The sequence below is a fragment of the Vigna unguiculata genome, chromosome 4 (assembly GCF_037176805.1).
Source record: "Vigna unguiculata cultivar grain cowpea cultivar isolate G323 ecotype 2 chromosome 4, ASM3717680v1, whole genome shotgun sequence".
In the NCBI taxonomy this organism is placed as follows: Eukaryota; Viridiplantae; Streptophyta; class Magnoliopsida; order Fabales; family Fabaceae; genus Vigna; species Vigna unguiculata.
In genome coordinates, this window is record NC_140795.1 from 42,662,449 (window position 1) to 42,734,537 (window position 72,089).

The 72,089-nt window shown below is 34.0% G+C and overlaps 3 protein-coding genes and 1 long non-coding RNA gene across 5 annotated transcripts in view; 3 read left to right on the plus strand and 1 right to left on the minus strand.

The window, feature by feature from the left end:
- The first annotated feature begins 1,960 nt into the window (after positions 1-1,960).
- Positions 1,961-6,377, plus strand: LOC146887249 (receptor-like protein EIX2). The gene has a single exon (XM_085671783.1). It carries the CDS (start codon positions 2,683-2,685, stop codon positions 6,295-6,297), a length of 3,615 nt encoding a protein of 1,204 aa, XP_085527909.1. The 5' UTR covers positions 1,961-2,682; the 3' UTR covers positions 6,298-6,377.
- A 14,230-nt stretch (positions 6,378-20,607) lies between these two features.
- On the minus strand, positions 20,608-21,932 carry LOC146887250 (uncharacterized). Of its 2 annotated transcripts, XR_014994258.1 has the most exons (4): positions 21,772-21,932; positions 21,528-21,683; positions 21,371-21,418; positions 20,608-21,275 (listed from the first exon to the last, which is right to left on the minus strand). It is a non-coding gene; the product is annotated as an uncharacterized LOC146887250 (long non-coding RNA). The 2 variants fall into 2 exon arrangements; XR_014994256.1 differs by having other exon boundaries at positions 21,528-21,932.
- A 2,982-nt stretch (positions 21,933-24,914) lies between these two features.
- LOC146887251 (receptor-like protein EIX2) lies at positions 24,915-29,462 on the plus strand. Its single transcript, XM_085672073.1, has 4 exons — positions 24,915-24,932; positions 25,637-27,423; positions 28,099-28,767; positions 29,408-29,462. The coding sequence occupies exons 1-4, from the start codon at positions 24,915-24,917 to the stop codon at positions 29,460-29,462; spliced, it is 2,529 nt and encodes an 842-aa protein (XP_085528199.1).
- Positions 29,463-71,325: 41,863 nt separating this feature from the next.
- LOC146887252 (receptor-like protein EIX2) overlaps positions 71,326-72,089 on the plus strand; it is a 3,789-nt gene continuing 3,025 nt past the window's right edge. Inside the window, exon 1 of the mRNA XM_085672336.1 lies at positions 71,326-72,089. This exon is cut by the window's right edge and continues 3,025 nt beyond it. Coding sequence (XP_085528462.1) covers positions 71,401-72,089 — 689 coding nt within the window. The 5' untranslated portion in view covers positions 71,326-71,400.

Consider the following 72,089-nt stretch of genomic DNA (forward strand, 5'->3'; position numbering starts at 1 on the left):
TCCTAAATATTTTAGTAGCATCCATCTTGACGAAGTGCAAGTCATTATATTCCAACATTTAAACCATAGTACAATCAATCAACGTCACTAACAAAAATATCATATTTTCATCGTAACATATCAACCTGCCAATTTCTTTCTCGTCCAACAACAACTGGCTTCGTCCGATATGAACAAAACAGAGAGTTCTGTTCCAGCACCCCTACACCAGTGCCCAATGACTTAAGCCTAGTGCCTAGCCCCGAGGCCACTGGAGCTCCTGGATTTAAATCCACAGTAGTGCCCGATGGTCCATGGTTGGCACCTGTCACTCAAACCTCTGAATATTTGAACACTATAATTAAATTTTCAGTGAATTTTCAGTGAGTGTCTATGTAATGAGTATAAGTTCTTGGGAGAACCACATCCCAAAAGCTAGCTATTGAAGTGGGAGAGCCCAAGTCCTTATAAGGCCTCCCCTTTGAGGTGACCTACCCGATATAGGACTCATTACATTATCACCCCTTATGAAAGTCGACGTCCCGGCCGCTCTCACCACCACGACGGGCCTCACCACCACTCCCCGGTGGGTCTATCCCCGGCGGGTCTACAACCACCGGTTGGCCGGCTCTCAATGAAAGCACCATTTGTAATGAGTATAAGTCCTTGGCAGAACCACACCCCAAAAGCTAGCTATTGAAGTGCGAGAGTCCAAGTCCTTATAAGACCTCCCCTTTGAGGTGACCTCCCCGATGTGGGACTCGTTACAGTCTAACGATACCGAGGAGTCATCCAACGCTAATGCAAAAAATAGAATGTTACCTATATAAATAAGATCCAATTCAGTCTTTTGAGAAATAATTTACTCTTCTCTTCTATCAAATGCATATTATTAGTTTCCCTCAAATTAAGCTATGAAAATCTCAATTAACCAATTTGATACATAATTAACCAGATTCACTAATTATACAATCAATTCATATATTACCACCATCTTTCACAAACCAACCATCATATTTAAACCAATTCAACCATTATCAAAAACCAATTGTCACACCAATTCCTCATACTATGCACATCAACCTATTCAATTCCAATCACAAACATGTATATAAATTTTTGGGTTAAATATGTTTTTATCCCTTCACTTTAAGTGAATTTTTGAATTAGTCCATTTCAAAACTTTAGAGCAATTTAGTTCTCAATCTTTCGAAATATGTAAATTCAGTCTTTTCAATCAAATTTTGTTAAATTTATTTGACATTTTAAGTGCGTTTCATAATAGTATTTGATTTAACATTAAAGTAAAAATGTGTCAAATAGTATAAACAACTCAAATACAATCCTGAAATACATACGAAACATTGAATAAATTTAACAAAATTTGATTAAAATGATTAAATTCACGTATTTCGAAAGATGAAGGACTAAATTGGTCTAAAGCTTCGAAATAAACTAATTCCAAAATTCACTGAAAGTTAAAGGACCAAAAATATATTTAACCCTAAATTTTACTACCTTTACTTACCTAGTTTCTCAATGCAGCCATAGTTTTTCTTTTTTATTCTAAAATTTGATTATTCAAATTTATTGAATTTTAGTTACATTTTCCTATCGATGTATTAATAGCTTTTAATATTAGCCATAAGTTATTTCTGATAAGGGTTGACGTATACTTTTCCAAGTCTTCCCCAAAACATCGACTACTTTCTGCTTCTTTTCTTTTACGCGTAACCTTTTTTGTTTTAACATTTTTATTGTTTAAAATTATATAATGAAAAAAATACTTTATCTACTTTGTGTACTATTGTCAACAAGAACTGAATATGTATAATATGCCAAACAAAATAAGATGAAAATAAATTTAAAACTATTGCAAATGAATTTAATTTTTATGCATATCATTAATTAATATAAATATTTTTTATCGTCAATTTATTTTTAAATAATTTCAAATATGATTTTAAAAATATTTTCTACAATAATCAACAACTCCACATAAAGAGCGATGAATAATAGGTGCTTACCATTTTGTTTATACAAGACGTATGAAATATCAATTTTAGACTTTTTTGCATTGGCATAATTGTTTTTTTTGTTTTGTTCTTACAAAGTCGTATAAGGAGGGACCATGCCACTTTATAGAATTCCACAATCACTGTTTAACCTAACGTGGAAGACAATTCAACAATATATTTACAACAAATTTGAATAAAAAATAAATATTTTATTTGTTAAATTTAAAAGATCACACATACTCTTATCTAATATTTTAAACATAAAAAAATTGATTTGATCTGGAAAAGATAAATTGATTTATGGTCATGATAAATAAGTTTTCAAGCTTCTATTTAGTCTGTTTTGTTTTAGAATACTTGCAATCATGTAATAATAAAAAATATTTATCGATTTCACTTAAGAAAAATATGTATGCTGCTATGCTATAATTGCTTTTTTATTCTTTCGAACAAAATAAGGAATTAAGATTCGTGAGGTGATGAATTGTTTCGTAAGAAAAGTCGCCTTTTTTTATTTTAATTTTTTTAATTTTGTAATTAGAGACTGAAGTCGTCGTCTCCACTTCTATGGTACTTTGTTTGGTGAGTTAGGGATGGATGAAGTGTTATATATATGGTTATAGACAGAGCTAAACTCACAGTGCCATATTGAGTGTCTTTGTTCCAATACCTTCCCTTTGTGACGATGAGGAATCCAGTTGGTCTTAAATTCATGATGTTTATGTTCATGATGTTTATGTCGTGTCTGGTGTCGCAGTTTGTTTATGGTGAAGAAGAAAAAGTAAGATGCATAGAAAGAGAGAGGGAAGCACTTCTCCGATTCAAGGCTGCCATTGTAGATCGCTATGGCATGCTCTCTTCATGGACCACTCCCGACTGTTGCCAGTGGGAGGGAATTCGCTGCAGCAACCTCACCGGACATATTCTAATGCTCGATCTGCATGGAGAATTTCATGAAGAAATTACTTTCAATTTTTACATTGAATTTGAGTCACGACGTTTTATCAGTGGAGAGATCCACAAGTCGTTGATGGAGTTGCGACAATTACAGTATTTGAACCTCAGTTCCAATTCTTTTCCAGACACTAATATTCCACAGTTTCTTGGCGCTCTTACCAACTTGAGATACCTTGATCTTTCATCTTGTGGTTTTGACGGAAAAATTCCAACCCAATTTGGCTCTCTTTCTCATTTAAAATACTTGAATCTTGCTTCGAATTATCTGGAGGGTTCAATCCCTCTTCAGCTTGGAAGTCTCTCCCAGTTACAATATCTTGACCTCCGTTTCAATTATTTGGAGGGGAATATACCAATTCAACTGGGAAATCTCTCCCAGTTACAATATCTTGATCTCAGTTTCAATGGTTTGCAAGGGAATATACCAAGTCAGCTTGGAAACCTTTCAAACTTACACGAGCTCTATATTGGAAATGACGGTCTCAGAATTGGTGATGGAGGTCAGTGGTTATCTAATCTCATTTCTTTGACTCATCTTTACATATTCAGAATATCAAATCTTAATAGTTCTCATAGTTGTATCCAAATGATCGGTAAGCTACCAAAATTAAGGGAACTGAGTTTACAAGATTGTAGCCTTTCTGATCATTTATTCCTTTCGTTGAGGCCATCTGAATTCAATATTTCTGCTTCCCTCTCGGTCCTTGATCTTTCCCAAAACACTTTCATATCACCAATGATATTTCAGTGGGTGTCAAACTTCACTCCCAGCCTTGTTGAACTTGATCTTAGTCATAATCTCTTGGAGGGTTCTGTACCAAATCACTTTGGTTTGGTAATGAAATCACTTGAGCACCTTAACCTCTACTCTAACAGATTCAAGGTTGAAGTTTTCCAATCTTTCATGAATATATGCACCTTAAATTCTTTACACATGGGTGGAAACAATTTGAACCAAGGTCTTTCATCAATTCTTCACAATTTGTCTACTTCTTGTGCTACATATTCACTAGAAGAATTGGATCTAAGATTTAACCAAATCAATGGTTCTTTCCCAGATTTCTCCATATTCACAACTTTGAAAAGATTAGATCTTTTTGGTAATCAATTATCTGGAAAGATACCTGAAGGCATATTACCATCTCGATTGGAGTCATTGTCACTCCCATTCAACTCTTTAGAAGGTGAAATTCCAAAGTCATTTGGAAATACATGCACCTTACGCTCATTGGACATGTCCTCTAATAGATTGAGTGGAGAGTTTGCATTGATATTTCAAAACTTGTCTGGATGTGCTAAAAACGTGCTACAAGATTTGAAGTTGGATGGAAATAATATCAATGGTACATTTCCTGACCTTTCAGGATTTTCAACCCTGAAAATATTGGATCTTTCAGAAAATCAATTAAGTGGAGAGATACCAGAAGGTAACCAATTGCCATCTCAGTTGGAGTCTCTCTCGGTTAAATCAAACACTTTAGAAGGTGGAATTCCAAAATCACTTGGCAATGCATGTGCTTTGCGGTTGTTGGACTTGTCAGAAAATAGCTTAAGTGAAGAGTTTCCGGTAATAGTTCACCACTTATCTGGGTGTACTAGAAATTCATTGGAAATCTTAAGTCTAGCCATGAATCAAATCAATGGTACATTACCCGACTTATCTATTTTCTCATCTTTAAAAGATTTAAATCTAGCTGGAAACAAGTTAAATGGAGAGTTTTCTAATGATATTCAATTTCCACATCATTTAGAAGAACTATATCTACGATCAAACTCCTTGAAGGGTGTGCTAAGTGATTACCCGTTTTCTAATATGTCAAAGTTAAATTCATTAGACTTATCTGGAAACTCTTTATTAGCCTTGACATTTTCTCCAAACTGGGTTCCACCTTTTCAGTTATGGAATGTAAGACTCCAATCGTGCATCCTTGGTCCAACATTCCCCAATTGGTTACACACACAAAACGAGTTTAGGGATTTGGACATTTCAAATGCTGGAATATCAGATAAGGTTCCAAAGTGGTTTTGGACTAAATTAGCATTGCGAAAATGGATTTCATTGAATATTTCATCCAATAGTTTATATGGTACAATTCCATATTTTCCAACAAAGAATCCTTATTCTTCTCTAATTCTGGGATCAAATCAATTTCAAGGTCCTATTCCCCCATTTCTTAGAAGTTCCACATTGCTTGATTTATCCAAGAATAAGTTTTCAAGCTCTCTTTCATTTTTATGTGTGGGCAATCCAATTGGAATATTATACCAGTTGGACCTTTCAAACAATAGCTTGTTTGGACAAATTCCAGATTGTTGGAACCATTTCAAGTCATTAGCTTTTTTGGATTTGAGTCAAAATCAACTGTCAGGAAAGATTCCTACTTCAATGGGATCCCTCTTTGATCTTCAAGCATTGATTTTGAGAAACAATAACTTAACAGGTGACATTCCTTTCTCCTTAAGTAGTTGCACAAATCTAGTGATGATAGATGTTGCGGAAAATAATTTATCAGGACCTATCCCAACTTGGGTTGGAAGCAAATTAGGAAACTTGCAATATTTAAGTTTAAGAAGGAATCATTTCCAAGGAAATTTACCACTGCAAATTTGTTACCTGAGAAACATTCAACTCTTGGATCTCTCCCTGAACAATTTGTCTGGACAAATTCCTAAATGTATAAAAAAATTTACTTTAATGGCTCAAAAGGCATCTTCGGGAAGTGGTCATTGGTATAGAGTTGAGACCACACAATTTGCGGGTTCTCAAAATTATGATTTGAATACATTCTTGACATGGAAAGGTTCAGAACAAATGTTTAAGAATAATGGATTGCTACTTTTGAAAAGCATCGACCTCTCAAGCAATTACTTTTTAGGAGAAATTCCAAAAGAATTTGAGATTTTAATTGAATTGGTTTCATTGAATTTGTCAAGAAACAATTTGAGTGGAAAAATTCCGTCAAATATTGGAAAACTTACATCACTTGAATTTTTTGACATTTCAAGAAATCAACTAGTTGGTTCAATTCCAATAAGTCTAACTCAAATTGATCGGCTCAGTATGTTAGATTTATCACACAACCATCTAATTGGTAAAATTCCTCAGAGCACACAATTACAAAGTTTCAATTCTTCATGCTACGAAGATAATCTCGATCTTTGTGGACCACCACTTGATAAATTGTGTATTTCTGAATTATCGTCCGATGAGAAAAGAAAAGAAATTCACGAGGATGATTATTCCTTTTTCAACCGTGAATTTTATATCAGCATGTCATTTGGATTCATTATAAGTTTTTGGACGGTAATTGGATTGATGATATTCAGAAGTTCTAGTTCTTGAACAATTTATCAGACCAATGTTAGTATTAAAACTAAAGTTGTTCTGTAAAGCACTGAATGCAGCAAAAGGTTACGAGATAATATTATTGTAGCCCTTCATTAATAGTTGATTTTAGCATTTCATACAATTTTCATGTATGTAACATCATAAAACATCCTAGTTTATTTCCCCTGCCCTTACATTTTTCATTCATTAATTGTCGCTACAAATATTATTTATATGGTCATCGTCGCGTATGGAAACTAAAGTAGTACTTTCTTTACTCACTTTTAAGGTTTGAAATAACAATTACAATTCCCATTTCTCAAAATTGTTTTCCTTTTTTAAAAACCAAATAAACAAAAAGAAGATTATAAATAGTTTTTAGAGTGTTTAAAAAATACATCTCTAGGTTATTTTGGTTTACTATTTTTAATTTTCTATTGCTCGTTTTTTTTTCCCTTACATTCCATTCTTTTACACTCTAAATACTATATTGTTTAAAATTAAGTTTTTAAAAATTAATAAACAATACTACAATCAAACACACTCACTATTTTTTCTTTTTTATTTCACAATTTCACGTTGCTCTCGTTAAGCTACTCTCTAATTTTTATTCTCTCTAACTAAATCTCAACGCTTTTATTTACCATTAGTGGAACCAAATGGAGTAAGAGTATTTGGGTTATTTTTTCTTAGGATAATAAAATAATTATTATTCTTTATAAAAATAAATAAAAATAAAAATAATTATTTATAAAAATAAATAAAAATAATTTTTATAATTCTATTATAGATAGTCTTTATCTATATTGTAGGTAACTTTTTATTATTATAAATAATTATTTTAATTTTAAAAGATAGTTAAAATTTAAAAAACAATCAAATAAGAAAACACTTAAGCTTAAGAAAAGATATTTTAAAAGATAAATTTAAGAAAATATTTGTTTTAATTTAAAAAAAATTACTTGAAAAATAAAATTAAATCAAATATGTATTTCAAAAATGTGAAGCCCCATTTTTAACTCTCTTTCTCTACCACTCTCACTCACTGAAAACACTCACAGACCCCAACTCACTATCACTCTGCACTGGCCCCTTCCTTTTCTCTCAACCAGAGTTCATCATCCATTACTGATCCATCTTTCTTCTTGATTTCAGCAGACCAATTAGAAGGGCCAGTTGATACCTCCCTCCTGACTAAACCTCCATCCTCTCAAAGTAAGTAGAAATTCCTTCTCATTTCTCATCAATTTCGAATTCTGGAGGTTGTTTTCGAGCCAGGCAGAATTAGGGCCCTATCCTCACTGTATGAACCTTCATTCCAGTCTCTTAGGTGGTGAATTGGAGTGCCTCACTGTGAGAAGCCATAATAGGGGATTGGTGAGCAATTAAGGTAAGGGAAGCTAACTCTTTAGCTCATTTTTGATGTGGATTATGCCCATGAGTGATTTAATTGCATAATTATCTGTTGAATTGGTGTTTGAGATTGCTGGTGTGTGTGTTTTGAGTGGGGGATGACTTTGGGCGAGTTTGCATGTGAAGAACAGGGAGGATTTCCTGATAGTTTCGCCTAGGCGAGTTGCTCTCGCCTGAGCGAAAATATCAGAAGAACACCCCTGTTACTGCACGAAATCTCGCCTAGGCGAGCTGGAGTCGCCTGAGCGAGATAACATCTCGCCTAGGCGAGCCAGTTTAGCCTGAACGAGAGTTCGTTCAGGAATTTTTATTTGCCACTGTATGATGTCTCGCCCAGGCGAGGCCAACTCGCCTAAGCGAGATAAGCTCTCTAGCTTAGGCGAGACCCTCTAGCCTAAGCGAGATTCCCTGCAGAAGATTGGTTTTTCCCACTGTTTTGATTTCTTGATGCTTAATTGGTTGCTTTAAGATGATGAGGGTTGATAATGTATGAGATCTTTATGCATGTTAAGCTGTATGCAGAAATTGGGTGTGAACTTGATGTGAATGGAGTATGTTAGAGTTAGGATTTCAAGGGAAATCCTAAGGTATGTGGTTTAGTGAATGTAAGGGCATGAGGACTCAGATTGGTGATATCCTGACGCTTCCAGTAACCATTAAGACTCAAGTAGAGTGTGATGGATTACGTCGGGGGAAGTAGCAGGAGGTCCTGGTCTATGATTCCGATCCATCATAGAGGTGATGGGATTTATCTTGAGAGTGGTTGGGTGAATACCCCTTGTGCCTAAGACTCTGCAGAGTTTAGGAGCCACTTCAAGTGCAAGTCACCAAGAGCTCCAATGCCACTTACATAATCCGGATATCGAGTCTAGAATGAGGTGTGATGTTATGGCCAGGATTAATTGGATTGATTTTAATTGATTGTGTAACAAAAGTATGTTTTCTGTGGTAGTATAAGAATACAAATTGCATGATTTACTCCGTGCCCAGTTAGCTTACCCTTTTAGTTTCTTTTGTGTTCTGTGTGTCTTCTATTGTTGCAATGATCGTCCTTATTGAATGGCGTGAGCAGATAAAAGTGCAGGTGAAGGTACACCTTTCCCGGACCGACGTTGAATGGGTTCCAAGACGTTTCCCAGCTGTAGTAGTCACCTGTTTCTCTAGTGAATGTTAGGATGTTTTGTAACCTTTAGTGATGTGGCTGTACATGTTGATCAGTGTATGTACTTCTTTTGAATGACTGTATTATATTATGCTGGCCTATGTCATCATCTGCTTTTGAACTATTAAAATTTAAATGTTTTGTTTAATAGTTTAAAAACTATAAAAACGGGATGTTACAAAAAACAACACATAGATTTTAATAATAATGCTTGCTTTTAGGCTATTTGATATTTGTACATTTTAAAATTAATGGGGAAATTGTCCAAATAAATAATATTTATTTTAAATCAGTATCATATTTGTTTTCACGTTTTGTCGCTAAATCATTATGAAAAATTTTGTTTTCTAAAAATTATAGTATTTAATTTCTGTACACTACAAAAGTCAATAAAAAACATCATTCTCAGCAAATAACATACGAATGTAATTCTATTTGTAACATGAATATATTATTTGTTATGATATTTTTTATAATTTTAATAAAATATAAAAATTAAATACTTTATAATTTAATTTAAAAAATAAACACAATTTTTTTTAATAATTTAAAAAAAAATATATTTAATCCTTATTTTCATTTATAGTTATTTTTTCAATACCAATCATCATTGGTTTTAGAATCCATCGAATTTTTTAGTTGATGTTGACATGAGGATCGATTTATGTTAAAACTTTCTTTCTTTTGTTTCCATATTTTATAATGTCAATTCTACAATTTACAATATAATTATTTATTAAATTTTTAAAATTAATGGTTATTTTTACCTATTTTCTATAAAATTGTTTATCTTTTTTTTATTCATCAACAATTAATTTCTCTATTCATTTCACTTCATTTTTAATAAATATAAATTTATTTTATATATTAACTTAATAACATTACACTATTATCACATACTAACATATTATCATTTATATTTAAAAAATGTGTGCACACATGCACGATAGCTTCTGTGTGTACGCTAATTTAATATAATGTCCTTTTGTTCTCTTAAATTATTAAAAAATCAATAATTAAATGAAAACTAAAATTTATTTCTATTTTATTTTATAATTTTGTTTTGATAATAATTATTACAAAAAGAAAAAAATTGTTCAGCTAAAATATATTTCATATTCTTGTCAAAAACTTCAAAATATTATTTTTGTTATAGGAAAAACGTAAATAATTTAAAAATATGAAAAAAAGGTATTAATATTTATTATCAATATGTAAAGTAAACGAAAAACCAAAATGAATATCGATGGACGAGTACAGACAAGAATACAAAAGAAAAAAATTTGTAAAAATATTTTCGTAATTTCACTTTATTATTATGAAGTTACTATAAATACTACAATATAATAATAAAAATAGTATTATTATTATATTGTAGTATTTTATAAATCCTATACTATGTACTTAAGTCATTTTAGTGACATTGTACTTTTGTCAATGTCTTCATAGTTGTGATTACTATTAATGAATGAGTGGTTACTTTACTTAAAATGGTATAGTTTTACCTAAAATGATGAATTAGATATTTATGGGTTGTGTTTTTACTGATTTTGAAAACTGTTTAAGTTTTTTGGTTTATTAAATTTATTTGGTATTGGTTTTGTAAAAAAATAGTTTCAAAAAAAGTCTTTGTTTTTTGTTTTTAAAAGCTAAAAAAGAAATGAAAGTTGATCTGATTTGTGTTGTTTTCTTTATTTTCAATCTTAGTTTTCTTAGAGATAGACATCATCTTAATTCTAGCGTTACTATTATTATGTAAGAAAAAATCTAAAAATAATAATTGTAAGGCCCATTTCTTTTCTTTTCTGTCTCTTTTATTTTAAGGATCGCCCAATCTTATGGGTCTAAGGGTTGACCCAAACAGGGAAGATCAGACCAAATCTGTCCTAACCCTAATCCTTGTGCTCACTTGTGTAAAACAGATTCCTCACATCCCTTGAGCTGCTGTTGCCGCCTTTGCTAGGGTTCCAAAGTATACTCAGTTTCACGTTCAGCTTGACCCTGTTTTGGCTCACGTAAATATTCCCAACCCATACTTTTCAATCTTTGGTCCTGTTTCAGTGGGTAGTATTAGGGCTCCGGTATTAAACACCCTTTGTTCACTTTTCCAGCTTCGTAATCTTCTGCTAGAGCTGTTGTGCTCCATTGTTCGGTGTCGAGGCCGTAAAACTAGCTCATTCTAAGTAAGGGAAGCTAGGGATCTTTGTTAAAGTTTGTTTCTTGCACGTTTTGCCTATGTTTTATGCTTTTTACGAGTGTGGTGCCATTGTGAAATATTAAATGCATGTATGCTGCTGTTTGGGGTGTGGTTGGATGGTTGTGTAGGGCGAACAGTGGCGAGACCCGACATTCTCGCCCAGGCGACCAGGCCTCGCCCAGGCGAGACTTGTAGAGATAGGCCCAAACTCGCGCTTGAGCTCTCGCTCAGGCGGAGAGCTTTCGTTTGAGCGAGACACCATCTCGCTCAGGCGAGAGAGGCTCGCCTAAGCGAAGACGCGTGGGGGTTTGAGGTTTGTTGTTGTAGGCGTAGCTCAAGCGAGGAAGCCATTTTTGGGCGAGGGATATGCTCGCCCAAGCGAGTAGCGGCTCGGTTAAGCGAGAATCTGCGAGCCTCGCAGGGTTTCCCTGATGTCAGTCTCGCCTAAGGGAGACCCTGTGGCTTGAGCGAGACTAGCGCGAGACTTCTCTATATAGTAGTACCTTTCATGTTTTTGGGCCCTTAATTGTATGTTTGGCTTGTTATGCTTTACCTTGGGTATGAACTGTATTGAATTGGGTGACCTTATATGAATAAGATGAAATTATGATTCATGAGTTTTAACATGAGGTGAGCATGATGTTTGTATGGGGTGATTCATGGAGTTAAAATGATGGGTTTGGTATGGGTTTAACATGAGAAATGAGTGAAGGTGGATCAATGCATGTGGCATGGTGCTGGTAGGAAATACACACATACATTTGTGATTTGAGAATGATGAGTGGAAAGGATTCAATATGAAATACAAGTGAGGATGGATTGTGAAGGTTGACATGATATATATATATATATATATATATATATATATATATATATATATATACATACATGTGCATGTTAAATAGTATTGGTTTGATTATGATTGGTCCGTGTCAGTGCATAATTCCTTGGAGCCTCTAGGTGAGACTTCCAGGGCCGCGCTTCAGTGGTCGGGACGTAATTCCGTGGTCCCTGTTAGTGGGTGTTCATGGTGGTGCCCCATCTATATGGTCTGGTAAGGATTCAAGGTAAGGTTGCATCCTGACACTCTAAGGAGTTAGTTAGTCTCACTTAGAGCGGACTGACTCTTGTGGTGAGAGTAGCAAGAGGCCTAAAACTCATTAAGGGCTAACCTTGTGCGTTAGGGAATTGATTCGTTGTAACACTTGTAACACATAGCTTGGGGGTGAACAGAGGTATCCACCACAAGTGCAAGCATCCGCTGAATCTGACCAGATTATATGTAATCCGGATGAGTTGAGTCGAGTCTTAGTGTAATTGATTGAAAGGTCATAACATGCTTGAATGATGTATGTATGATGGACTGTTATGGTATATCTGATTGCATGATAAAATTACTTTTGGCTCTAGCTTACCCTTCTGTTTTGTTGTGTGGTTTTTTCTCTTGTGATGATCATCAACTTATTGATGTGAGCAGGTGCGAGGAACACCTGTGGCCAACATGGAGGTGATGGTTCCGCTGCTTAGTCGATTGGACTTGGGCTTTTCTTTTTATGTCTTTTGTTAGGGCTATGGCCCATGTACTATTTTGATATGTACTGTATTTCTGATTTCTTTAGACCTCAATCTTTGTTTTGTTTGGCATCGTGGTGTGCCCTAGGATTCTCTTTTCACAACTCTTGGATTTTTAGGGAGTGAGTACCTACTCTGCATATTTGATCTTATTATTAATTGTGTGATGTGTCATTGAAATAAGTTTATTGTTTTAAATGGGACGTTACATATATGGTATCCGAGCGGTCATTCCTTAGGTCTATGGACTTGGATGTCCGCTTAGCTTTCTCTGTGTCTTTCTGAGTGTTCTAGTTAAATTTCTCGTCTTATCAAGCCTAACCAAGTGATTTTCTTGGTGCCAGTAAACTATGGCACCTTCTCGTAGGACTCCGCAATCCTCCCAGGGCGATGTGCCCGATATCGCCAGAGCAATCGAGGCAATGGTAGCTGCTATGACGCAACAAAGCACGACGATGATGCAGCGACGCGAAGCATCCATGCAGCGACAAACAGCGTTTCTTGAGCAGCAACAACTGGTGATGCAGCAGATGGAGGCTGCTAGGGTAACTGCTAAGGATGCCTACCGGCAGCACATGGAGGCCCTCCGCCAGTTGGAGGAGAACAGGGCGACTAACCTTGTGTTTGGTCCTGAGCCACGACCTGCAGTCAGGGAGTGGAGCCTGGAGGACTTTCTGAAACACCACCCGACGAAGTTTGGAGGCAAGACCAGTCCTAATGTCGCAGACTAATGGCTAAAGGACATGGAAAGAATCTTCGACGCGAAGATGTGTCCGGCAAATAGCCGACTTGCATTTACGTTGTATATGCTCACCGGAGAGGCCGAATATTGGTGGATCAACACCAAATCCATCATGGAGGAGAGGGTAGAACTAGTCACACGGGAGGCCTTCTAGGGAAGTTCTTCTCGGAATATTTTCTCGATAGCATCAGATATGCCAACGAGGTGGAATTCCTCCAGCTCACCCAGGAAGGGAAGTCAGTAGCTGATTATGCTGAGAAGTTCAAGCATCTCAACCGTTTCTACACCTTGCTACTCAATGAAGAGTGGATATGTCGCAAGTTTGAAAATGGACTCAGCGGCGATATTCGTTTGATGGTAGCACCCTTATCCATCAAGGATTTTGCTGCTCTGGTGGAGAAGGCCAGAGTGATGGAGAAGATGAAGAATGAGGTGGAAGGTCAGCACCCACAACAACCACAGAGGATTGGTGGACCATCTGGGTTCAAGCCCAGACATGATGAGCGGAGGAGACCATATGACAGACCTCACCATCTCAGGGGTCTAGGAACTTTTCTCCTCAGCAGGGTAGAATGCAGTGCTACATATGTGGGGTTCCTCATTTGAGGAGTGCTTGCCCATGCATGGAGGGTTACTGCAGATGCAACAACTGTGGCAAGGAGGGCCACTTTGGGAAGGATTGTCCCAACCTGGCTAGGGCAGCGACACGCCCTCTAGTTCAGACTCGTCACCAACTTCAGCAGAGAGATAAAGGCAACAGGCCTCAGGCGACAGGCAGACTGTATGCCATGACCGAAGCGGAGGCTGCTGGCTCAGGTAACCTTGTTTTGAGTCGGTGTATGATTGCTGGTGAATCTTTGTGTGTGTTGTATGATTATGGAGCAACACACTCCTTTGTGTCAATTGCTTGTGTGGAACGTTTGGGTCTACCAGTGCGCGAACTAGAGTGTGAGCTTGCGGTATCTACTCTAGCATCAAGTTTGGTCAAGACGTCGTCCTTATGTGCTAGGTGTCCGATGGAGGTAGAGGGACGCAGGTACAAAGTGAGTCCCTACTCCGCATCTTTGATCTTATAATTAATTGTGTGATGTGTCATTGAAATAAGTTTATTGTTTTAAATGGGACGTTACAATAATAAAATTATTATTATTATTATTATTAATAGAATTATTAATATTATTAGTATTATTAATACATATTATTGAATTAATAAAATATTCTCAAATGAAATTATTATGAAACTATAATTTCTGTTTTGAATTTCAAAATATATACTTTTGTGATTAATACTAATATTATTATTAGTTGAAATTATTATTTTCCATTCTAGAATTCCAAAATATATGTTTTTATTAGTAATACTAATATCATTAGTATCAATAATATTATTACTAACATTAACAATAGTATTAGGTTTATTATTTCTACACTATTATTATTAATACTAATAATGATATTAGTATTAGTAATACAAATATAAATCTTAGAATTATAAAATGGTAAATTATAGTTTCAGCTAATAAAATATTGGTACTAATAATAAAATATATATTTAGAATTCTAAAATAGAAAATTATAGTTTAAAAATTATTTAATTTGTGAATTATTTTAATAATTTAATTACATGTATTAATAATACTACTTGAGATCGAGACTAAAAATATATGAGCAGTGGACTTGTATGACCACTTTCACTCTCTTCTATTTATAATGAAAACTTATACACATGGAAGACGAAGAGACTGCTCTAGGATCCTAGGTGCTTAATTAGGTATAGCAGTAGAGGTTTTCCACACTCTACACCCTATACATAGGGTTAATGATACAATAAAAGTAATAATTCTAACACTCCTCCTCAAGTTGGAACATACAAATTGTATGAACCAAGCTTGGAACAAATGAACTCAATTCGAGGTTCCTTTAATGACTTAGTCAACACATATGCAAGTTTGTCATTTGACCCAACGAACTCAGTACAAATTTCCTTGGTCATCAAATTTTCTCGAACAAAGTGACAGTCAATTTCTATGTGTTTAGTTCTCTCATGAAACACTGGATTGGATGCAATGTGGAGAGCAACCTGGTTGTCACAATACATCTTCATGGTCCGAATTTCACAGAACTTAAGCTCTCGAAGAAATTGCTTTACCCATATGAGTTCACGTGTGAGAGATGCCAATGCCCGATATTCAGCTTCAACAGTGGATCGGGCCACTACATTTTGCTTCTTACTTTTCCAAGAGATAACATTTCCTCCAAGGAGGGCACAATATCCCGTAGTAGAGCGTCTGTCAATAGGGGAGCCTGCCCAATCAACATCACAGTACCTAGAGATTTGAACATTTCCTTTATCTTCATATAACAAACCTTGTCCTGGATCCTTCTTGAGGTACCTTAAAATACGGATGATGACATTCCAATGTCCAAGACATGGAGTCTGCATAAACTGACTAACAACTCCAACTGCAAAAGATAGATCAGGCCTCGTTATAGTGAGATAGATTAACTTTCCAACAAGCCTCCTATATCTCTCTGGATCGGAGAATAATTTGCCTTCTTCTGTTGTTAACTTCTGATTTGGGTCCATAGGACTATCTACTGGTCTACAATCAATCATGCATGTTTCTTGTAATATATCAAGAGCATATTTCCTTTGAGAGATTACAACTCCATCTTTTGATTGAGCTACTTCAATGCCCAAGAAGTATTTGAGGCTTCCGAGATCCTTGGTTTGAAAATGTCTACACAAGTGCTCCTTCAGTTGAGATATTCCAGCAGTATCATTTCCTGTAATAACAATATCATCAACATATACTATTAGGTAAACACATTTCCCAGGAGAGGTATGTTTGTAAAAGACTGAGTGATCTGCCTCACTGTGTCTTAACCCAAATTTCTGAACAATGGAGCTGAATTCTCCAAACCAAGCTCGTGGTGATTGTTTAAGGTCATATAAAGAGCGATACAATTTGCATACCATACCAGACTCCCCCTGAGCAACAAACCCAGGAGGTTGCTCCATGTAAACTTCCTCCTCAAGATCACCATGAAGGAAGGCATTTTTGATATCCAATTGATGAAGCGGCCAGTGACGAATTGTTGCCATTGCAAAGAATAGGCTAATGGTAGTCATCTTGGCCACGAGAGAGAAAGTGTCACAATAATTAAGACCATAAACCTGAGTGTACCCTTTTGCAACCAATCGGGCTTTGAGCCGATCAACCTGACCATCAGGGCCAACTTTAATTGCATACACCCCTCGGCAACCAACAACCTTCTTGCCTGATGGGAGGGGCACGAGCTCCCAAGTATGATTGTTTTTAAGAGCCTGCATCTCTGCAATCATGGCTTGTCGCCATCCAGGATGATCAAGTGCTTCATTCACATTTTTGGGAATAACAACGGAGGACACTGAGGATAAAAGTGAACAATAGGAAGGCGATAATCTATGATAGCTAAGAAAATTATAAATGGGATGTGGATTTTGAGAGGAACGAGTACCTTTTTTGAGAGCAATAGTCCAACCTGAATCACCTTCACCAGGAGTCGTAGGATCAAGAGACGAGGGAGAAGAATCTAAAGTAGGGGATTCACCATGTTCTTGGAAAATTGGACTATTCGTCGACGTCCTATGTTGGAGAGAATCAATAGGTGGAGATGATGGCTTAGGAGGACTTTGATCGAGACTTAGAATGATAGGGACATTGGAAACATTGTACTCAACCACGGGAATAGGAAGGACATGCTGTATGACATGAACATGTTGAACAAATGGAGAGATGTAAGGGGTTTGTTCAAAAAATGTAACATTGGCAGACATGTAATATTTATTGGTTTTAGGAGAGTAACATCGATACCCTTTTTGAAGTTGTGAATAGCCCAAGAAAACACATTTGAGAGAGCGAGCAGAAAGCTTATCTAACCCTGGAGACATGTCATGAACAAAACATACACAACCAAAAACTCTAGGAGAAGTGTGAAAGAGAGGATTATCTGGAAACATAATGGAGAAAGGGACCTTATGATTAAGAGAGGAAGATGACATCCGATTAATGAGAAAACCTGCAATTAAGATGGCATCTCCCTAGTGATGGACAAGAACATTGACACTAAGCAAAAGGGTATGAGCAGTTTCAACTAAGTGTCTATTTTTTCTTTCTGCTATACCATTTTGTTGTGGCGTATGAGGACAAGTAAACTGATGCAGGATACCATGGGAACTCAAAACGTTAGAAAAAGTAGATGAAAAGTACTCTTTGGCATTGTCACTTCTTAAGATTTTGATTACTTAACCAAATTGATTCTTGATTTCATTCAAAAAGGATGTGAAGATGGATAACAATTCAAAACAATCTTTCATAAGTTAAACCCAAATACATCTTGAATATTCATCAATGAAAGTAACAAAATACCTAAAGCCAAAAGATGAAACACAACTATAGGTCCCCAAATATCGGAATGGTTGATAGAAAAACTAGAAGTACACTTTGATTGAGACCTTTTAGGAAAGGTAGATCTAACATGTTTTCCTAGTTGACATGACTCACATTCTAAGGTCTGGAGACTACTAAGTTCAGGAAACATTTTCTTTAACTTGGACAGGTGAGGGTGACCCAGTCGATCATGTAATATTTTAGGATTGGGAGCTGCAACACATGACACTCGTGGACGAGATCCAAAATGGTATAATCCGCTCGCTTCATATCCTTCTCCAATCTGTCTCTCCGAGCCACGCTCCTGTATAACAAAAGATTTGTTATCGAAGGTTATAGAGCAATTCATTGTTTTGGTTAACTAACTTAAGGAAATTAAATTGAAAGGACAATTAGGGACAAAAAGGACAAATTTTAGATATAAGGAGGGAGATAGGATGACTTGATCGACTCCCTTTGAAGATGTTTTAGAACCATTTGCAAGGGTTATAAAATGAGATTTTTCTTAGAATGAAATGGTTGAGAATAAGGAGGTATTACCAGAAATGTGATCAAAAGCACCAGAGTTAATTACCCATGAATTGTGACCTTTCATGGATTGAGAGATGCAAGCAATTGATGTACTTGGAGCTTGAGATGACTGTGCCAAGTTGTTGGACTTGAGTCGTAGGTAGTCTTGATACTCGTCCTTAGTGAACTTGGGGTCAGTAGTCTCTGCCTGGGAGACATTGGCTATTTTGGCAGGAAAACCATGTAAAGTGTAGCAGTTCTCCTGGGTATAACCCATCCTTTTACAATACGTGCACTGAGGACGCCCACGACCTCCACGTCCACCTTCTCTAGTTCCACGTTCTCCTCTTCCTTGGGTGGCGACCATGACAGATGGTTCCACTACAACAAGAGTTTCTGGAGTTTGAAGAGTTGGAACACGTATCATGTAGGAGATCAAAGTGTTCATTGAAGGAACCTCATGAGAGGTCAAAAGTTGATCTCTGATATGATTAAAGTCTGGATGTATTGCGCGTAGGATCATCACCATATAGTACTTATTGAGCTTTTACTTCATTTCATCTAGAGAGTCGACTTCCAAGAACATTCGAAGTTCTTCCACAGCAGCTTGAGCGTCATTCATGAACGAAATCATATGTTGGTTAATCATTTTCAGAGATGCCAACTTGTTCGCCGAATCATAGAGGCGCTAGATATCATTTGCATAGATATTCTGAGCTTTCTATCAAAACGAGTGGCATGTTTTGAAGGTTCGAAGGGACATCAAAAGTCGTGGTTCCACCGACTGCCACAATAAAGCACATAGTTGGAAATCTGCTTGTTTCCATTGTTAAGCTTTTTCAGAGGGTACGTGGCTGCCATCTTTCTCAAGGTGGTCGTGATGTCCTTGACCGCGAAACCACATCTCGACGGTAGCGAACCAAGATAAGTAATTTTGGCCATTTAGTTTCTCGGAAGTAATGCATGGACTTCTAGAGAATGAAATAACACTCCCAGTACCTCTAGTGGCCATATATGATAAATAGAATAAAAAAACAGAGAGGATCTAGAAAAATAGTGAAAATTTTCGAATACCCTAAGGAGATTTCCGCAAGGGGTTCTATTGGACTTCACCGGAACAAGGTTTTAAAGGTCAAAACAGGTAGAGGAGGCTCCGACGACAACTATGGAGCTGGCACAATGACGAACCAGCGATTGGACAACGACGCATGGACAACACGCGCCTGACTGTAGCGAACAAAGATGGCGTGCGTGGAGGCGCATCGCAACGAGTCTGCCTTCGGCACCGGCAAGGGTGGCTGTCGCTTGGAGAGGCGGTCCAGATCCGGTGGTTTTCGGACGAAACTACAGACGATGACGAACGATTACAGACGACAGTGGACGACTACAGACGGCGATGGACAGTGGGAAATGTTGTTTGACAGTGTTAGGTGGTTCAAAAGGACAATGGGTAGTTCTAGAACGAGATGAACTGAACTTGGACAGTTGCGGACAACGGTAGTGACTAACGACAGTCAGTCGCGGACAACGATGACAAATGGTGGCAGACCAGATGAGACAGAAACCAGAGCGGGATCAACCCGCTCTAATACCAACTTGAGATTAAGACTGAAAATATATGAACAGTGGACTTGTAGGACCACTCTCACTCTCTTCTATTTATAATGAAAACTTATACAAGTACATGAAAGACGAAAAGACTGCACTAGGATCCTAGGTGCATAATTAGGTATAGCAGTAGAGGTTTCCCATACTCTACACCCTATACATAGGGTTAATGATACAATAAAAGTAATAATTCTAACAATACTAATAATTTTAATAATTCTATTAATACTAATAATAATGTTATTATTTTTCCTACATATTTCTTTTTCTATAATAATAATAACACTAATGCTAATATAATAATATTAGGATTAATGATACAAATATATATTTTGAAAGTTTAAAATGGAAAATTATAGTTTCAGCTAATAATAATATTAGTATTAATAATAAAACTATATATTTTGAAATTCTAAAATGGAATATTGTAGTTTCAGAATTAATAACACTAATAATTTTAATAATTTTATTAATACTAATAATAATGTTATTATGTTTCCTAGATATTTCTTTTTTATAATAATATGCTTAATAATATTAGTAGTAATAATAAAAATATATATTCTGGAAAATGGAAAATTATAGTTTCATAATTAATTCATTTTAGAATTATTTTAATAATTTAATAATATGTATTAAAATTTTAGATTAAAAAAAACTAATTAAAATATTAATATTCTAAGTGGTACAGCTTGATAGTATTGTTATTTTATCTTTGATAGTGTTCGTGTATTATGCCTCCTATTAAATAGAACCTTTAATCAAGTACAGAAAAAATCAGATACTTTATGAGTAAAAGAAATAAGAATGGTGATGACAAAAAAAAAAAACTCTGATAGTATTGATGTGGATACAGAAAATAGAGTTGACTTGGAAAAAGAGAATAACAAAAGAGGAAAAAAAGAAGAGAAAAATCGATAAATCAATAAAATTATGAGTATTTAAAAAAATTTCAAAAGTACATTCTTTTCTTATTATAAATAAAGTACATATAGTAGAAGTAGAATCCTGCGTAACTTCTTTCACTTTTTTATTCTCTATTTCCGGACTCACCATAAAAACTAGAGGAAAGAGGATAAAAAGAAAAAAAATATAGTTTAACAAAAAAATTGATAAAATTTGACAAACTTCTTATTTTGATTAAAAAAAATTAATTAATTTAATTTTATTACTGGAAATTCTGTCAAATTTATCAACAAAAAACTTTGTTAAAAAAATTATTTCCCTGAAAAAAAAATTGTTTACCGGAAAAAGGTGGTCCAATCGAGATTGATCGTTTGCAAGACAGATTCTTGAACGAAATTGATTTCTCCTTCTCTTCTCTTCTTCCTCTATTTTGCTCTGAATATTAACCTTCTACAGTTAACAAATCAAAGAACAAACATATCAGTCACAACACAGTATAGCATGGAACCCACGATCTCTTTCTTGAAGAAAACAAGAAAACATACCGCTTTCTGGTGGTGACCAAACCCACGGTTTCTTTCTGAAGGCGCTCTCTAGAATTTGAAATTCAAGAAAAGTTAAAGATGATATTGTCATATTGAGAAGCGGAACCCTAAACAAAAAAAAAAAAAAAAAAGACAAAAAAATGGAGGAACATGGTACCTTGGAAGTGGAACCAAAAAACAATTGCCCAGAAGCCATCCTTCCCTACGAAACGTGGATTACTATTGTCTGATTCATCAACTTCATCACCTTCTTTGAAATTACTGCTGCTCCCATAAACCGTCGATGAAGCAAATTGTAACAGGTAATATCCAACTAACAGAGAAATATAAAGGACAACAGTAAACCCAATGAAACAGTGGTATGGAATTGCTAACGATCAGAAATGAAAGAGTTGGTTTACAAGGAATTAAAAATGGAAAACATAAAGCAGCCACCAGCCATGGAATTCCTGACGTTCCTAGCGAACACCTGAAGAAAGGGAGTGATGAAATGAATAACAGAATTTGGTTTTGGACAGAGAGAGAATGAGCAGAGAAGGAACAGAAACAGTTAGGTAGAGAAGGTTGCATACCAGACACGTGCCTCTCTCACCGAATAAAATCCTTTAAATACACATTTTCCTTCCGTTTCACGTGTGCTTCTCCTCGCTGTCTTGTCATGCGGCCCCACTTCCACTACATCCTTTGCTTCCACTATCTTTTCTGTTATTTTCTTTTTTATTGTAGCACAAATTCAGAATTATCACCTTTTCGAGTCCTGTCTTTCCTTCCCTTACGAAATTCCTAACCGCATACATCCACATATTCCTGAACATTTCATCATGATGATACCAAGCCCTATTCAACTTCGAGTTTGCTATCATCGGAAGAAACCCTTGCATAAAAATATGCGTAAGAATATGGAGACACATTAGGGTTTAGGGTTTTCGGACATAAGGAAATACAGGACAAGAAAAAATATTGGAGTGAGAAGTTCTTCTGTTTCATTTCTCCTCATGTGTGGATTCTAATTCTTTTAATGTGTTATGTATATTTGAATTCATCAACTACAAATTAATAATTTTTATTTGGACCGGTCCATTTTTATCTTTGATCTAATCCAATTAAAAAATTATATTGAAAAATTAAATTTTTCATATTTAAAAATTTAGATTAAAAGAATTCAATCCAAAAAAGAAATTAAATTAAAATCCAGATTTAATATAATAAATTAGTAGATCAGATTTTTTTTTCCATCCCTAATAATCTCGTAACTATTATGTAAAACATTAAAATATAATTCTTTTTAAAATTAATAGAATACGATGCATTTTTTTCTCGTTTGTTCTTGCTTAAACAAAATATACATTCATTTTGGAAGTAATATATATATATATATATATATATATATATATATATATATATATATATATATATATATATATATATATATAAAAGAAACGGTGAAATGTTCCACTATCATTATCCCAACTGGTGTGGAGATTATTGATTTGCAAAAACGAACATGTTTAGGTTAGTATCTAATTGTATTTTACTTGTATAAAAACAAAAACAGCTGTTTATAGTTTTCTTTAAATAACTATCTGTATATAAGGTATTGAACAAAGTTGATGTAAGGCGTGTCCAAACATATTGAATTAATAAAAACATTTGTTTATTAGGTAAAATTTTTCTAATTAGCTCCCTTTTAATGTAGTTGAAATTTATTGGTTTAGCTTCCTTTTACGGAAAGAATAACTCTTATAAAATTTATAAAATCAGTTGTAACATCTATAACATTATATACTCTTCAAAAGCATCCAGTGGTCAAATGATGGAATCAAATTAAGAATATCTGGCATGTGGCAATTGAAGTTTATTATTTGTTTATTTTGTTTATTTTTTAGGAATCAATTGGAGAAAGTGAACTTTTTGATCAAAACACTAATTAAAGAATTTTCATTATATTAAACGTCATTTTATATTTAGTTTTATAATTATTTGGACTTGTATGAACTTGAGTTTATTTGAACTTTATTTAAAATTTATGACAGTAATGTATTTTATTTTATTTTATTTCAATTTATGATTAAATATTTATTTTTTAAATAATTTTGTAAATACCCGCTGGTACCCGAGGATATGAAAAAAATAGGCGGGTACCCGCATAATGGATACCCGACGGATATAGATACGGGACAGATATTTATCTAGCAGGTAGGGTACGTGGGAGCTACTACCCGTACCTTACCCGTCCCGTTGACATCCCTAATTGATCTATCTCGTGCTAGTAGAAGATTGTACCAATCCGCTGATCCTGGTAGAAGAGACATGAATCTGTGTATGTTCCTTGCACAAAGCCGAAAAGATGTTCATGGTGCTTCAACAATGGATATAGAAGGGAAGCTTGCGGAGATGTCCATTTAGATTCTAAAGTGATATGGTTGAATTGTTAATCAAACACCCTATAAGCAAGTTAAGATATATCTAACTTTTCTAAATTATGAAGCACAACAATTGGGGAAGATATCTTTAAAATGCTATTGTACTTTTAATTTGTTTAGAAAGTGAATATATATAGTGAGTATCTTGTCAAATTTAAATTGCATTTGAGATTTGTTTGAATTGAAATTTTCATATATGAATGAGTTTGAATTAACTGTTAAGTTTGAGAGAGAAGTTTTGAAAGTATATAACCATATTCAGTGTAAACTTGAAATTGGACTTTAAAATAGAACAAGATTATATTTTACAGTTTAACTTTTGTAAGAAAATTAAAATTAGTTATCTTGAATTAGTTGGAATAACCAAATTAGTTTGTATTTAGAATATAAAGTCACTTTGAACTATATTTTTAAATTTAATAAAAATACATTTCATTTATTAAATTGTATATTAAATTTTGAATGATTAAATTAAGTATTAAATTTAAAGATTAAAGTTGAATTAAGTCGAGGTAGATTGAATATGAATTTGTGGTATACATGGTTCTATTTTTGTTTAGGTTAAGAAAATGATTTTTTCATAAACATTTTGTCAACAAAGTTACTAAATAAAATAATATTTTTTTATGAAAGTTACAAAAAATAATTAAATTAATTTTTTTTTATCAAAAATAATTTTTTTTTTGTCAAAGTTTATCAAATAGTACTTGATCAAAGTATCACTTACCTCATTGTAATGAGACGACCCAATTTCAAAGTCTTATTTCTTTTTATGGAAAAAAGTAGTATAAGGTATATACCAGTGTACAATTTCCACATTTATTGTTTCTGGTGATGATCCTTGTCGTCTTTTAAAAGTCTTTTCTACGTGTTTTTGTTTCTTTAGGTATTATTGTAGTGTAATATTATTTTTAGTTTCTAATAATTATTATAATGTTTTTTAATTACATATATTTTTATTATATTGAAAATGGTTGACCTATAAGTGTCTGTTAAATAAATAAATTACAAAATAATTTATTTAGAGACAAATGACTTATTAAAGAAATTATTGGAAACTACTTAGAGCACAAGGATAACTACGGGCTGAAAATTCTTGTGATCATGACGACTTTTACAAAATGGTGGGAGATGAACTAGTAAGAAAATTTCTTTTATTAATGAAGGGTACAAACTGAGTATGAGCAACTTATCATACCTAATTCATATAATACAAAACTGTAATTTTAAAATTATAGGGAGATTTTTTCTTCTTTTTTATGCATACAGAATTGTATACGAGAGACGATTCTACTAGAGTTAAGTAAATTTACTACAAAATATAAAATTCTCCTCTATGAATTACTGTTGACATACTATAGTAGTTTCAAACATATATATTACTACAAAATTCAGCATAAATTACATACATATTAAATGTCTTACTTTTATGTCTAATTTTATGAATATAAAATTGTACGATTTGCAAAATTCATATCTAGATAAATTTGTTTTTGATAAAATTCATACTTAAATGGTTCAAATAGAAAAAATAATGAAAGAACAGGAAAACAATAAATATGGTAAAGGGTTTCGTTTATATTACTTAATAACAATGAAGCAAAATTTAAAGTTTTTAAAAAGGAAATAGAAATAATAATTTTTTAGGTATGGAAAAGTCTTATGGACTTGCTAAATAATTTTGTATTTTATAGTTTGATTTGTTTTAGAATAGTTGCAATCATAGAACTCTTTTGTTAAATATGAATTTAAAAAAGACATGCTAGCCGAGGTCGTTTTCTGTTTGGTTGGTGATTTATGAACAGAGGATGCATTGAATTCCACAGTTTCAATTCTTTTCCAGACACTAATATTCCACAGTTTCTCTCGGCGTTACATCAGTGGAGAGATCCACAAGTCGTTAATAGAGTTGCGACTATTACAGTATTTGAACCTCAGTTTCAATTCTTTTCCAGACACTAATATTCCAGAGTTTCTTGGCTCTCTTACCAACTTGAGATACCTCGATCTTTCATCTTGTGGTTTTGGCGGAAAAATTCCAACCCAATTTGGCTCTCTTTCTCATTTAAAATACTTGAATCTTGCTTCGAATGATCTGGAGGGTTCAATCCCTCGTTATCTTGGAAATCTCTCTCGGTTGCAGTATCTTGATCTCAAATACAATAATTTTAATGGAAACATACCTTCTCAACTTGGAAATCTCTCTCAGTTGCAACATCTTGATCTCAGGGGCAATTCTTTTAAAGGAAATATACCTTCCCAACTTGGGAATCTCTTCCATTTGCAGGAGCTCTATCTTGGAGGATTTTACGGTCCTCTCAAAATTAGCGACAGAGGTCAGTGGCTCTCAAATCTCATTTCTTTAACCCATCTTCACTTGTTATTTGTATCAAATCTTAATCGGTCTCATAGTTGGCTACAACAGATTGCAAACCTACCCAAACTAAGACAACTAAGTTTAGTTTATTGCAGCCTTTCTGATCATTCAATTCTGTCATTCAGACCTTTTAAGTTCAATTCTTCTACTTCCCTCTCAGTCCTTGATCTTTCCTTAAACACCTTTACGTCACCAATGATATTCCGGTGGATCTCAAACATCACTTCCAACCTTGTTGAGCTTAACCTTCGTGGAAACCTCTTGGAGGGTTCCACATCAAGTGATTTTGGCGTGGTCATGAATTCGCTTAGGCAACTTGACCTCTCTTATAATAATTTAAAGGCCAGGGATTTGAAATCCTTCATGAATGTATGCACCTTACATTCTTTAAACATGCGTCAAAACAATTTGACCGAAGACCTCCCATTCGTTCTTGATCATTTGTCTAGTGGTTGTGTTAGACACTCATTGCAAGATCTGGATCTGTCAAATAATTTCATCACTGACACTATGCCTGATCTTTCGGTATTTTCATCTCTTAAAACATTGATTCTCGATGAAAATCATTTAAGTGGTACTATACCTAAAGGAGTCAAGCTACCATCCACTTTGGAAGGTTTGTCAATTAGATCAAATTTCTTAGAAGGTGGAATTCCAACATCACTTGGGAATGCATGTTATCTTCTCTCATTGGATATGTCTAATAATAGCTTGAGTGATGAGCTTCCAAAGATAATTTCTCATTTGTCAGGATGTGCTAGATATTCTTTGGAAGAATTAATTCTAAATAGCAATCAAATCAATGGCAGAATACCTGACTTCTCAACATTCACATCTTTACAAGAATTGCATCTTCACAACAATAAGCTAAATGGAGAGATTCCTAAGGACATTCAATTTCCACCTAACTTAGAGGCCCTCTACATGTATTCAAATTCTTTAAAGGGTGTGTTGACTGACTACCATTTTGCTAATATGTCTAAGTTACAATACTTGAATTTAACTGGAAACTCATTGGGCTTGGCCTTTACCCAAAATTGGGTTCCACCTTTTCAATTGTTGAGGATAGAATTGGGATCTTGCAAGCTAGGTCCAACATTTCCCAAATGGCTACAGACACAAAATAAATTTATTAGTATTGACATTTCAAATGCTACAATATCAGATATTGTTCCTGAATGGTTTTGGACTAAATTACTATTACAAAAAGTGATGACGGTGAATATTGCACACAACAATATGCATGGTACAATTACAAACTTTCCACTAACACATTTTTTTGTTTATATGTCTCTTGGATCAAATAAGTTTGAAGGTTCTATTCCTCTATTTCTACGGAATTCTCTCTTTCTTGATTTATCGAAAAATAAATTCTCAGATCCTCTTTCTTTTTTATGTGGAGATGGTACCATCATATCTTTATTATATCTAGACCTTTCATACAATCAATTATCCAAACATATCCCAGATTGTTGGAGACAATTGAACTCATTAGTTTATTTGGATTTGAGTCACAATAACTTTTCAGGAAAAATTTCTACTTCAATGGGATCATTGTTTAATCTTCAAGCATTATTGTTGAGAAACAATAATTTGGTAGAAGGAATCCCTTTCTCCATGAGAAATTGCACAAGTCTAGTAATGCTTGATATGTCAGAAAATAAATTATCAGGATTTATCCCTGAGTGGATTGGGACAAGAGAAGAATTGCAAATCTTAAGGATGGGAAATAATCAATTCTTTGGAAGTATACCATTAAAGGTTTGTTATCTAAGAAAAATTCAGCTTTTGGATCTCTCGCTAAACAACTTATCTGGAAAAATTCCTGAATGCATAAAAAATCTCACATCAATGACTCAAACAACATCTTCAATAAATTTTAATGGTCATCAATATAATTCAATTCAAGTTGAATCCTATATCACTGGGTCATACTATTTGAATGCATGGTTGACATGGAAAGGTTCAAAACAAATGTTTATGGATAAAGGTTTGTCACTTTTAAAAAGCATTGATCTCTCAAGCAATCATTTCTCAGAAGAAATTCCTATAGAAATAGAGAAATTATCTGGATTGATTTCATTGAACTTATCAAGAAATAATTTGATTGGGAAAATTCCTTCAAACATTGGAAGGTTAGCATCACTTAATTCTCTTGATTTGTCTAGAAATCAGCTTGTTGGTTCAATTCCTTCGAGTCTTGTCCAAATTTATGGACTTGGTATGTTAGATTTGTCCCATAACCATCTAGCTGGAGAAATTCCAACCGGCACACAATTACAGAGTTTTAGTACATCCAGCTATGAAGATAATCCTGGTCTTTGTGGACCCCCACTTGAGAAATTGTGTATTGAGGATGGGTCTACACAAGAACCAAATGTTGAAGTTCGTGAAGATGAATATTCATTATTGAATAATGATTTATTTATAAGTATGACATTCGGATTTGTTATAAGCTTCTCGATGGTATTTGGCTCAATCTTATTCAGACGTTCTTGGCGACATGCCTATTTCAACTTCCTGAACAACTTAGAAGACTATGTTCATGTCAAAATAGTGATCTTTGCTAGAGTAATTAAGCTGAAAAAGATTAACAGGTAATAATATCATAGACTTTATATAATTTTGTTCTCCCTGTATATCCCTTTTTTCAATAATTTTATAACATTTTATTGATTAAAATAAAATTAACAAATAATTATGTTAAGTATTCAACAAATTTTGACCATTCAGTTAGTTGTTTTTGAAACTAATATATCAAAGACATAAGATTTATTACACAAGAGCAGTTAAATGTGTAAATATAGCATGTTAACTAATCAAAATCATGACCTCTTGCTTGTTTGAATGATGAGTGCTTTATTGTTTATTTATTTATTTATAAATAAAACTATGTTCTGGACAACCTTTTTGCAAATTTGGATGAAAAGTTGCATGACTACAAAAACAAAAAAGCAAAAGTATTGATATTCAATACTTGATAGTCTTATAAAAAAAACAATGGTTTCACTTGGTACCATGAAATTTTGTTTGTTTGTTTTTCCTAGTAAACTTCTAAGTTTTTTTTAATATATGGTTAGTGTTTTTTTTAAACAACCCGATTAATATTCTTAATACTACAAAATTTTAAACATAAAACTACACTTTTTTTAGACAAATAGAATAAGATTTTTATTTATTGTAATGTATGCATTTCGAAGAACTAACATTCTTTGCATTTTATTTTTCAATTTTCAGGCACTTGAAACCCATCCTCTTACACGACTCCACCTTTGAGCTTGTTAATGGTTGAACAAGTCAATGGTTTTTTCAAATTCCCATAGTGTTGTAATGAAATATAAATTATCATGCATTTTATTAGTATTCACTTGTACTTTTCTTATAATCCAAACTTAGGTCTCACATATTTTTCAGTTAATTGCATTTCATATACAATAAGAAAATATCTAATTAAAACTAATGATCAAAAGTTGTTAGTCACTATAATAATCAATTTAAATAATAATTTACAAATTAAGAAATTAAGAAATTATTAATTACTAAAATAGGTACTATTATGAATAAAAAATTATAATTGATTACTAAATTGGTCACTAATTAATTATAAACTAATTTAGAAACCAATTTTTTTAGAAACAAAAACATTGGTAGCTAATGTTTAGTAACCGATTTCCTTTGATAGCTAAATTTTAGAACTCAATTTAGACACCAATTATAATTTTTTATTTATAATAGTGATTATTTTAGTAACTAATAATTTTTTATTTTGTAAATTATTATCCAAATTGGTCACTATAGTGACTAACAACTTTTGATCACTTGATTGTTAACGAAACATTATTTTAGTGATATATTTGCCTCAACAAAGTTTCATCATTTTGATGAGTGCCTTATTTCTATAAATCAATTTCTATAAATCAATTTATAGAGAAATTTTATCTATATATATAACACATTGCGTGATGACCACCGTTCAAAATTGGAATTTTTTTCCTCTGCCGGATGACGTGAAACAATAATGAAATTTGAAAGCATTTTTTTATGCGGAAACGTTTGGAACAAATGTTTATGAATAAAGGTTTGTTACTTTTAAAAAATATTAATCTCTCAAGTAATCATTTTTTAGAAGAAATACCTATAAAAATAGCGAAGTTGTTTAGATTGATTTCATTGAACTTATTTAAACAATTTGACCGGAAAAAATCCTTTAAATATTAAAAATTTAACATCCCTTGATTCTCTTGATTTGTCAAGAAACCAATTTGTTGGTTCAATTCCCTAAAGTCTTACTCAAGTTTCTAGACTTAGTGTGCTAGATTTATCCCAGAACCTTCTAAGTGGAAAATTTCCAACCAGTACACAATTATAGGGATTTAATACATCAAGTTATGAAGATAATCTTGATCTTTGTGGGTCAACACAAGAATCAAATGTTAAAGTTTACGAAGATGATGAATATTCATTGTTTAGTAGTGATTTTTTATGTAAGTATGGCATTTGGATTTGTTGTAAGCTTTTGGATAGTATTTGGCTCGATCTTATTCAAAAACGTTATTGACTATGTTCATATCAAAGTAGCACTTTGTGCTAAAATCCTTACGGTGGATGAAGATTAAGAAATAATAATATTATAGGCTTTATATAATTTATTTTGTTTTCCGTATATTATATGCACATTATCACATTTTCTTTTATTATTTCTATAACTTTTGTTGACTAAAATAAAATTAACAAATATTGATTTGTTGCTTTTGAAAGTGATTTATCAAAGACATAAGATTTATTGTGCATGAACAATTAAATGTGTAAATATTGTTGACAAAAGGAAGAAGATAGACATCTTCCTTCAATAAGGAGTTTTGATGATAATGATGACTTCTAAAGAAGTATGGATGACTTGATGATGATGCATGAAAAAATGTTGAATACTTAAAAGAATGTTTGGATTTAAGAGATACATTGAAGACTAGTACATTTTATATTTAAAGTTCTTATTGTAATAAGTTTAACTTTCTCTAGTTAGTTGTAAGATTGTTAGAACAATAGCCAACTCGCAACTCCTTTGAGAAAAACTAATTTTTTGCAAAAATCAGTGTGGTAATCGATTACCAACTTATGATAATCAATTACCAACTCAAAACTTTTATTTTTCGAAAATCCACTTAAGATAATTGATTACCATTCATGGTAATCGATTATCACTGACAGTTATAACTTGACTCTTCAAAAACGATTCAAAATAATGATTACCATTTTTGGTAATCGATTACTACTGGCAGTTATAACTTGGCTATTCAAAACGACTCGAAATAATCGATTACCATTTCTGGTAATCAATTACCATTTCTAGTAATCGATTACCACTGGCAGTTATAAGATTATTTGTGACATTGTAACTTAACTTTTCATATTCTTGACCTAATTTCTAAATAGGCTTCTATAAATAAAGTGGTAGGATTTCATTTCAAAGTACAGAAGTTAGAGAAGTCTGAGTACTTGAGAACTCTCTGTGGGAAGGCTTTGAAAAACCTAGTGTGGGTAGAGCGATAACTTTCATCCTGGAATCTTGAGTGATTGAGTGTTGCTACTATTGCTAGGAGAAGCCAATCATCCTTTGTATGATTCAAAAGGTGGTGTTCATTCCTTGTGTAATTCAAGGAAAGTGTTTTCATCCCTTGTGGATTTCAAGAGAGGTGTCTTCATCTCTTGTGTGATTCAAGAGAGGTGTTTTCTAAACCTTTACTCTTTTATAATCTGTTTGTACTCTGATTATTATAGTGATTGAGTTAATATCTTTGTTTAAGAGATTAACAACTGAACGTATGGTCTTTTGATCCGAACTAATATAAATATCATTGTTTATCTTCTTCCCTAAACTCTTTATTTATCTACACTTGCATTTAAAGTAACTGTGACTTTAAGTTAATCATTACAATTTTGAGAAAATTTTTAAATCTGTTAAGTTTTATCAAAATCCAATTCATCCCTACTCTTGGTTTTTAACCATTGACTAGTCATTTTGCTGCGCGATACCAACAAATATAGCATGTTAATTAATGAATACCATAACTTTCTCTCTCGTTTGAATGGTGTGAGTGTATTTAGTTTTTCTTTACTTAATTTTTTTTAGTTAAAATACTCCATTGGTCTATATTTTTGTATCAAAATCTCAAATGTATCCTTAGATTTTTTTTTAGTATCAATTAAGTCCATATTTTTTAAAATGTGTAATATTAGGTCCATTCTGTTAGTATGATATTAACGGTGTTAAGGATGTGTCGCATGTCAACTCCTCATTTTTTTTAATTATTTATTTATTTATTTATTTTAATTGTTTTAATTTTTTAAATTATTTTTGCCAAGTATCATATCAGTATTGTGCCACATGTCAAATCAAAATGGTAACATGTGTCAAGTAAATGTATGAATATCAATTTAATCTATATATTTGTTATTTTGATTTCATTTCAATCCATAATTTTTTAAAAATTTTCCAATTTCATTCCCTTCATATTGAGACCAAATTTAACTTTTATATAAATGTTATAATGATATTTTCATTAAAATTTATATTTTTATTAAATATTTTAACAATGTTAAGTTTATTTAAATTTGTATTTTATATTAAACTTTACTTATATTTTGTTTTAAAGTTTTAAATATATTTATTTTAACTTGTTACAAAATTGCTTTAAATAATTTATACAAATATTAGAGATTGTTTAAAAATAAAAATTTTATAAATTCAAATATAAAATTTTAAAACAATTTTGTAACAAGTTAAAATAAATACATTTAAAAAATTTAAATAAATAAATAAAAATTCAAAAAAATGAGGAGCATGTGGCACATCCTTAATACTAGGGATGGCAACGGGGCGGGGCGGGGACGGGTTTCACTATCCCATACCCATCCCCGCATAAAAAATTCATCTTCATCCCCATACCCAAACCCAACGGGTATCAAACTTTTTTCCCATCCCCATCCCCACCGGGTAACGGGTATAATCTCGTACCCATACCCGTACCCATGTTCTAACTACTTCAATATTAATTTTTATAAAAGAAAAAAATTACGATAAAGAGAACATAATATTATGAAATATTCAATATTAGGAGGATTTTCTTCGATGCCAAATACATTAAAATAAATTATAATTGTTTATATTTTATATTAGAATACCAAATAAAATTTCATGTGAACCAAAACATTTATTAAATTTGCAAACTACAACATTGATGAACTTAGTTGATAAAATTAAAAAATATTTCAAAAAAGTATAAAAGGAAAACAAATATTCAAATTAAAATATATTTTAAATGTTTGTTTACTTCAATTTTTTAAATTCTAATGAATCTCTTTTTTATACACTAATAAAAGTTATAATATATCACTTGATCAAAATGACAAAAAGAACAAATATTCAAATTAAAATATATTTTAAATATTTGTTTACTTCAATTTTTTAAATTATAATGAATCTCTTTTTTATACACTAATAAAAAGTTATAATACATCACTTGATCAAAATAACACAAAAAATAAATAATAAACATAATAATAAAATTTTGACATAGATTTTGTATCTTTTGAACTTCAATATATGTTGCATAGTGACAAAAAAATATTCATAGAAATTACATTAAATTTTTATATTGTAGTAAATAAAAGTTATTTATACAATTAAAGTAAAAAAAATTACAGTATGATTAATAGTGAGTTATAAAATAACAAATAATTAGATAGAATATATCGAAATATTTTATTCTACATGATGAAAATAAACAATAAATAAAAATATTAAAAAACTAACAAATATGTGTTTTAGAAATAATTTGAGAGACTATCGAAAGAAATCGCACAAAGGAAATCAAATGTATAATTAAGGTATGATAAAATGAAAAAAACCTTAGAGAACTAATTATTAAATTATGTTTGAAGTGGTTAAAAATAAATAGAAATATCATTAGTGACCAAAAAATTTGTCATTAAATTACAAATAAATTAGTAATTAAATTGGTCACTAAATCAAGTACCGATTCGATCATTGAATCAGTCACTAATTTAGACAATAAATCAACTACTACCACCAATGACGAAAAATAGTGACTGATATGGGTTACTGACTAAATCAGTCACCATTTCATTCTTTCTTGTAGTGAATTATCATATACTATTCCTAAATATCATTATATATATATATATATATATATATATATATATATATATATATATATATATAATTTTAACCACTTCAAACAGAATTTAAAGTGAAACAATTACATTATGATATATTATTCTACATGATGAAAATAAAAACAATAAATAAAAATATTAAAAAACTAACAAATGTGTGTTTTAGAAATAATTTGAGAGACTATCGAAAAAAATCACACAAAGGAAATCAAATGTATAACTAAGGTATGATAAGACGAAAAATATCTCAGAGAACTAAAAAAACTTTTCAAATATCAACATATATACTTAATGGTTGAAAAATAACGAAAATTATTTTAATGAAACAAAAGAGTTCTTCAAATTAAACAAAAATTAATAATAATAATAATAAGTAAAGAATTTTTTTTATATTACCTTAAATTGAGAGTATAAACATTCTCATGTGAAAGGAAAATTTATAATAAATAAAAATATTAAAAAATAATATAAATATTCAAATGTAAGGCATAATTTTTTTTTATTAACATACATTATTTTAACATAATTACATAAAGGTTATGATAAGATAAAAAATATATCGGAGATGAGAATGAGTTTAATGACAAATGAAATAATTAAAAGAAATAAAAAATAGAATATATATATATATATATATATATATATATATATATATATATATGGGTTACTTGATTAATTGTGAATATTTTAATAATTTAAACGAGAATGAAGATATGGCGGGGACGGGTATTATGGCGGGTATATGTACATCCCCATACCCATCCCCATACCCAACTGAAAAAGTCGGGGATTCCCCATACCCATACCCATGTCAAAACGGGGACGGGTTCGGGCAATACCCACGGGGACAGGTTTATTTGCCATCTCTACTTAATACTGTTAACATCATATTAATGTAATAGACCTAATTGATAGGCATTTTCAAAAATATGGACCTAATTGAGACTACAAAAAATGTGAGAACCTATTTAAGATTTTGGTACAAAAATGTGGATAAACGAAGTATTTTAACCATTTTTTTTATAATATTATGTCTTGAATTTATAATTTATAAAGTTGGATGGAAAGGTTTCATGACTGAGAAATAAAATAGCAATAAAATCTTTGATGTGCAATATTTGATAGTCTTACGAAAGAAGGAATAAGCAATGGTTTCCGCTACTACCATGAAATCATGATTTTTATCTATCATTAGTTTTTTCTTTTTAAATTAACCTGATTTTTATTTTTACTTCTTCAAAATTTAAATATATGAACTATATTTGTGGTGAAAAAGAATAAGAATTTAATTTATTTTAATGCAAGCATTTCGGAGAACTAATATTCTTTGTATTTTATTTTTCAATTTCCAGGCACTAGAAGACCCATCTAGCACGATTCCGACATTTGAGAATGTTAATGCTTCAGACAAGACAATGCTTTTTTTGTTTCTTCTTCTCAAATTCCCTTGCTGTACTGATAAAAAACATCTTCACTGTCAATTGGAAAACTAGCGTACATGTTTTGATTGTTTGTAGTTTTATTTATTTTTTAATTATAGATATCATTAACAGTTGTGTTTGTAAGGAAACATAAATATTATCATGCACTTTATTAATAATTTACTCATACTTTTCTTGTAATTCATACTTCTATCTCACATATTATTTAGTTAAATACATTTCAGATATTTATCAAAGAAAGTTTCATTATTTTGATGAGTGTCTCTCATTTCATATCGTAACATCCCATTTAATAGTCTTTCACACTATCAACAAAACATTAGCTCGTGATCAATCATAGGAGATAGTAGAGTTAGCAGTCATATATATATATATATATATATATATATATATATATACAGTATAAGTGTTTGGTACAGTCATCCAAAACTATAAGAAGGGGCCTAACAACTTGCCAAACTAAGACTCCTCAAAAACCTGGTTCAAAACTACTACAGCTATAAGTAAGAGAGGTCAGTTCCTGCTCTGAAGGGGGCATCATCATCTGGGCTAGGCTCTGCTCACACCAACAATAGGCGATCATAGTAAAGGAGAAACCGCGAGCGCAAAACCACATGAACAAAAGAAAGGGTAAGCTAACTGAAAGAAAAGAAAGATAAGGCAGAACATCATGTACATCACTCACAACACATAGATTAGTAATTAAAATTCTAGACTCGATATCCGGATTGTGTAAGCGACATTGGAGCTCTTGGTGGCTTGCACCTGCAACGGTTCCCAGACTCTGCAGAGTCTGGACACAAGGGGTTATCACCCGACCGTTCCCAGGGTAAGTCCCCTTCGCGTCTAGGACTGGATAAATCCAAAGACTAGGACCTCCTGCTACTCCTCACGACATAATCCATTCTACTTTATCTGAGCGTGAATGATTATTGGAGTTTCAGGATACCAACCAATTATGGATTCCACACGTCCTTACACTCTAACGACTCACATGAACTTCCCTTGAAATTCCATTACAACCATCACATTAAGTACTCATACTCTTCAAATCTCATCACACAATACAATAAGTAATGACTTATTAAACATGTGAAAGCTTCCTCGCATAGAATCATGGCAAAACCTGTCATTTTTCCCTTAAAACAGAAGTTGAGGTACTCTACTGCAGTGAATCTCGCTTAAGCTAGGCAATCTAGCCCAGGCGAGATATCCATCTCGCTTAGGCGAGGCTACCTCGCCTAGGCGAGACATCAAACAGTGGCAAACATTAAAAACGGAGCGAACTCTCGCTATAGCTAAACTGGCTCGCTTAAACGAGAGTGTGTCTCGCTTAAGCGACTCCAGCTCGCCTAGGCGAGATTTCGCTTAGTAGCATAGGGGGTCTTCCTGATATTCTCGCTCAGGCGAGAACAGCCCGCCTAGGCGAAAATAACATATCATCCCACTGTTTTTACATGCAAGAACGAAATTTCAAGACAAACATGATCATACACGCGCACAAACATTTCCAGAAATCAATTCAACACACCAATCTCATACAAAACATAATTTACAGCTCAAATGGACAAAATATCGATTAGCTTCCCTTACCTTAAAAAAAACACCACAAGCAAGGCTCTAACACAAGGGCACCTCAAGTCCTCAACCTAAGGGGCTGAAATTCATAACTCAGGGTGAGTTTAAGACCTTAATTCGGTTTGGTAAGCATCAAATCCAAAAATCCCAGAATTGAAGAGAATAGGGGGAACTGAATTTGTCTTACCGGAAGGGGAGATGGCTCAGCTTGAGGAGAAGTTCCTCTCCTGGTTCCGTGTTTCAGCAGCTGCAACAGAGTGGAAGTGATCAGAAGAGGGAATGGCTTGCTTCAGAGGGAGGTTGTGAGAGGGTTTAGAGAGAAGGAATACAGGGAGTGGAGTGTTTTCTGTGGTAGAAGAGAGTGTGTGGAGAGGGGTAGTTAGTGGGTTCTAATAATCTCCCAAACAATAGAATTTTCGTCCCGAAAATTAAAACTCACCAGAGAAAAGATGCGGATAGGACTTCTTCACATCTTCCTCAAGTTCCCAAGTGGAATCACCAGTTCTCTTATCCCAGATAACCTGAACTAGACTGATGGACCTTCCCTTTCGCTGCCTTGTCTGACTACCACCAAGACTAACAGGTTGTACTTCCACTGAAAGATCTCCTCTAATCTGCAGATCTTCTGCCTCAAGCACATGTGAGGGGTCAGCCACATACCTTCTGAGTTGAGAGACATGGAAAACAGAATGAAGGTTGGATAGCTGAGGGGGCAAGGCGATTTCATAAGCCACTGGTCCAATCCTCCCCAGAATCTGATATGGACCAATGAACTTAGGAGATAGCTTCCTTGAGCGAATAGCCCTCCCTACACCGGTGGTCGGGGTAATCCTCAAGAAAACGTTATCTCCCACAGCAAACTCCAAAGGTCTCCTTCTCTGATCGGCATAGGATTTCTGTCTGCTTTGAGACGCCTTCATCTTTTCTTGTATCAACTTGACCTTCTCAGTGGTTTGTCTTAGTAACTCTGGCCCTACCATCACAGACTCTCCATCTTGGTACCAATACAAGGGAGTCCTGCACCTTCTGCCGTAGAGAGCTTCATATGGCGCCATGCCAATGCTTGTATGGAAACTGTTATTATACGTAAACTCCACCAAAGGCAGGACCGCGTCCCATGCACCAAGATGATCCAGTACGCACGTCCGCAAAAGGTCCTCAAGAGACTGTATCGTCCTCTCTGACTGGCCGTCCGTCTGGGGATGGTAAGCCGAGCTCATAGATAGCCTGCTGCCCATAGCACTCTGCAACGCCTGCCAAAAGCGGGAGGTGAAACGGGGATCTCTATCAGAAATTATGCTCGACGACACTCCATGGAGCCTCACAATCTCACTGATATATAACTGTGCCAGCCTTGTCATGGACATCCTCAAGTTTACTGCCAGAAAATGGGCACTCTTGGTTAGACGGTCTACTACCACCCATATGGCATCATGGCCCCTCACTGTCCGAGGCAAATGGGTAACAAAATCCATAGCTATGCTATCCCATTTCCATTCCGGAATCTCTAACTGCTGTAGCATCCCTCCAGGCCTCTGGTGTTCTGCTTTAGCCTTTTGACAGGTCAAACAGGACGACACATACTGAGCGACATCTGACTTCATTCCTGACCATCAGAAAGATTCCTTCAGATCATGGTACATTTTAGTCATGCCTGGATGCATGCTAAAACGACTCTTGTGCCCCTCTTCGAGAATCATGCCCTTTACCTCCAGGTCCTCAGGTATGCAGACCCTGCCTCTGAACCTTAACACCCCATCACTCCCTACCACGAAGTCCTTGGCCTTCTCAGTGCCAAGCAATTCCATGGTCTTCTGCAACTTAGGATCAGATAATTGCCTCTCTTTAATTAGGACGAGGAAATCACTAGACACTGTGAGATGGTTACACCTAATGACATCCTCTCCTAAAATCACCTGCAACCGCATGTCTCTGAATTGCTCTACTAAATCCAACTCTCTGGCCATCATATAAGATGCGTGAACTATTTTTCGGCTTAGGGCATCGGCTACAACATTCGCTTTTCCCGGGTGGTACAACAACTCAAAGTCGAAATCCTTTAGGAACTCCATCCATCGTCTCTGCCTCATGTTCAACTCTTTCTGGTCGAACAAATACTTCAGGCTCTTGTGGTCATTAAAAACCTGGAATTGAGCGCCATACAGGTAGTGTCTCCAGATTTTTAGTGCAAACACCATGATAATGTTAATTTTTACCATTATCCAAGTTATATTTCATTGTGATGGTAGAGAGAATGTTGTTTATATCTATACACTAGTGGGCTTGAGTGAAACACTTGTTCTTGTGAGAAGTGGTTCCCATTGATCAAGGAAACATTTTGCCATGATTGTTGATCCCTTATAAACTCTTGCATGCACTTGTGATATTTTTGTTTTGTGAACACCATAGCTTTAGTTTGCCTTGCTAATGAAACACATGTGCTACACAATCTTTCAAATAAGAGCAAGCACAATTGACATATGTTTTCTTGATTTACTAGATCATTGCAATTGTGTTGTTCATCTAGGCCAAGTTACCTTTTTGCTTGAGGACAAGCAAGGTTTTAAGTTTAGGGGAGTTGATAATGTTAATTTTTACGATTATCCAAGCTATATTTCATTAGCAAATCATCTCTTCCAAAGCTTTTAACCTACTTAATCCTCAATTTTACCTTACTTTTGTAAATAAATACATTTTGGGTTATATTTATCTAAATATACCACTAATCCCCATTTTTGTGTCCTTTTTGTAGATGGGAAGCTTTGTCCAAAAAATCCAGATTAATGAGTGACTCGGAATAGCAAGGAGAAGAAGAAAAATGTCAACAGGAAGCGCCTGGCGACACGAAACAAGCGCCAGGCGGAACAGACCGCCAGTCAAGCGCCAACCAAGCGCCAGCCAGGCGCCCCTGTTAGGAACCGTCTGGCGGTAACTGGACACCGCCGGGCGGTAGCTGAGAGTTTTCCTCCCTGTTTGCCCGATACCGCCTGGCGGTGAGACCCTGCCGCCAGGCGCCATTGTTCGCTGATGTGGCAAGTTGGCTCCTTTTCTTCTGTTTTCGCGAGGGGAAAAGGATCTTGGACATTTTTGGAGCTCGAACAACACGTCTTGGAGCGCTTGGAGGTCTGCTAGGGCTTGTGGGAACAACTCCATCTTCCTCTTTGTGTCTCCTCCCTCTTCCATTTCCATTTTGTAAGCTTGAGCTCTCCATGACAATGGAGAGCTAAACCCATTTTTGTTGGGGTTAGATGTAGCCACTGAACTTTCATGTATTTTCGAATGGTTTGAATATATATATGCTTCTTCCATTGATTTCTAGTATCTTTGTTTATGCATTTAAAGCTTGCTTTGTTTTACCCATTCATTGCATGATATTTGGGTCATTAGGTATTGGAAAATATCTCTTGAAACCTTGAATTGGAACAAGATACCTAATGGAACTTGTATCTAGGAATGGAACTTGACCCATTAGTTGTCTTAAACCCTAATTTGTAAAGCGGGTTTGTTTATTTAGGGATTCAAGGAATTGACTCTAAATAAGGAAACCTAGGCTCATTCAACTAAGGGATTAGAGTTTGAGTAAACTTGTGGGTTGACATTAGTAATTAATGGAGAAGAGTTTTATTGCTTAATATACATGAGAGTGAAGTAGGTGAAGTCTAACTCCAACAATATCAATCCATTGCATTTCTAGTCTTTACCATTTCCTAGAGCCTTCAAATATCCAAGTTCAATTTTAATTATTTAGGCAAAATTTAATTTCATACAAAAACCCCAAATTATGAATTTATTCATTAGTTTAAATTAGTCACTAATTACGCAAATATTTAGTATACACGAGTCTCTTGGGAAATGATATCCCGGTCTTACCGGTTACTACTTGCGCGACTTGGTACATTTGCCAAAGTCTTAACAAGTTTTTGGCGCCGTTGCCGGGGACCCGTGTCTAATACTAGACTTTTGTGTGATTTCTGACTTATTTAGACTTAAATTCTTTTGTGCATATTTACTGTTTTTGTTTACTTTTATACGCACATTAATTTTGGGCTAACTTGTAGTTCGAGCTTGCTTTTGTTGTTGCTCTATAGTTTATGCAGGGTAGGATCCATACAAGGAGGACTGCATCTTCAGAACCACTCCTTGTTGATCCCGAGATAGAGAAAACTGCCCGCAGAAACAATAGTGCCACAAGGAGAAGACGAGCTCAAGCACAACAAGTTGCCCATCACTCTTCTGCTTCAGACACTCTTTCATCTACTTCTCAGAATCCTGATCCTTTTCCAGAAGAAGAAATGGCAGACAATCCTCATGGTGATGGTAGAGGTCGTGAAAGACGCACTTTGAAAGATTATGCAGTGTTCACAGGCCATATCAACTTCAACAGTATTGCTAGGCCAACCGTCAATGCCACCAACATGGAGATGAAGCCAGCTCTTATTCATTTGGTGCAGAGTAATCAGTTCAACGGCCTGTCTCATGAGAATCCTTACACTCATCTGGCCACATTCTTAGAGATATGCAATAATGTGAAGATCCATCAAGTTCTTGATGAAGCCATACGACTGAGTCTCTTTCCATTCTCACTAGCAGGACCCGCAAAAGCCTGGCTGAATTCTTTTCCTGAAAATAGCCTCACTAACTGGGATGAAGTGGTTGCAAAGTTCTTGAGCAAATATTTTCCCCAGTCCAAGGTTAATAAGGGAAAGCAGGAAATCTCGGCATTTCAACAAGATATGGATGAGTCCTTGGGCCAAGCATGGGATAGATTCAAGGGACTGCTGAGGAAGACGCCCATTCATGGGTTTGATCAACCTACACAGCTTACTCTTTTCTTGGCAGGTCTTAAATCCCAATCAAAGTTGATGTTAGATGCCTCTGCTGGTGGGAGTATCAAGTGGAAGACGCCAGAGGAAGCTTATGAGTTAATAGAGAATATGGCAGCTAATGATAATGAAGCCTATACTGAGAGAGCCCATTCTCAAAAGAAGGGTATTCTAGAGCTTCAATCTCAAGATGCTCTATTGGCTCAAAACAAGATTATGACTCAGCAGCTGGAGACCCTGATGAAGAAATTGTCACAACTTCCTCAAGAGCTTCAAAATGCCTCTGTAGCTCAACTCCAACAAGTGAAAAGTTGTGAGTTATGTGGAGGAAACCATACCAATGGGCAATGTGCTATGCCAAGCACATCTCAAGAGGAAGTTAGTTATATGGGCAATCAAGGCCGACCAGGGAACTATAATCAAGGATGGAAACCTCACCAAAACATGGGCCAAGCAGGACCTTCCAATAGGACCCCACATCAACAAACTTACCAACATCCCTCTTTGACTGACAGAACCTCAAAGCTTGAGGACATGATGCAACAGTTCTTGCAAATGTCAATTCAAAATCAAAAGAACACTGATGCATCAATAAAAAACTTGGAGGTGCAAGTGGGGCAATTAGCCAAGCAATTGGCTGATCAACGAGGAAGTCCTTTTTCCGCCAACACCGAAGCCAACCCTAAAGAGCAATGTAAGGCCATCTTCACTAGAAGCGGAAAGGAGGTTGGACTAGGTTCTAAAGAAAAGGTGGAGGCTAGAGAAAAGAGAAAGAGTGAAGAAGAGATTCAAAAGGAAGAAGTTGATGAGGAGATTGTTGTGGAAGAAGAAAAGAATAAAAGTGAAGAGAAGGATAAAGAGAAAAGACAAAAAGAGAAAGTTGTTGTGAAACCCCTTCCCTATCCTCAAAATCCTTCAAGAAAAGATAAAGAGAGACAATTAGCTCGCTTCAAAGACATATTCAAGCAGCTTGAGATCAAGATTCCCTTTTCTGAAGCACTGCAACAAATACCTTCTTATGCAAAGTTCATGAAAGAATTCCTTGGCAAAAAGAAGAAGTACATAGAAGAGGAAACTATTGAAGTGCAAGGGAATTGTAGTGCCATAATTCAGAAAAATCTTCCTCCAAAATTCAAGGACCCGGGTAGCTTCACCATCCCCTGCACCATTGGAAATCAAGATATGGGGAAAGCTCTTGTTGACTTAGGGGCTAGCATTAATCTTATGCCCTTATCTATGCTTAAAAAGATTGGTGGTCTCGAAGCCAAGCCAACAAGGATGACCTTGCAGCTAGCAGACAGCTCCGTCAAATACCCCTATGGTGTGGTGGAAGATGTGGTGGTGCAAATAGATAATCTTAAATTCCCAGTTGATTTTATGGTGATGGAAATGGAGAAAGATGAAGGGGTACCACTCATTCTTGGGAGGCCATTCATGAAGACAGCAAAGGTTGTTATCAATGTGGATGATGGAACGCTAAAATTGAAAGACCAAGATGAGGAGGTGACATTCAATGTTCTTGAAGCTGTGCAAGAACCGACTGATGAACAAACTAGTCTTAAGGTCGTCAATGAAGTCTTATCTGTGACTAGTAGACCTTGGCAAGCTTCAAAGTTGCTTGAAAAGTGCTCCAATTGTTTCTCTACGAATATGAATGAAGAGAGGGAAGAGAAAGATGATGCTCTAGTTCACCACCACTCTTTGATGGGGACTAATGGACTTAGACCTGGCCAACCAATTGTGATGAGAAAGGAACAGTTGAAGATTTCTCCTAGAAGATTCAAGTCAAATTGGGCAAGGCTATGGGTTATTAGAGACATCAAAGTTGATGGAAGAATTGAAATTGAAGCTCATTATTCTAGAAGGACTAAATTGGTGACTAGTGCTCAATTGAAGTTGTATAGGTGTGAGGTTGGGAAGGAGCACACCAAAAGCACCAACCAAGCTTAAGCGTCTTACCCGTCAGGCTCGTGACGTTAAACAAGCGCTTCCTGGGAGGCAACCCAGTGCTCTAAACTCATTCTAGCTTTTAATTTTCGTTTTTTAAGATAGCGTTGTGTTTTTATGCATGTGTGAAGTGTGTTAGTATAGATTGTTGTGTTTGAATTGATGTTTGAACTTTGTGCTAATTTTGTTGCATGCATTTGTGAATTTGTGGAAGTATAATTTAGAATGTTGTTAAGCATGTTTAGTTTTAGGATGTGATAGCATGTGATTATGTTCAACTTTTGTGCATCATAGAATGTGGTAGTTTAAAATTGGTTGTTTGTGAGAATAGTAGTAGCATAGCTTGTGTAGTGAATTTGTGTTTTAAGTTAAGTGTGCATGTGTTATGTGAATTGAATGTTTTGCTTAAGTGTGAATGCTTGGTTTGAAGTTGAAAAGCTTGAAAAAGTATGTGTGCAAGAGTGAAAGGTTGGTAGGAGCACAATAGAGTCAAAGCCAACCCAACCATTACCCAAAAACACAAAAAAATCCACCCCTGCAGCTTAACCGCCTGGCGGTTCACTCCCTCCCGCCAGGCGCCACCTGAAAAATTGACCCCTGGAAGCACTGCAGAACCCAGCCGCCTGGCGACTCCCTAGCGCCCGCCTGGCGCCACACCAGAAAAACAATTCCAGTGGCAATTTTCTGGTATACCGCCTGGCGGCTCATGACCTACCGCCAGGCGGACGTGCTGCGCAGCACTAGTTGGGCCATTTTAAATGTGTTTTGCGCTGACCCATTCCCTCACACTCGTGCTGCACTCCCCCAAAGAACCCTAAATTCGCCTGGCGCCGCTGCCTTACTCACACTCTCACCTTGCAAAACCCCAACTCTCAATCTCACTCTCTAATTCCCAATTCCTTTCCTAATTCCAACATCCTACCTTCCAATTTAACCCATTCTCGTGCCCTAGTCTCACTCCCACTACACTTCCAGCCACACTCTCGCCAGGTGATCGCAACTCTGCCCCCTTAACACGCTCCAGCTCCTCTTATACACTCATCCAATCTCACTTCTTGCATTTCAATCTTGCATTCCACTCAAGTAAAGCTTCTTTCTTCTACTATTTTCGTTTTTCCATTTTTGATTCTTGTTTTGTTACTCCATTGTTGATTCACTAGCTTAGGGTTTACTTTGCTTTCATATACATGTTGTTTTTGTTGCTATTTGTGTTTAAAAACTCGTGTTTGTTGTGTGGGCTGCCATTGTGATGTTGTTTTGCTGCTGTTCTGTGCTCATTCAATGCATTTCATGGCTGCCCTGTTGTGTACCGCCTGGCGGTGGCCATTTTGGCCTGTTTTACCGCCAGGCGGTGGCGCCTAGCAGTACTCACTGCTGCAAGCTGGCGCCTAGCGGCTGTTTTGGCGGGGCCAGGCGGTGGCCCCTGTTTTTGCTCTCTTTTTCCCATTTTCATTCAATTGCTTTTTAGATTGTCAAACTTTAGAGCTGCAATAGTTTTTGGCATCTGAATGAATCTATGTTTTGTTGTCTAGTTTAGTCTTTAGATGCAATTAACTCTCTTTTTGATTGAATCTCTCACTCCAATGCTAACTTTAATTTGCCTCTTTGTACCAATGTTTATTTTGCAGATGGCATCCTCTTCAAATCCCAAAAGAATGAAGACCACCATTGGCAACCCTTCACAAGGGCAAAAGCGAAAGGAGAGAATTTACTCTCACTACTTCCTCACAAAGGATAATGAGGACCGCTTCCAAGTGGTCATGCAACGGAAGTTGGTGGCAGAGAGGAAAGTGATTCTCAAGCCTGGGGAGGTCAACGAATTTCAGCTGGAGTTGATCAGGCGTGGCTGGGAAAGGCTGGGTAGCTATCCTAGCACTTTTAGTGTAACCTTGGTGAAGGAATTTTATGCTAATGCCAAGGTTACCACCTCAGCAACCCCCACCTTTCTCAGTTATGTGCGGGGGAAAAGGGTGCCCTTTGATGCTGGCACGATCAATGAGTTTTTGGGCACCCAGCTGGCTGATGATGTGGAGTGCCAGTTTTCATTGTTGGATGATGAGGGCGTGGCACCTGGAGAGCTAATCCAAGCACTCTGCTTGGCGGGTGAAGGATTTCACAGGGGCACGATTCAGAGAGGTTCCCTTCACCCCTTGGCCCGCTTCTGGTCAGCATTTTTGCACGCCAACATCTCCCCGTGCTCCCATGTGTCTGATCTTACGGAGGGACGCGCCACCATTTTATACACTATCCTGACAGGGCGGGTGATGGATGTAGGGCAGTTTATTGCAAATGAGATCCATCGGTGTGCCAACGCCGCTGGCAAGGCCGCTCTTGGCCATCCCTCTCTCATCACCCATCTTTGCAGCCTGGCAGGGGTGGATATATCTGTACCCCAGTTGGAGAAAGCAACGCAGGACCTGGACTTTTCATATTTTTAGAGGTTCTGCTCAGTTGCTCCCAGACCCAGGAGGAGCCATCAGCCACAGGCAGAGCCTGAGCCAGAGCCCGAGCCCGAGGCAACACCCACCATTGACATGCGGTTGCAGGCTTTGGAGGCCAAGCTCGACCACCTTCAGCTCCTGGAACCCCAGATGCAAGCCTTATACCGGATGGGGATGGCCAATGCTGACATGCTTAGGGGCATCTCCCTAACTATTCCTGAGTTGCACACCCCATCAGCTGAGGAGTTTGCTGCCACTGTTGCTTGGCCTGGGGCCCAGGCCACTACTACTGGGGGAGGTGGAGCCTCAGCTGTTGGTGATAACGACGAGGAGGAGCTAGACGAAGAGGGCGAGGATGACGCCTGAGCACTTGGAGAGAATGATTCACTTTTTGCAGGACTTGTTTTGTTGATAGTCCTGATTTATTTTATGCTTTTAGTTTTCAGTCTTAACTTTCTTTTGATAGTATTGATCTTTTTAGCATAGTGTAGAACTTTGTAACTTGGTTGTGGTGAACTAATCTTTTGCATTGAATCACTACTTTTCATGATCATCTTTTGTGCTTGTTATGAAATGATGTTGAATTAGCTTGTGAGCATGAGCTTGTGGTTGTTCTCATTTTGATATAGTGATGCTTGAGTTTAATTGTGATCAATGATTTTGGCATATGTTGACAAGTGTGGAACCCAAATACCCTGTGAGAGGTTGTGCCCCAGAGTTGATTTGTGTGAATGTTATCACTGTGAACTCATAATTGACTTTGCTTGAGTTCATTTGCTATTCATTTACTTGCATGCTACAGGTGATCAAGGCCATCTTTCTTTTTTCTTTACATAATTGAGCCAATCCTTTTTAAGTTGATTTCTTGTGCAAATCCTTTGAGTCTTCTTTGAGCCTTAAAGATAATATGTGCCATTCCTTGAACCTTGAGCATAGTGAAGATATTGACTACCTTACTTTGAGCTTGAGAGAGCAAATGATTGTTAGTCATGAGTATGGTTCAAGTTTGGGGGAATTATTGCTAATACAAGGGAGCATGAGAAAATTTGTAAAGTTTTTGGTTCATTCAATTCATAAAATAAAAAAAAAAGAGAAAAGAAAAGAAAAGAAAATTGGTGCAAGCAAGTTGGGAATTGGTTTCATTGGTTCAATAGAGAAGGGAGAAAAATACTTTCATGATTTGATTAGTTGCTCTCTTAGCTCAAAGTACTTTTGTTATCCTGAAAAACCAAAATTCCTTCTTAGCCTAGCCACGATACAAGCCATAAAAGACCTTGTGATGATAGCATGCTTGTGAAAGTCTTAGACATTTTGAACAAAAAGCAAAGTTAAATTGTGTGACATTGTGATGGTAGAGAGAATGTTGTTTATATCTATACACTAGTGGGCTTGAGTGAAACACTTATTCTTGTGAGAAGTGGTTCCCATTGATCAAGGAAACATTTTGCCATGATTGTTGATCCCTTATAAACTCTTGCATGCACTTGTGATATTTTTGTTTTGTGAACACCATAGCTTTAGTTTGCCTTGCTAATGAAACACATGTGCTACACAATCTTTCAAATAAGAGCAAGCACAATTGACATATGTTTTCTTGATTTACTAGATCATTGCAATTGTGTTGTTCATCTAGGCCAAGTTACCTTTTTGCTTGAGGACAAGCAAGGTTTTAAGTTTGGGGGAGTTGATAATGTTAATTTTTACCATTATCCAAGCTATATTTCATTAGCAAAATCATCTCTTCCAAAGCTTTTAACCTACTTAATCCTCAATTTTACCTTACTTTTGTAAATAAATACATTTTGGGTTATATTTATCTAAATATACCACTAATCCCCATTTTTGTGTCCTTTTTGTAGATGGGAAGCTTTGTCCAAAAAATCCAGATTAATGAGTGACTCGGAATAGCAAGGAGAAGAAGAAAAATGTCAACAGGAAGCGCCTGGCGACACGAAGCAAGCGCCAGGCGGAACAGACTGCCAGTCAAGCGCCAACCAAGCGCCAGCCAGGCGCCCCTGTTAGGAACCGCCTGGCGGTAACTGGACACCGCCGGGCGGTAGCTGAGAGTTTTCCTCCCTGTTTGCCCGATACCGCCTGGCGGTGAGACCCTGCCGCCAGGCGCCATTGTTCGCTGATGTGGCAAGTTGGCTCCTTTTCTTCTGTTTTCGCGAGGGGAAAAGGATCTTGGACATTTTTGGAGCTCGAACAACACGTCTTGGAGCGCTTGGAGGTCTGCTAGGGCTTGTGGGAACAGCTCCATCTTCCTCTTTGGGTCTCCTCCCTCTTCCATTTCCATTTTGTAAGCTTGAGCTCTCCATGACAATGGAGAGCTAAACCCATTTTTGTTGGGGTTAGATGTAGCCACTGAACTTTCATGTATTTTCGAATGGTTTGAATATATATATGCTTCTTCCATTGATTTCTAGTATCTTTGTTTATGCATTTAAAGCTTGCTTTGTTTTACCCATTCATTGCATGATATTTGGGTCATTAGGTATTGGAAAATATCTCTTGAAACCTTGAATTGGAACAAGATACCTAATGGAACTTGTATCTAGGAATGGAACTTGACCCATTAGTTGTCTTAAACCCTAATTTGTAAAGCGGGTTTGTTTATTTAGGGATTCAAGGAATTGACTCTAAATAAGGAAACCTAGGCTCATTCAACTAAGGGATTAGAGTTTGAGTAAACTTGTGGGTTGACATTAGTAATTAATGGAGAAGAGTTTTATTGCTTAATATACATGAGAGTGAAGTAGGTGAAGTCTAACTCCAACAATATCAATCCATTGCATTTCTAGTCTTTACCATTTCCTAGAGCCTTCAAATATCCAAGTTCAATTTTAATTATTTAGGCAAAATTTAATTTCATACAAAAACCCCAAATTATGAATTTATTCATTAGTTTAAATTAGTCACTAATTACGCAAATATTTAGTATACACAGGTCTCTTGGGAAACGATATCCCGGTCTTACCGGTTACTACTTGCGCGACTTGGTACACTTGCCAAAGTCTTAACACACCACAACCGCTAACTCGAGATCGTGTGTGGGATAGTTCTTCTCATGACTTTTAAGCTGCCTAGAGGCGTAGGCAACCACTTTCCTTTCTTGCATAAGAACACACCCTAGTCCCTGATGGGAGGCATCACAGAAAACTTCAAAGGGTCTGCTGGTATCAGGGATTACCAGCACAGGAGCACTGGTTAACTTCTGCTTCAACTCCTGGAAGCTATCTTCACACCGGTCGGTCCAGGCAAAAGGCTGATCCTTACGAGTCAGCTGAGTCAAAGGTGCCACAATCTTTGAGAACCCCTCAATGAACCTTCGGTAGTATCCTGCCAGTCCCACAAAGCTCCTAATCTCAGTCGCTGATTTAGGACGCTCCCATTTTAACACAGCCTCCACTTTGGATGGGTCCACTGAGATGCCCTGAGCTGAGATCACATGCCCCAAGAATTGAACCGTGGTCGTCCAAAACTCACACTTAGACAGTTTCGCATAGAGCCGCTTCTCCCTCAGGATGCTCAAAACGGTCCTCAGATGCTCTGCATGTTCTTCATAAGTCTGGGAGTATACCAAGATGTCGTCTATGAACACTACCACAAACTTGTCTAGAAAAGGCCTGAAGATTCGGTTCATATAATCCATGAACAAAGCAGGGGCGTTAGTAACGCCGAAAGGCATCACTACGTACTCGTAATGCCCATATCTGGATCTGAAAGCAGTCTTCTGCACGTCATCAAACTTAACTCTAATCTGATGGTATCTGGATCTCAAGTCGATCTTCGAAAACACAGCAGCACCATGCAGCTGATCCATCAAGTCGTCTATCCTTGGCAAAGGATATTTGTTCTTGATGGTTAGCTTGTTGAGCTGCCGGTAATCAACACAAAGCCTAGAGCTGCCATCCTTCTTCTTGACCAATAACACCGGCGCTCCCCAAGGCGACACACTGGGCCTGATGAATTGCTTCTCCAGCAGTTCTTCAATCTGCTTTTTCAATTCTGCCAGCTCAGCAGGAGCCATCCTGTAAGGTGCTATTGATACTGGTCCTGCTCCAGGCACCAGATCAACAGAAAACTCAATCTCTCTGGAAGGGGGCAAACCGGGCACCTCATCAGGGAAGACATCAGGAAATTCCTTCATTACAGACATTTCAATGTGTCTATCCTCATTCTCAACAGACAGTTGAGTGAGAACCAAGAAACATTGAGATCCCTCCTTCATAGCCTGATCCACCTGTTGTGAGGATAACAACATCTCTTCATCTTCCGGGTTGGGAAACAACACCTTCTTCTCATTACAATCAATGAGAATGCGATTAGCAGATAGCCAATCCATTCCCAAGATCACATCCAGACCCTCCAGAGGTAAACAGATGAGGTTCACCCTGTATTTGCGCCCCTCAACCTCGATCAAGCATCTAGCACATAACGTCGAGGTTCTGACCATCCCAGAAGCAGGTGTAGACACTACCAGGTCGTACAGAAGTTCCCTGACCGGGAGACCCAACTCCATCACTATAGACTCCGACACAAAAGAGTGTGTCGCTCCCGAATCGTATAACACACACAAACTCCTACTGCCAATCACACAAGATCCAATGATGAGGTTACCTGATCTGTCTGCCTCTGCACCCGTCACGGCGTACACTCGACCAGCTGCCTGGGGCCTAACACCTCTCTGTGCCTGCTGTGGCTGTGACTGCGTCAGAGGTCTAGACGTTGTACCCCTACCAGTGGGGCAATTTCTGACGAAGTGGCCTTCCTGCCCATATTTGTGACATGTTTGCCTGCCACCAAGCTGGGGGCAAGCACTCCTCATGTGGGGCCCTCCACAATGGAAACACTGTGGTCTGTGAGAGTGATGATGAGGGGACTGATGCTGATGTGACTGGGGCGGATGCGTCTGAGATGGGAGTCTCCTAGACCCCTGAGGCGGAGGTCTAGAGTAAGGCTTCCTCCTGTCGTCCTGTCTGCTCATGGACCCAGATGGTCCTCCCACCTTCTGCTGCGACCGTTGTTGAGTTTCAACTTCTGCCTTTAGCTTCTCCATTACCCTCGCTTTCTCCACCAAAGCAGGAAACTCCTTTATGGAGAGCGGAGCCACCATGAGTTTAAGATCGCCTCTCAGTCCATTTTCAAATTTCCTACACTGCCAATCTTCAGCCATCTTCAAAGTGTGAAATATGCCCAGGTGCTTGAACTTTTCCGCGTACTCTGACACTGACATCTCTCCCTGCATCAACTGTAAGAACTCCACTTCCTTGGCGTATCTCACACTGTCTGGGAAGTACTCGGCATAAAACTTCTTATTGAACAGCTCCCAGGTGACCGTCTCCCCGCTGTCTTCTAGCATCATCTTCATGCTAGACCACCAATGAACAGCCTCTCCAGCTAGCAAATACTCAGAATAAGCCAACCTGTTCTCTGCTGGGCACCGCTTGGCATCATAAATCCGTTCCATATCCCTCATCCACTGGTCTGCCTCATCTGGAGTGGTCTTGCCATCGAAGCGAGACGGGTGATGCTGAAGAAAATCCTCCAAACTCCACTCTTGTACTCGAGGCGGTGGAGCTTGGGAAGATCCAGCTGCAGATCGATTCTCCCCCAGCTGCTGCAAGACCTCCAAGTGTCTCTGCTGAGTCGCCTCCGGTGCAAGCCTAGCAGACTCCATCTGCTGTAAGGCTAAGTTGTGCTGGTTCACCATGTTAGCATTCTGTTGTTGCATGGCTGCCAACATTGCTTCAATCGTCCCCACCAAGTGAGAACCATCAGTGTTAGGAATAGGAGGAGGAGGAGGCCTAGGTGCCATAGCTCTGACCACACAAAGAGAGAATCATCAATCCATCTTTCAAACACCACCATTGAACCAAAACACCATGAGAAACACACAACAGAAACTAGGTGAGCTCACACCTACAAACCCTAAAGGAACTACTGCTCTGATACCAAAAATGTAACATCCCATTTAATAGTCTTTCACACTATCAACAAAACATTAGCTCGTGATCAATCATAGCAGATAGTAGAGTTAGCAGTCATATATATATATATATATATATATATATATATATATATATATATATATATACAGTATAAGTGTTTGGTACAGTCATCCAAAACTATAAGAAGGGGCCTAACAACTTGCCAAACTAAGACTCCTCAAAAACCTGGTTCAAAACTACTACAACTATAAGTAAGAGAGGTCAGTTCCTGCTCTGAAGGGGGCATCATCATCTGGGCTAGGCTCTGCTCACACCAACAATAGGCGATCATAGCAAAGGAGAAACCGCGAGCGCAAAACCACATGAACAAAAGAAAGGGTAAGCTAACTGAAAGAAAAGAAAGATAAGGCAGAACATCATGTACATCACTCACAACACATAGATTAGTAATTAAAATTCTAGACTCGATATCCGGATTGTGTAAGCGACATTGGAGCTCTTGGTGGCTTGCACCTGCAACGGTTCCCAGACTCTGCAGAGTCTGTACACAAGGGGTTATCACCCGACCGTTCCCAGGGTAAGTCCCCTTCGCGTCTAGGACTGGATAAATCCAAAGACTAGGACCTCCTGCTACTCCTCACGACATAATCCATTCTACTCTATCTGAGCGTGAATGATTATTGGAGTTTCAGGATACCAACCAATTATGGATTTCACACGTCCTTACACTCTAACGACTCACATGAACTTCCCTTGAAATTCCATTACAACCATCACATTAAGTACTCATACTCTTCAAATCTCATCACACAATACAATAAGTAATGACTTATTAAACATGTGAAAGCTTCCTCGCATAGAATCATGGCAAAACCTGTCATTTTTCCCTTAAAACAGAAGTTGAGGTACTCTACTGCAGTGAATCTCGCTTAAGCTAGGCAATCTAGCCCAGGCGAGATATCCATCTCGCTTAGGCGAGGCTACCTCGCCTAGGCGAGACATCAAACAGTGGCAAACATTAAAAACTGAGCGAACTCTCGCTCAGGCTAAACTGGCTCGCTTAAACGAGAGTGTGTCTCGCTTAAGCGACTCCAGCTCGCCTAGGCGAGATTTCGCTTAGTAGCAGAGGGGGTCTTCCTGATATTCTCGCTCAGGCGAGAACAGCCCGCCTAGGCGAAAATAACAGATCATCCCACTGTTTTTACATGCAAGAACGAAATTTCAAGACAAACATGATCATACACGCGCACAAACATTTCCAGAAATCAATTCAACACACCAATCTCATACAAAACATAATTTACAGCTCAAATGGACAAAATATCGATTAGCTTCCCTTACCTTAAAAAAAAACACCACAAGCAAGGCTCTAACACAAGGGCACCTCAAGTCCTCAACCTAAGGGGCTGAAATTCATAACTCAGGGTGAGTTTAAGACCTTAATTCGGTTTGGTAAGCATCAAATCCAAAAATCCCAGAATTGAAGAGAATGGGGGGAACTGAATTTGTCTTACCAGAAGGGGAGATGGCTCAGCTTGAGGAGAAGTTCCTCTCCTGGTTCCGTGTTTCAGCAGCTGCAACAGAGTGGAAGTGATCAGAAGAGGGAATGGCTTGCTTCAGAGGGAGGTTGTGAGAGGGTTTAGAGAGAAGGAATACAGGGAGTGGAGTGTTTTCTGTGGTAGAAGAGAGTGTGTGGAGAGGGGTAGTTAGTGGGTTCTAACACATATAATTATATGTATTTGTTTATATATAATTTTATATATATATATATATATATATATATATATATATATATATATATATATATATATATATGCATATGCATGTATAAGAACAAAACTACAATACATAATGGACAGGACCAAATCTAGAATAATGACGGGACACATACGACTGATTCAATGCATTTGACATAAATTATAATTTACTGAAGGATTATTAGTTTTTGATAATAAACGAACTGGTAGTGACATGACACAAAAAAAGTTAACTTTTTTATTATATCTTTTTAAGTTATGTCAGCTTAAAAAATATTAATTTATTAGTTATGAATCGGTATCTGTCTTCGTGACAACGAGGAAAATATATATATAATATTTTTATTTTAACCAGTAAACTAATCCGTGCATATTATAATTTTAAATTTTTTTATATTTTATATATTAAAATGATAAAATAGTAAAAATATTATATAATAAAATATTATAAAATTTAGATTATATTTTTGTAAATGTTATTATTAAAATAATGAAGTAGTAAATTTAAATGATAGGATAATAATTTTAATTTTAAATATAATAGGTAAAATTGATATTTAGTTATTTTATGAAATAATTATGATACTTTTTTTTGTTTTTTTTATTTTAAATCTTTTTAGCATAATAATATAAATGTTATTATATTTATTTAACCTTTAAAAATATTAAGAATTTATATTAATATAAATTATAATTATAAATTTTTAAAAGATTAAAAATCTAATTAGCAACAGTATTTAGTATAACAATGTTTTTTATAATTAAAAAAAACAATTCTAACACTACTATGAATCTTAATAATAATAATAAAAATAATAATGATATCAATAATAACAAACTAATGATAATATAATAATATTTATGTTATAAATATTAAAGTCAATGCTAATACTAGAGGTAATGTTAATGATAATAATCCATAATTATACATTAACAACAAACTAGAAAGAAGGACAAGTAATTGAAATATGATCTCATAGTAAATAAAATTAAGAAGTGTGTCTAACTACAATAGTAATAATACCATTATAATAATATCTCGTAGTAGTAAAAATAATAATAATAATAATACAACTATATATATTACATATATAAAGTACATATGTAAAGTGATACACATCTTTTATGTCCTCTTTTGTTTTTACAATTTTATCTCTTAATTATTATTTGTTAAATTTAATAATGTTTCATAATAAAAAATTATTTGTCAGATTTATCATTTTACTAATTTTAGTAACTATTTTTTAATTTAAATAATTACACAAATATAGGGATAAAATGAATAACAAACAAATAAAAATTACAAATATTTGAGATATGATTCTGTAATAAATAAAACAAAAATGTGTATCTAACTATTATAATAATAATAATAATAATAATAATAATAATAATAATAATAATAATACCACTATAATTACATCACGTAGTCACAAAAATATTAATAATAATAATAATAATAATAATAATAAATAATAATACAACTACACCTATAAAGAGATAAACATCTTTGATGTCCTTTTTTATTTTTTCAATTTTATCCCCTTAATTATTATATTTTAAATTTAAATAATTATTTATAATAAAAAATTTATTTTGTGCTTTATTATTTTACTAAATTTAGTAACTATTTTTATGAATTAAAATAATTGTTCAAATGTAAAGATAAATGAACAACAAAATAAATAAAAAGTACAAAATTGAAACATGATTGTACATAATAGCAAGTAAGAGTAAAATGTGACCATAATAAAAATAATAATAATAATAATAACTATTATAATAATTATAGTTCTTAATAATAATAATAATAATGATGTAATAGAAATAATTATGTTAATAATAATGATAATAATACTTATAGTTGATAATAATAATTATACTTAATAACAATAATGATAATAATAATTATAGTTAGAGTTAGGGATGACAACGGGTCGGGTTGGGAACGGATAATAACTACTCGCAATCTGATCCACCAAAAAAACAAATTCATTAGTTACCCGCGGGTACTTGCTCAAAAAATATCCGCGGATTTTATCGCGAGTACCTATGAATACATGCATACCTGCAAATATTTAAAAAAAAATATATATTATAAATTTTAAAAGAATAAAATTATAAAAAAGTAAAATAAAATATAAATTAAATTAAATTTTAATTTTAATTTTAATTAAATATAATGTAATAAAATATAATTTTAATTATAACTAGATTTAACTTAATAAAATATAAATTAAATTTTAATTTTAATTTTAATTTTAATTTTTTGGGATACCCGCAGGTAGTATGATACCTGCACTGCACCCGACATGTTTATAAGCGGGTATTAAAATACCCGCTATCTTCTACTTGTACCCGCAACGGATTTTATCCACGGATATCCCAAACGCGAGTATTTTTATCATCCCTAACTAGAGTTGATAATAATAATAATTATTATAGTTATAATTGATAATAATAATATAAAAATAAAATAATAAATATCATGAAAATTATTTATATTGTTGTAGATGTTATTATTAAAATAATGAAGTAATAAATTTAAGTGATACGATAATAATTACAATTTTAAATATAATATATAAAATTGATATCACAATATGGTTCAATTAATATATTTTGTGAAATAATTATAATAGCATGTGATCCGTACCTGCACAATTTTGTTTTTATTTTTTGTTTTTATTTCAAATCATTTTAGAATAATAATATAATTGTTATTATATTTATTTAACGATTAAAAATACTACTAATAATATTAATATAAATTATAAATTATAAAATTTTTAAAAGATTAAAAATATATCTAGCAAAACTATTTAGTATAATAACGTTTTTTATAATTAAAAAAAACACCTCTAATAATAACACTACTATGAATAGTAATAATAAATAATAAAAATAGCAATGATATCAATAATAACAAATTAATGCTAATAATAATAATGCTTATGCTATAAATATCAATATCAATGCTAATATTAAGACTAATTAACGATAATAATCTATAATCTATAATATATATAAAGATATACATCATCAATATAATAAGGACAAGTAATTAAAATATGATTTCGTAATAAATAAAGGGTAAAATTGAAAGTTTGAAATGTGAACACAAAAGAGATAATTCTCTTTATATATTTTTATAGAATATTATATAAAAGTAAAAATAGTTCACGATCTCAAGAATAATATCTTGAAAAAGTGGGTAACCCTAACAAACATTTGAAAATGTATTCATTTCTTTACGGTTATAGATATGAATGCACATTTGGCTATCTATGTATTATTAGATGTTAATATTAGTCACAAATTAGTAATTTGATGGGTTGACTAAGACGTTTCCAAGTCTTCCCCTTCCCCAGACCATTGGAGGCTATCAAATTTATTGTTATACTAATCAAACTATTGGATGCAAGATGTATTCTAACATATATTAACATTAAATTTTTATAAGTAATCTCATAAGAAATACAATACGGAATTTATTAGATTAAAAATTGATATAAAAAATATGTATTTAATTATTATATAAGATGATTTAGATATGATTTTATAAATTAAAAATGGTTAAATTTATATTAAGTTCTATTTACGAGACTTGGTTATAATTTACCATATATTTTTCTTTTGAAAAATTAACACTTAAAATTTTATTTTTATGTTGGGTATATTGATTAGAATATTTTATATATTAATGTGATTTATTTTTAAATATCATCACCTCTCGATTATTTTTCTATAACATCTTTCTAACTTCTTTAAGATTATGGAGATAATTCTCATAAGTTTTTCTGTTTGAGAGTGTACGTGATGGTAAGAAAAGGCTAATTTTAACCAATCATAATTTCAATCAGGGTAAGATTTCCTCTTCTCTCTACCTTGACTTGATTCTACTTTTGGTAGGTTTGTATGTAGGATCTAAACATATGAAATCTAAATTAATTGGATCACTTGCTACAAATTTAGATCCATAGTGATATGATTAATTTGTAAATCAAACTTCCTAAGCAAGTTAACCATATCCAACTATTTCTAAATTATAAAACACAATAATTAAGAGAAGGTATGTTTAAAATTGTACTTTCAATTTGTTTGAGAAGTTATTAAATAGTGGAATCCCAAATATGTGTGAATAGAGTAAAAATACAATAAAATTATATTCACATGTTTAACTTTTATAAGACAATTAAAGTTAATTATTTTGAGTTAAGGTGAATTGGAATTTATTCATCTTGAATTTTAGTTGGAATAAAACCTTGTATGATTTATATAATTGATGACAATTTTAAGTGACTAACTAATTTTCAGCGTGTGATTTATAAAATTGATATCAAAATATATCTTAATCATTATGTTCTAATCAATTCATGCAAAAACATTATTCCAAGGTACGCATTCAACAATTTCCTTTTATAGATAGCTTAAACGTACAATCTAATCTTTATGTATGTTGGGAATTCTAAAACTAATATAAATAAACTAACGCCTATAACAAGTGCAACAGAAATTCAACAAATGAAGAAGAAAAAAGCATTAAGCAAAAATGATGCTAAATCTATTTTATTGTGGTTTGAGTTTGAAATGTATCGTATACGTGGTTCTATTTGGACGATGAGAGGACACAATTTTGAAAGTCCTTTTGTTTTTGTTTTTGTTCGAAAAAATTAGATGAATCCTGACTAGTTTAGATCCGTCGTAATATGGTTGATTCGTAAACCAAACACTGTTGAAGTAAGCTATTTTTAAGTATATTGTATACTTTGCAAATATTTGGAACGTCAATAAATGGTGGAATGATGTCCTATCAATTTTAGATTAAATTTAAGATTTATTTGAATCCAAAAATTTTACATATATGGATGAGTTTAGATATACATCTTAGGTTCATGAGATAATTTCATTGGGTCTTTGGAAAGAGATGGTCAGAGAGATAGTCATTGCTCTTCATCTTTATATGGATATCACTATTAGGTCTTTCAAGAAAAGATCACCAGGAAAATAAAACATCAATAATATTATTGAGTCTTTTGAGAAAAGATCATCAGAGAGATATAACACTAATGAAACATGAGTTCAACCCACAGACAAAGAATTGACATTATTCTTAATCTAAATTCAAAACTTTAAGACGATTAGTTTATGAATTTTTATCTTTAGACGAGGTTCAACCTTTTCATTTTTACTTAATCTAAAACTTAAATTCAGATTTGAATTTTCAACACATTTTATATATTTCAATCCAAAAATCGTATCTGAAAAATATTTCAAACATTACACTAAAATAATATAAGTCATAATCGTTAATTATGAAAAAGTATATTCTTTGTTTATTTTAGTGAAGTAAATTACTGAAATAAATTTTGAAGTCAAGATACAAATTCCTAGATAATTGTATTAGGTTTTAGACGTCATATAAATAAATTTGATAAAGTTAATATAGTTTTGGATATAATTTTTACACCAGAAAAGCTTTAAAATGGTGGTATTTTTGAGTATAATTTATATTTTCTTCAATATACAATAAACTATGCATGTGGCTGAATAGAGAAAATTTATCTTGTCTTTTTTTTGTTTTGTTTGAGAAATTTGTTGCATGTCGGTGTTTTGAGGTTGCACGTGACATTTAATGGTTTAAGATGAATCTTTGTTCAATAAAAAATGTACTTTAATTGTTGATTAGAGTTTTTTATGTACAAATAAAATATGTGTATGGTAAAGTATACGAGGAACACCTTTGAGTCTAAGAATGTCTAGTTAGTAATAACTTTTATATTTAATGATGAGTCTAAGAACGTCTAGTTAGTAATAACTTTTATATTTAATGATAAATTGTTTGACTTATGTGTGTGAATTTCTAATGTTAAGATGAGATTGGTTGATTGAGTTATTTGATTTTGCTACTCTTTGATAAAAACATGATATGTTGTAGAATATGTGGTATGATTTGATTTTGTAATGTTACTTTGTGAAATTTAAAAATTGGTATGGAACTGTATTGGTAAATTGTTGAGTATAATGATAGAGTATTGGACCCTCACTAACTAGTGAGCACCAGCGATCTAGGACATTAGGCGGTCCCCTAGTCGCGTTGGACGCTCATTTAACAATAAACACTAGAGATCTAGCTTTGTAAACTAAGTGCTAATTGGATTCTACTCTTGACTTTTCTCGCTAAAAATTTTGAATCATATTTTGTTAATAGTTGCATTAGATTGAAATTTTGACAAATAATTATTGAAATATAATTCTTTATTTTAACCATTAAGATTGTCAATTAAAAATATGTGATTAGAGAATTTTTCTTTTCATTTTTGTATGGACAAGGAATACATATGTATTCCTTATTAACCTTATATGACTTCAGACAATCCTTTACCCAGTAGATCCCACTTCAACCCGATCTACCAATTTCATTTACTCACATCATGCCTTTTCAAAATCCAAATTCACTGCTCATTGCTCCATCGGGTCTATGAATGTCAACGGGGCGGGTAGGGTACGGATAGTAGCTTTCTCGTATCCTACCTGCTAGATAAATATTCGCCCCGTACCTGTATCTATATCTGTCGGGTATTCGTTATGCGGGTACCTGTCTATTTTTTTTTTATATCCGCGGGTATTTACAAAATTATTTAAAATAAAATAAATTTTAAATGAAGTTCAAACAAACTCAAGTTCATACAAGTCCAAATAATCATAAAAATATAAATACAAAATAACCTTTAACACAATGAAAATTCTTTAATTAGTGCTTTAATCAACAAGTCCACTTTCTCCGATTGATTTATGAGAAAAAACTAGGTAAGAATATTTGTTTTACTAATATATATATATATATATATATATATATATATATATATATATATATATATATAAGGGTAGTTTTGTGAATTAAAGTTTAGCGGGTACGGGTATCCATGGATACGGATACTATGATACCCATACCCGTCCCATTAACATGCGGGTATCAAAAATATCCGTACCCGCGAGTAGCGGGTATCCATTTTTAATATCCGTTTCCTACCCATTGCGGGTTTTATTCGCGGATACCCGCATGTACGAATATTTTTGACATCCTTAGGTGGGTCACCAATTTATTGGGTCCATACTAATTTAATTAAGAAAAATAAAAGGAGATATTTTTTATAGGCTCCCGATCCATTATACAATTTAAACATGCAACCCTTGCATCATGTTTGTAATGAGATGAGAGAAAAATAGAGTGAGACAGAGAGAGAAGTTGTGAGTGCCTATGGTGAAAAGGGTGAAAAGCCATCAGAGAGATTGAAAAAGAAAGAAGAAAAGAAGTTACCTCAGAGAAAAGGTTTTATTCCTCATCTCATATATTGAGGTTCTCTATTGTTTATTTAAAGTACTCATTAAGGTTTATTATCCACCTTGTTAGTGAAGAGAATAATGTTCTGTTAATCCTTGGAATTTCCAAGAGAACTTGTGGTGTACCCATTAATTTTATTAGTGAAAGTTTTTACTGGACAAGGTTCCGTGAATTTTTCCTCCATATTGAGATTTTTACACGTTAAAAGTTTTAGTATGTGCTGGTTCCTCCCTTATCTGTTTTATGCATTTTGTTGTTTGTATAGTATTTATTTAGGGAAGATTTTATCTGAATATTGCTTCCGCGCTTAATTATTTGTTATTTTTGAGATCTTTCCAACACTCCAATAGTCACATCATGTACTGTATATTTTGAACTAGCAAGTGAATTCTGAATTAATTAAATTAACTTCCGCTAGTTCAGAGATATGGTTGATTTGTACATGAGGCTTCCTGATTTATAAGCGTAGTGATCCTTCTACACACAGGAGCGTGGTGATCCTTATGATTATCTGTGTTGTTATCTGTTATCTTATTCAGTGAATAAATCCTTAAGATTTTGTTTGAGGACAGTGCAGAAGGGTGAGAGAGAGTGGAAAGGAAGAGAGCATGCATGATGATTATTACTGTTCTATTCTATGATGTCCTTGAAAGGTTGGAGAACAATCCCATGTATAACAAAAATAACAAAATTATATGTATTGTGTGATGTTATTGATGCTGAAAGGAAGATAGCATGGTAATTATTGGTGTTGTTGAAAGGTTGGAGAAAAATCCTATGTATAAAATTCTAAAATTCACAAAATTTTAAAATTATATGATTACAAAATTAAAAAATTAAAAATTTATAAAATTATACAAAATTATAAATTAATAAAATTATATAATTATAAAACTATAAAATATTAAAACAGTAAAATTAGATGTGACTATAATAATGGAAAATCAATTAAAAATTTTAAATTTAGTAAATATTCAATAAATCATTAAAAATTATTAAAAACACAATGGAAGTTCTTAAATTTATCAAGTATTTTTTTTTTTTTATATATTATTGGTTGAATACTAAATGTATTGTATATGTTGTTCTATTTCTTTAATGAGATGATCCAATTTTGATATCTTTTTGTTTTGTTCGGAAAAATTGGTATATAAGCGACCGTTCCACTATACAATTTACTAGTCTTTTTCAAGTCTTTTTGTTTCTTTTGTGGAATGTCAAGTAAAAGTTTCCACATCTGGAATGGGATTGCTCAAGTCTTTTCTAAGTTGTTTTATTTACTTACATGACACTATCTAAATAAAATAATGTTCACATAAAATAATATAAACATAATAAAGATAATATGAAATTGAAACTCATAAAAAATATTGAAACACAAGACAATGTTAATGAGAGAAACCGACCAACAATGTTAAGAAACACAAGACAACATTTTCAGCATTGGTTGGACAATCACAGTGTACGTATTTGATGGAGTGAAGAAGACACGGTGGGAACCAAAGCTATCAGGAAAATATACTATAAAGTATTTTTCAGTGTTTGCGGTTTTAATACTCAATGAAATAGCACGGTTTTGAATGTGCAAAAGTTTTTGTATGAAAAGTTGTCGTTGGTTTAGTGATATGTTGAATACAGTAGAGCAAAAGACAATATTAAACCGAAATAAATTTATATTTTTAAGTTTAACGTTTATAAAAAAATAAAGTTAATTATTTTTAATTAAAATAAATTGGAATTTGTTCTTTTGATGCTTAAATTGTAGTTGGAATAACCGAAGTAATTTATGTTTAGAGTTTATTTCAAATTTTAAGTGGAAACTAATTTTATGCATGTGTGCGATGTATAAAATTGATAACAATTTTGTAGGATGAATGTTTGAATAGAAAATCATTATTAATTGAAATTTGGGAGAAGAATTAGATTTGGTTTATTAAATTGTATATTGAGTATTGAATGGTTAAATTGAGTTGAGGTGGATATTGAACATGAAATTTTAAAAGTCTTTTTGTTTTGTTTGGAGAAAATGGTACAAGGGACCATCCCACTATACACGATAGTATTTTATTTTGTTTCTTTTTGTTGAACTTAACAAATTTTCCACATATGAAACATGATTGTTCAAGTCTTTTTCTAAAGTTTTTCTATTTACTTGCATCATACTATCTAAATAAAATAACGTTCACATAAAGTAGCATAACGTAATAAAAATCATATGAAACTGAATCTCATAAACAATTGAAATAAATTAATATTAGGTTTTGTTATTTTTTAATGACTTATTATTAAGATTTTTATGTTCTGTATAAATTGTTTTTCAACATCACACTAAAAAATCGTATCTAAAACATACTTCAAATACACTACAAAAAAAAAAAAATCTAAAATAAAACTTAAGTCATATTCGTTAATTATTAAAAAGTATATATATTTTTTTATTTTAGCACAGTAAATTGCTGAAATAGATATTGAAGTCAAGATACAAATTCCTAGATAATTGTATTAGGTTTTAGACGTGAAATAAATAAATTTGATAGAGTTAATATAATTTTGGATATCATTTTTACACTAAAAAAAGCTTAAAAATAGAATGGTGATATATTTGTGAGTAAAATTTACGTTTTTCTTCAATTGAGATATATTGTGTGGGCGATGTTTGAATAGAAAATCAGTTTTAATTGAAATTTGAAATTTGGAAGAAGAATTAGACTTGGTTTATTAAAATGTATTTTGAGTATTGAATGGTTAAATTCAGTTGAGGTGGATTGAACATGAAATTTTAAAAGTCTTTTTTTGTTTCTTTGTGTAGAATGCGATATATGGAACCAATGCACATCATGAGATTACGTATGAAATGGGATTGCTAAAGTCTTTTCCAAAGTTTTTTTATATTTACTTGCATCATATTATCTAAATAAAATAACGTTCACATAAAATAGTATAAACGTAATAAAAATCATATGAAAGTGAATCTCATAAACATTTGAAATAAATTAACATTAGATTTTCTTCTTCTTTTTTTAATGACTTGTGTAATTCATTTTTATTAAGATTTTGATGTTATATACAAATTGTTTTTCAACATCACACTTAAAAATCGTATCAAAAACTTAGTTCAAACATTACACTAAAAAAAAATCTAAAACTTAAGTCATAATCGTTAATTATTAAAACGTATATTCTTTTTTATTACTGAAATATACATCATATTATTTATAATGTATGTGAATCTTTGCAAGGGTGTCTCTACAGTATTTATATCTTGAAATTGGAAGTTTTATAATATGGAACGTCTTTACTTATGAGTGAAATTTGAAGATACCATGATCAATTATACTCCCTTGTCTAGTTCATAATTAATTACATTCTAGTTGAGAGTTTGAAGATTTTTTTAGTATAAACTTATTTATGTATTTCTGTAGTACTTCAAGGGTTTTCACATGATACCATATGCATTTAAAGATAAAAAAAAATTGTGAATTTGAATAACTTAAGCAAAATTTGTGACCACATTATATATTCAAATTAATTTTGTTTTAAATTGCTGTTTTAAACTTTTATTATTAATTCTAAACACCAATTTAGTAAGAGAATTTTGATTTTGAAACTTTTATTTCTTTATTTCTATATGTTTTAATTAGAAATAATATATATATGAATTCTTTTTTTTTTCATTTTTCACATTTTGTAATTAATTTAAGAGAAACTTTGAGATAGTAATGTGTCACAAATATTGTGGTAGAAAAATAATATTATTGTATTATTGTATATCTATAAAACTTAAAACTTATTCATGAATTAATATAAAACTGTAAGAAAGATATAGCATTATAACTCTTAATAAATAATATTGAGCTAAATAATTGTACATTGTTAATAAACTTATAATAATAAAATAAAATTAAAATTAACATAATTTTCAAAGTAACTATTTATAATTGTAATAAAGACCTTTCGGAGAATAAATTGCATTTATTTTTGTGTATATTTTCTTAATGCAGCCATAGTTTCTTATACTATTTTTATACTAAAATTGAGTTATTGAAACTTAATAACTTATTTTATTGGAAGATGATATAACCGTTATTTTTGACAACTTTTCTCACTACTTGATGTGACACTGCTTTCTGAATTTTAATTTTTTTTTTTTTGCACAATTTCTAGGAAGTAGGTGAAGGACAAGGAGAGAGAGGAGTGGAAGTCATGAGAGAAGTGGAGAGCAGTTTGTTCTTTCTCCATTCCTAGGTTTGTTCTTTCTCCATTCTTAGGTTTGTTCTTCCTCTTTCCCCCAAGTTTTTTCTTCCTCCATCTCTGAAGTGTCTTTTTCGTCCATCCCCTAAGTTTCTTCTTCCTCCATTCTCCAAGTTTGTTGTTCCTCCGTTTTCGAAGTTATTTTTCAACATGGTCATTATTTCCCGTTGGTGGAGCAGAAAAAGTATTGGGTTTACCCACTGCAACATGGTATTCGTTGATGTTTGTGTAAAGGAAACATTTTTGTTTCCCTTTTTGGAGAATATTTAATAAAGTGTGTATTTTTTTTTAACAGTGTTGTTCAAGAACAGAAGCCAAAGGTCACTTCCAGTTCATGTGCAAAGCAGTAAATTCTGTAGGATTGATGTTTCCAATTTATATACGAAACAATATGTTCGTAAATGCGATCTTATATTTTCCCTCAAATTAAGCTATGAAAGTCTCGAGATTAACCAATTTGATACATAATTAATCAGATTCACTCGTTATACAATCAATTCGTATATTACCACGATCTTTCACAAACCAACCATCACATTTAAACCAATTCAACCAATATCAAAAACTAATTATCACACCAATTCCTCATACTACACACATCAACCTATTCAATTCCAATCACAAACATGTATAGAAATTTTACTAGCTTTGCTTATCTAGTTGCCACAATTTTTTTTTATTCTAAAATTTGATTATTCAAATTTAATGATTTTTAGTTACATGTTCCTATCGATGTACTAATAGCTTTTAGTATTAGCCATAAGTTATTTCTGATAAGGGTTGACGTATACTTTTCCAAGTCTTCTCCAAAACTTCGACTACTTTCTGCTTCTTTTCTTTTACACGTAACTTTTTTTTTTTTTAATATTTTCAATGTTTAAAATTATATATTGAAAAAAAAAACTTTATCTACTTTATGTACTATTATGAACAAGAACTGAATATGTATAATATGCCAAACAAAATAAGATGAAAATAAATTTGAAACTATTGCAAATGAATTTAATTTTTATGCATATGTAAATATGTTTTTATCGTCAATTTATTTTTAAATAATTTCAAATATGATTTTAAAAATATTTTCCACAATAATCAACAACTCCACGTAAAGAAGAGCAATCAATAATAGGTGCTTACTATTTTATTTATACAAGACGTATGAAATATCAATTTTAGACCTTTTTGCATTAGCATAATTTTCAAGGTCTTTTTTTTTGTTTTTTTTTTCCTACAAAGTCGTATAAGGAGGGACCATGCCACTTTATAGAATTCCACAATCACTGTCTAATGTCTTTTTTTTTCTTTTAATTCTGGGTCATTTTGACCAAGAATTTGTAAATATGATCCTTTGAAATTTTTTTTGTAAATATGGGTCATGTCATCAAGGAAGGACAACATTAAAGGTGAAGTTGTCCTTCCCAACGCCGGTTTCCTTTTTTTTTTTAGTTTTTTTTTTTTGTTGAAAATCGAAGTTGCTAAGTAGGAGGCCGATTTTTGTACTGAAGTCGTCAGGCAAAAGACCGGTTTCAGTTTTTTTCTTTTTGTTTTAACGTTGCAGTTTTATTTTATTTTTTAAAAATTTTCAGTTTTCTTTTTTTTTAACCTTTAAAATTTGATCCATTTATTTTACACAATTTTCTTAAGAGTCGTTATTACATTTAATTTGTTGGGGTTAATTTTGTTATTAGTACAATAAATTAATTTTAAAAAATACGTTACATAATAATAGAAATAACATAATTTAAATTCACAACCTAAAAATATATAATAAAAATTACATAATAAAAATAACACAATAAAAATGACATAATAAAAATAACACAATAAAAATGAGATAATAAAAATCAACTAGAAAATAGGATAAAGCAATAAATTACTGACGATAAGGATAGTTGCCCCTATGATGTCCTTCATTTCTATAATATGAACATTTGCTTCGTCTATTTGGATTTGGTTCATCCATCTCATTATGGATTCTATTAGTTGGTGGTCTTCCCCTTACCCTACGACGCATGTTTGGGTCTGGAATGAAATTTGGTCCGGTGTATGGTGACCAATATGCTTTATTCCTAACCGGATGAAATTGTATTTCATATGCTTTGTTGATGTTGTAGAGGCTATAAACTGGATGGATGTATAAGGTTAGGTCTATATGCGAGAAAGAGAAAACAACTATTACGTGATGACAAGGCAGTCAAAAAGCTTGAAAATGACCACAATCACACCACCAATCATTTAATCTAACTGTAAAAGACATTGGTAGGCGGTGATCATGTGGAGAAAACATCTCTTGAACTTGAAATTCATTATTTTCTCTTGAGTATCGAAGAACTTGACACATTCCTGCTTGTTGTTGATTTTTTCCAATGATAGCATTAATTTCCTCTGTATATTGGTGGCCTGCTCGTAACATGGAGTTTGCCTTAACCCCTCTCTCAACAAAGCATGTTGCGGTCCTTTCAAATGTTGCCTTAATTAGAGCACAAATTGGTAATGAACGAGCTCTTTTTAAAATAGAATTCATACATTCTGCCAGGTTTGTTGTCATGTGCCAGAATCTACTACCTCCATCGTAGGCCTGAGTCCATTTTTGTAGTGGTATCCTGTCGATCCAAGATGCCACTTCTGGTGAATGGGATCTCAAAGCCGCCAATTTAGCATCCAATATGGGTTGTTTCACCTCGTAAGCTGTAAAAATGCAATTATATTAGTTAGTTTAATTATTGAATGTGGTGAATGAAAGAAAAATTTTATTACCCATATTCTTTAATCGATTTTTCAATTTGTGATTCTTGAATTTTTTGTTGAAATTTTGAAGCAATATGACGCATGCAATATACTGATTGCAGTCCATCTGCTTCCCATTGTACTTCTTCAGATTGTAGGGCTGCCAATATGCCTTTCCCCTTGTCTATTATCAAGCAAAGGTTTGATTGTGGTGTAGCGTGCTCCCTTAAGAGTTGAAAAAACCATATTAAGGCCTCCTTTGTTTCTCCTTCCACTATTGTGAAGTCCAAAGGGAATATATTACGTGACCCATCTTGAGCTAGTGCTGTTAGCAATGTCCCTTGATATCTTCCTGTTAGAAATGTGCCATCTACTTGGACAATTGGCTTGCAATAGTTAAACTACTTGGACATCTTCTTGTCACGTCTGCAGCTAGGGTACATGTCATGTATCTACTTAGGCTAGCTGACTTGAATGTAGTCAAGAATTATAGTTGGGGGTCTGCAGTTTTGGCCTGCCTATATCGTTGCCTAGATCATGGCATTCACCTACGCTAAGAAAATATTGGTGGATGCATGATCTTGTTACAATGTTGGGCTTGGGAGAGGATTACTTCTATTGTCCCACAACTTCAACCTTTAAGTGATCAGGAGGTGGCTGATGGGGATGGTTTCCCTGTCTGTAGAAGGTAAAAAGCTAACTTTAAAATTTTTTTTTCTTGCCATTTAACTAACTTGAAATTACTACATTTTTTTATGTGGATGAATGTAACACATCGGATAAATCCAGCTTCAATTTCAGTTACTAAATTTCGGTTGAGATTTGATCAACTACGTACAAGACAGGTAATACTTAAGGTAATTCAAAGCTTTTTCTTTTTTAACATTTCAAACTAATGTCTACAATTTTGATTCAGTTCTTGTGGAGGCCTTACATTCGACACGAAGTTAGTCGATTGATTGTGGTTGACATCCCTCCGGTATCCAGAGCAACAGTCCCAATAATTTGCTTCGCCACAATAGAAATCCATCAGGCAGATAAGGTGATGCGTCAATTTGGTTTAAGATAAAACATTCCGCCTGAGCCGGTTAACCTGGATCAAGTTCACAAGAATGACTTGAGGGGGAGAAACGACAGAGATTGGGTAGGACATCATCACCAATGGATTGCAATTTGGAATGATCGACAAAATCAGATCATTCAAGGTACACCGTTCAGCGGAAACAGCCATTTGCGTGATGAAACACCATATATGCAGTGGTACATAAACCACACTATCCGCTATATATCTCCATCGACAAAATCTTCCAACGATGAGGTTATTTATACTACAATGTTGTACATCTATTTATCATACATACTTATTCATGACAATAACCATATTATTTATTTTATAGTACGATATGTCACAAGAACCTTCCCAGCCTGCTTCACAATCCTACACTGGCCATGTTGGGTCTTCTCCAGATTTCATACATCATCCCCAACCCTTTTTCGGACAATCGCCTATGGGTCAGGGTCAAATGTTTGGACATTCACATCCTCAATTTGACAACCCATCAAACACCTCATTCCAACACGTCCCTTCTTCATATGGTTTCTTCCCACATCAGTCAAGTTATGGTGTTGGTCCATCACATATGTTTGGCACCACAACCATGACACCACCATCTGCCTATTATCCATGATCTTCATCATCAATGTCATTCTATCCTCCGCCAATGCCTTCCCAATCACCACAAATTTTGAAAAATGTCCAAAGTCATCAAGATGAAGATGATGATGATGATGAACCACAACAACAACAACCACCAAGACGTCCCAATAGACCCAGAAGAAGATCAACATGTGGAACTGGAGGACATAGATGATTGTTTTATTATTTTCCAGTAACTAAATTATTGTATTTTATTTTTTAATTAGTTTAAAAGTATATTAATGTTTTTTTTTTAATTTATTATCATTTATTGTAAAAAAAAAACTCAAAATGAAGTCGTCATCTGCAAAGACGACTTCACCACACGCCAAACAAAAATCGTTCTTCTGCCTAACGACTTTGTTTTAAAAAAGAAAAAAACTGTCATCATGGAGGACGACTTCACCCTCAAAGTTGTCCTCCCGTCCTAGCGACTTAACCCAGTTTCGCAAAAAAAAAAAAAATTGAGGGACTTTTTTACAATTTCGAGTAAAAAGGGACCCCAAAAAAAAAGCCCTGTCTAACCTAACGTGGAAGATAATTCAACAATATATTTACAACAAATTTGAATAAAAAATAAATATTTTATTCGTTAAATTTAAAAGATTACACATACTCGTATTTAATATTTTAAACATAAAAAAAATTGATTTGATCCGGAAAAGATAAATGAATGTATATGGTCATGATAAATAAGTTTTCAAGCTTCTATCTATTTACTCTGTTTTGTTTTAGAATACTTGCAATCATGTAATGTAATAATAAAAAATATTTATCGATTTGACTTAAGAAAAAATATGTATGCTGCTATAATTACTTTTTTATTCTTTCGAACAAAATAAGGAATTAAGATTCGTGAAGTGATGAATTGTTTCGTAAATAACAAAGAAAGATCGCCTTTTTTATTTTAATTTATTTAATTTTGTAATTAGAGATTGAAATCGTCGTCTCCACTTCTATGGTACTTTGTTTGGTGAGTTAGGGATGGATGAAGTGTTATATATATGGTTATAGACAGAGCTAAACTCACAGTGCCATATTGAGTGTGTTTGTTCCAATACCTTCCCTTTGTGACAATGAGGAATCCAGTTGGTCTCAAATTCATGATGTTTATGTTCATGATGTTTATGGTGTGTTTGGTGTCGCAGGTTGTTTATGGTGAAGAAGAAAAAGTAAGATGCATAGAAAGAGAGAGGGAAGCACTTCTCCGATTCAAGGCTGCCATTGTAGATCGCTATGGCATGCTCTCTTCATGGACCACTCCCGACTGTTGCCAGTGGGAGGGAATTCGCTGCAGCAACCTCACCGGACATATTCTAATGCTCGATCTGCATGGAGAAGTTCATGAAGAAATTACTTTCAATTTTTACATTGAATTTGAGTCACGACGTTTTATCAGAGGAGAGATCCACAAGTCGTTGATGGAGTTGCGACAATTACAGTATTTGAACCTCAGTTCCAATTCATTTGGAGACAACAATATTCCAGAGTTTCTTGGCTCTCTTACCAAGTTGAGATACCTCGATCTTTCATCTTGTGGTTTCAACGGAAAAATTCTAACCCAGTTTGGGTCTCTTTCTCATTTGAAATACTTAAGTCTTGCTGATAATTATTTGGAGGGTTCAATCCCTCGTCAACTTGGAAACCTCTTTCAGTTGCAGCATCTTGATCTCAGCAGAAATCATTTGAAAGGGAAAATACCAATTCAACTCGGAAATCTTACCCGGTTGCAATATCTTGATCTCAGGGCCAATGATTTGGAAGG

What these genes read in the sequence shown, in the direction of transcription:
- LOC146887249 (XM_085671783.1), top strand. Translation starts at nt 2,683, where the DNA reads ATGAGGAATCCAGTTGGTCTTAAATTCATGATGTTTATGTTCATGATG.
- LOC146887251 (XM_085672073.1), top strand. An exon ending in AACAATATGCATGGTACAAT is followed by an intron (nt 27,424 to 28,098) that starts TACAAACTTTCC and finishes CTATATCACTGG; the next exon opens with GTCATACTATTTGAATGCAT. An exon ending in AAGCTGAAAAAGATTAACAG is followed by an intron (nt 28,768 to 29,407) that starts GTAATAATATCA and finishes TTCAATTTTCAG; the next exon opens with GCACTTGAAACCCATCCTCT.